This window comes from Thunnus maccoyii, chromosome 9 (genome assembly GCF_910596095.1).
Source record: "Thunnus maccoyii chromosome 9, fThuMac1.1, whole genome shotgun sequence".
Taxonomy (NCBI): Eukaryota; Metazoa; Chordata; class Actinopteri; order Scombriformes; family Scombridae; genus Thunnus; species Thunnus maccoyii.
Window position 1 is genome coordinate 8,714,240 of NC_056541.1, and position 72,089 is coordinate 8,786,328.

The 72,089-nt window shown below is 39.1% G+C and overlaps 1 protein-coding gene across 1 annotated transcript; it reads left to right on the forward strand.

Moving 5' to 3' along the window:
- The first annotated feature begins 6,121 nt into the window (after positions 1-6,121).
- rtn4r (reticulon 4 receptor) lies at positions 6,122-47,753 on the forward strand. The gene is made up of 2 exons (XM_042421978.1): positions 6,122-6,317; positions 45,714-47,753. Exons 1-2 carry the CDS (start codon positions 6,296-6,298, stop codon positions 47,093-47,095), a joined length of 1,404 nt encoding a protein of 467 aa, XP_042277912.1. The 5' UTR covers positions 6,122-6,295; the 3' UTR covers positions 47,096-47,753.
- The last annotated feature ends 24,336 nt before the right edge of the window (positions 47,754-72,089 follow it).

Below are 72,089 nucleotides of genomic sequence, written 5' to 3' on the forward strand. Positions count from 1 at the left end.
GGATAAAATCATGATCTTGCTTAAGGTAGTGAGTTGTCATCAAATATAAACCCATCTTTCCCTAAATTCATGAATTGATTCTAAAGTGAGTTGGGAATTTTGGTTTACATAATTTAAAAAAAAATCCAATTCATTTAATGAAGTTAATTAAAGATTGTGTGTGTGTATATTACTGTGGACTGAAAAAGGCAGCAGGAAGAAGTCATGGCTGACATCCGCTACCTGTGCCCTATCACCCAGTAGACAAGACCAAATCAAATCCACATGAGACTGATGCACAAAGCCTGTGTTCATCCAAGCATCACTCTGTCTCACTGTCTCTCTATCTTTCTTTCTCTTTTTTTCTCTCTCTGGCTCTGACTTGAAAAAAAAAGAGAGAAAATCAAGGTCAGGCCACTGAACATGCGAAGTTGCAGGAGAATAAATTTCCACATACTTGTCCTTTGCGACCCACTGACAGTCTCAAGGAACGTAGCCTTGTCAAGTTAGGTAATATATGACTAGTGAAGACGTATGGCATGTTTGCACTGTCTACCTTCCCCTCCTTCGCCTTTTTCTCCCCTCTCACACGACACTCAAATCCATATAGGAAGTGATGGGTGGGTAGGTGCTTAATTCATGAGTCAAAGGCACGTCCACATTGTCAGTGTTTGAGTAGAGGAGAATCTAATTAAAGTGCCAAATGGAAAGAGAAGAGAGAGAGGTAGGAACTGAGTGAATCAGCATAATTACAGCTTAATGCAAACAACTCCACATTGTCTTTATTCCAATGAGTTAATGAGGTTACAGACTGGAAAAAACAATTCCATCACTGCTATTGTCTTCTGCAGGCCACCAAGGAAAATGAGCTGTCACCCGATCTTAATGGCGACAGAGTTTTCACCCAGGCCAGAATTAATATCTGACTCCCAGGCCTAATGAGCAAGAGCTGGGAGAGCAGAGTGAACTCTTTGTCCTGCAAGTTTGGAGAAGAAAGAGAAGGAAAAGCAAAAAAATAAGACAAGTAAGAAATAGAGAAATGGAGAATAAGAAATGGATGGCGCAGAGAGTAATGGCACTTGTGAGGGAATACATTGCTGTGATTGGATTCCGCTCCCCAAGGGCAATTTGAATTCAAAGATGCCTTATCAGTGTGACGATCGGAAAAAATTAACAATATTCTCAAAGTGTTTCACTTTACACTGCAAAATTATATATACAAGGACTTAATTAGGTGGTAGTAGTTGTAAAGCTTACTGTTTATGTCCACCACCTGCACCTACTATCCTAAAGTCAGGTATTATGTACACATATACATACTGATCCTAAATTCTCAGTAGTTACAGTATATGCATACATATTCATACACAGGAACGCAGTACACAGGGTTGCAGGGCTATAGCCATCGCTGAGGACACTGAGGTTATGTATTTTTTTTCTTAGGAATTAGGGGATTTTAGCAACTTACAATACAAAATTTCCATATTGTAGACATTTTACATGCTGATTCCAATATTTTGAGACTAATTATATTCCAATTTTACTACTTTTAAGCCAACTAAAATAAGTAAAAAAATGTATCTATTTTTTTATTCCTGGCTCCAGGCTTTGAAACAACATTTTTTTTTTTAGACTTTCATGTTACGGAAAGCATAATTGTACAGTTTACTGAATAAATGATAAAATATCTCAGACCTCAGTATTTCTAAAATCCTGCCTGTGGCTCCAGTAAAATACTAGTTCAAGTTCAAGTATGGTTTATTTGCATGAATGGGTAGCCACTGTTGCAAAAAGTATATGCACACATACACTGTAAATTGGCTTCAAAGTGTAGATAGACATTTTTGCTCCGATGGCAACTGAAGTCTGCAGATAATGTATTTGTGTTTTTTCTGTATTCTCACTCACTCGGGACACAGACCTAACCTTTCACAGCTAATTCATACAACTGTGCTATTTTGCCGACACTTTTGGGAAAAAATGCTGCTCATCTTCTAAGTGTCCCAATTGAAATTGAAACATGTACTTTATATACCTACTGGCATGTGCTTATATCTCTGTTTATTTATCTTACTTTATCTTACATGTACCCATCAATATGTATGTATATATATATATGTGTGTGTGTGTGTGTGTGTGTGTGTGTGTGTGTGTGTATGTATATATGTATATATATGTATATATCTATATATATGTGTGTGTGTGTGTGTGTGTGTGTGTTTGCATAATGTGACCTACAGGAACAATCCACCAATTCCTTTATTATGTGCAGCTTTATGAGACCATTAAAATAAAAATAAAAAAATCTCATTCCGATGATTAGTGTAAAAAAATATAAAACAACTAATCCTGTGACTGGTTTTACCAATCATATTTGAAAAACACATACTGAGGAACTCAGCCAGCAAGGATTCCCTCCCTAAGGAGAGTTTGCATTTTCTCTTTTTTCCTTTACACAGGTTTTTAAATTTTTTTGGTTCCTTTTATTAAATTCAAGCATTTTTATCGTAGTCACCCCATGCTGCGGGTTTGGAGGGGAAGTTGTAAAAATAGTGGTATTGCCTAAAGTGACAAATGTACTATTCCGGCTCAGTTATGGACTAGCAACGGCCAAATGCAGCAGAGAATATGCTATGAAGGCAAAAGCCAGCATCCCTTATACCATTCTTGAATATTTGCATACGTTGGAGTACTTTTGAAGAGATGAGGAATGCTCAGTCAGGAGGAAAAATGAATATGCCACAGTAACGCTTGATTTGAGTGTATGATGGATTTATGGTTCCAAACATGTACTGTATGCCCCTCAGGAAACTCTATGACCTTTAATAGTAGCACTACAGTACACATAACATGTATGTGGTCACTTGAACACCTACACTATGTTTTACCTTTACACTAATCTAGAAAGTGAGTAAAAAGCAGCTTACATTCATATAATTAACACTCTACTGTACCGTAGCTCCTGTGGCAGTGGGACACAACTAACTTTCCCATTAACAAAGGAAGTCATTTATGCCCCTGTTCTCCTTTTGATCCGTCAGACTTGTGATGAAAAGAATAGTAGAGCCTCAGCCTGGGGACCCACGGCCTTTGAGACTCAACAGCTTGACTCATTTCATTACTGTCATGAATTAAAGATCCCCAATCTCCTTTTTTCATTCGCATGGCAATGATCCACCCTTAGTTAATTTACAGTTGCTCGTTGTGCAAGGCCTCTAGCCTCAAAGCTCCCATGACAATTTACCTGTGTCCTTTTCACTTGCTGGTGCATATCATTGTGATATGATATAATGGAATGAGCCGAGGACTCAGGAGTGAGTGGGCATGTTGTATAATGAACTGGGGGAGGTATAGTAATCAGTTACAGTATACCGTTCACTTCCTGGCACAAGGAGACATCTTAACCATGTGAGCCAAGTGTTCTTCTAGCTGGGGATATATTTAGGAAGAGTTATACTCTGGGAATGTCTTGTTGTGGCCAATTTTTGTGATCATGTCAACACTGTACTCTGTGACTTCATTAAGATCCTGTTTTATATGCGACTTGTGTTCTTGTCCGTTTAATGATGTTTCTGTTTTGAGCTTAAGAGTTACTTACCACATGCAAAAAAGTTATTTCACAGCAAGTATATAAACATGTCTCCAGAATTGGGTTAGAAATCATTTTCGATGGGCTACAGTCCTGAACATTTGAATGTATGCACTGTCTGTTGCTCTCCACCGTGTTAGTGGTGGTGGTAATTCTCATCATAATTATCTTTTCTCTTGTGAAAAGCCTAATAAATTGAGTTCAAGAAACTGTTACAGTACAGTACTCTTCAGGGCACACAAACACACGGCTCACAAATGCATGACACGATAATGCACATGCGTGTATTTGCCCACATTAATGCATTCCGATAAAGCAGGAGAGACAGAGATAACTGTGAAAGGTGACAGCATTTCCTTTTCTCACGGGGTGACCTCGTTCTCAGCAGGTCACTGCGGTGGCTTTGGACTGTGTCTCTACTGGCCATCTGGCCCTGCCGGTCTCCACTGTGAGCAAATACCAGGCAAGTGGCTCACTGACATATTTCTGATGGTGTGATTCAATATTGGTGGTAGTTGTAAGCTTGGGATTAGCCTGCTGCACATACCTCTATTTCACTCGACTACACAAACCCACCTGGCTGTGGTTTCCATTCACCTGCTCCCTATGGTAATCACTAGATTTTTTTTCCCCGTCTCAGTGTGCTCACTATACTGTAATTAACGCAAGCATTTGATCTGCCAGTGTGCCTCATAATACACACAAGCTTGTATTGTGTGTATGTGTCACCATTTAATAACTAAGCTGCTATTCCAAGTGAGAGATTAAGCATTGAATGTGCAGTTTGGAAACTTTACCATATTTAATCTTCCATGCACATACCAGCAGATGGAAATATACCAGGTTGCCTTATAGTAAATGTATTAAATATATAAAACATAGCCTCCACAGTGGATTCAATAATTTATCTGCTACAGCTTGCACACATATATGATTCCTTGCTGTCTCACAGTGAAAGCAGGGAATCATTTTTCATAGATGAGGCGTTTCTGTCTCTGTCCATGGTGCTGAAAATCCATTTTCATGTTTGCCGGTAGGGGGCGTGTGGTACCTAAAGATAATATCCTGCTGCTGTGAATCCAATCCCCCTGGGTTTCAGCAAACCCAGCATAGCTGCAGACTAGAACGACCGTGAATTGGTCTGTGGTCCAATCGGCATTGCCAGAATGTGTATGTGCTGTGCAATAATCTAGGCTTAATCACTTTGTAAAAGCAACCATTATCACATCAAATGCATGCAAATGCATGTATAATGTTGGATTCTGTTGCTATGCTTGCAGGCATTTGATTTTCCATATGTAGAAAATGCAGAGAAATAAAATGTCTGCCTAAGTTTAAAAATATGATCATAATAATATCAATAATGATATAAAATTATATTTTCTAGACGATTTCAAAATATAAGCAGTAAACTATAAGGGGGGACTGAAGTGCATTTTTTTTTTATCAATTGATGTAAAGCTTTACATTAAAATAAAGATCAAAAACTGTCTGGAGAACATTTAGCAGTAGCCTGTAGGTCTCATGTAAGTATAAAGATTTAAATGTTATCCTTTCTGTCCAGTAAACCAAGCAGAACTGAAATCTTTGTTTTTTTTTCCCTGCCGGTTTTTAACAACTCCGCCTACGACATCAGACCAGCCAAATTGTCCAGTCCCCGGGAGGAAGCGCGGGTCCCACCAGCAGGCCTGGCTCTTCGCCTGTCTTTTGGGGGTGTTTTCGTATGCATGTGCGTGCCTGGCTGTGTCCGATCCAAATAGATTCGCCTCACGTCACCTTCCTACCCACCCACCACCCCCTGCACATAAAACATTCATTAGAGCGCAGCCCTGCGCTGCAAGAAATGTCTGTCTGAATAAGTTATTAAGTCTCAGATTAACTCTTCAAATCTTCCATCAGTTATGTAAATTACTTGTTTTTTCCATTACTCGTCTGTTTGTGTGTGGGGTTTTCTATAAATAACTTCAGGTTTCGTGAAACCAGGCAGAAAATGCAGCAGAAAAAAATTAATAAATAAATAAAATCTCTTTGCCTTGGCTTGATTGATGTGGAAATTCCACTTTTAGATTTAAGAGGATTTTTTTGCAGCGTGATACAGACCCATAAAACATTCATCTCTGAATTCTTTCTCCCTCTTTCTCTCTCTTTCCGCCAAACGCACCTCACTGCCCCGCCCTCCCTTTCCACCTCCCCGTGGTAAACGCACACTGACGCGCATCAGTGCGACCGACATCCGTGCGCATCCACTCACTTTTCTCCGTGTACTTGGGAAATATACACCGGGGCAAGTGATCGGACTGGATATGTGCTGCGATTTCAAAACATGGATCCAATACTGATTTTTCGCCTGTGTCGTTGATTCTCCACTTGTGCGTTAACACTTTGAGCTCTTCTCCGGAGCTGTTTGCGCGCCCTATATTTTGGGGAGGTGTCGACTGGTGTGTCTACTGATCCCAATTTGGATGTTTATCGCTGACTATTTTTTAATCCCTCGTCCAAATGACTGAGCTCGGGTGCAGCCGGAGACGTGGCTCCCCACTCGGGAAGACCTACGGCTAAAGTTTGAAGGGTGCAGGGGTGCTTTAGGCTGTCCGTCTCCCACCGTGCACTGGATTTGCAATTACCCATAAATTGCAATAAACAGCGGATATCCTATCTGTCTCCACACGCGCTGGGATACATTCGACTTGGATTTATACAGCTTCTATTTTCACCCCCATCTAAATCATGAAGACCGTTATTATTGATGGTGAGTAGGCTACACATTAGACAATAGGGCGTCTGTAAAGTTTTCACACAAGGCAGACAGGGGGATACTGATGGGTTACTGCGCACTGATAAAATCCACATCGGGCAATGTCACTGATCTGAAGAGAACAGGCACAACCAGTGATAAATCAGATGTCCTAATTGGAGTTTACTCTGCTGGCTCCTTCGGGGTTTGGTTAAAACGGTACATGACTGACAATATGCGCATAAACACCTCGAATTTGTACAATCACCTAATTATCGGTTTATTTTTGGAGCAGACTAACGAGCAGCGTCTCTATCAGTTATGGATATTGCGACTGTAAACGACCTTGACTCAGTGGCTCTTAATTGAGCCATAATTCAGAGCCGATTTTGTGCGCGCCCCTTCTCTTTCTCTCTTTGTGTGCGTGTTTTATTAGTGCGCGAGCAAGAGAGAGCGCGCGTGAGAGAGTGAGAGGCCATGTAGTGTTTGTGGCGGTCAATATGCTCTGCGTGATATCGCAACTTAACCCGGGCATCCGCTTCATCCCGTCTGGACGCTGTGGGCTGAGCTTTTGATGAAGTCTGCAGATGGTCCGCTTGGCGGCCCAATAATACCGCTTTACTCTCCAGCTCCTTGGCTTATATTTGGTGTTTTAGTGGCATCGTCCCACTCGGGGTGCCGCCAAAGTGGCAGGAAATTAGGCCTTGTAGCTTTCACCGACTGGACTTGGAGCTATTCTAATGAGGGCAAGACATGCTCTCCCATTCCCGCTGGAAATAGCTAAGAATTTCATTTCTTGGCAGTAGCATGCTGTAGGCTTTGAGTGTGCGCGCGCGTGCACAGATAGGTGGAGGGGGGCAGGTGCCTGTTCTCTGTAAATATGTGTAATGCAGCGCAGTGAGGATAACACTGACATGGCGTGTGATGTTTGATATGCAGCACCACGATGAGATAAGTGCATGTATGTAACATTCAATTTGTTCCATCAAGAGCTTGTGGAAAACCCTTATCTCCACCCTGCCCCACCCCTGCACACACTGCCTTAGCACACACACATTCAAACACACACACACAAACACACACACACACAGAAACACACAGAGTGCTTATGCAACATGCTGTACACTCCCTCTCCCTCACGTTGTTCATTACTTGGCTAAAACTGCAGGATTATGGCAAGAAAGCTGCAGATTATTGTGGGCCTACAGAGTAACTTTGCATTTCACAACTAGCAAAATCAAAGAGGCACATCTACTTGTGCATTCTCTTTGATATGTCACAGGGTGATGCAAATTCAAGTGCACACCCCTTCATTGGCACAGAATGGCTCTGGGTCCCACAGACCCTACAGCCAGGTTTTCATCATCCAACTGCTGGTGTGATTTAGCACCAGGCTCCTGACACACACCTATGTCTGATTTTTTTTTTTTTTTTTTTTTTCCCTGCTGCAATTATAATTGGTATCCATCTCTCAGCTTCCTGATTTGGTGGAGAAAATATGGCCTGTCATGTCTTGTGTTTAAAGTGTCAGAGTGAGGAGGGACTTTAATTTACACTCTTTTTCACCCAGTCAGCATATGATCAAATGCCTCTGTGGGAAAGCTGTTGCTCGGGGGTGCTGTTGCTCCCTGTCTACTGCCAAGCAAAGCCAATAAAGCCCAAATGAATGGATAAAACCATTATGGTGGAACTGAAAGCTTTCTCTTCAGGAGTTTTAAACCACTACACAATGAGGGCATTTTTTTTCAATTAGTTAACTTTGTTATTGTTTTAGTAGTGCTTTGCCAAAAACTCTGCCCTATTTTCAAAAAATAGGCCACAAGATGCAGCATCTGAGGTGGCGAGATAATTGTTTGGAACACATCAAGCTGTAAAAAAAAAGATGGCACTCACACACACACAAAAAAAAAGAATAACAATACCTCATTTGCATAGCGGCATTAGGTGGGATCAAACATCATGCCATAAACTGACAATGAGACACGGCATCTTCCGCACCCTGAAAGGGAATGTGAAATTGATCCATCTTTGTGTTTGTATGGGTGTGTATATGAGCACAGAAGGAGGGCTGGGAGGGATAATGTGTGTGGGTGTAGTGTTTATGAGTATATGGGGAGGTCTGAGGAGAGTCTGTGAGTAAGTAAATGAAGAAAGAATGCGTGTGAAACCGAAGGTTATGTGACCTATCGTGCCTGCCGTTTTTTTCTGACTCACCTTCTATGCGTTCTTTCAGTTAAAGCGTCTTTCATCACGCGTCAGTATGTCAACTGCATGGATGCTGAGGCGAAGTGAGAGAGAAAATCATTTGTAGCTCTGCATTTTTCTTTAACAACGACTCCATCAATAAGGAGCAGTGTTTAGATTCTTGTGAGTTCTGGCTGAGACTTTGTTTTCCCTTTTAATTGGCCAAGGTCAGCAATGAGACCAAGAAAAGCATAACTCTTCCCCTGAGGTATTAAAGGGGAAATATGTAGGATTTTTGCAACCCATAAAAGAAAATGACTGTGATTTATCTGTATCTGGGAAGGTTGTTGATCAATACAACTGACTCATTGATTACTCTGCCAGGTGCTGAGATTTCTGGCTCTCATTTCTAGCTTTTCAGCCTGAATTTCAAGTCCCTCCCAGTCTCCCCGTTCTCATTTATTCACTTTTTCCAACTCTTTAACAATTGAGGATGGTGCTATGAGCAAGACCTTTTATCTATGAAGTCTAATACACATACAAATCCATTAACTGACATGCGCCTCCTTACCTACAGGAACTGATCATACCACAAACCTCCACCCGCACCCTCAGAACTGCCGGCAGCTTGCTCCTCCGGGCCCTTAGTACTAAGCTCCAGAGGATCTGGGGATTGAGCCTTCTGCTCTGCTGCACCACGCTTGTGGAACAGCCTTCCTAACCATTTGAAGCAGCAAGACCTTAGTCTCTTTTAAAAAAGGCCGAAAAACCTTTCTATTTGGGAAGGCTTTTTCATCTTATTACTATTTTCTTTTTGTTGGGTGTTCTATGTTATTAATACTGTAACACTTTGAGTTTCACTATGAATGAAAAGTGTTGGACAAATGAAATGTATTACTATTATTATTAATAAGCCTCATTACCTGTGCTTGAGACTTGTGCAGCTCCAAGAGGAGGAGATAATAAGTCCTGTTACTGTTGTTGCAATTCCTTCTGGTCACCAATAGAGGTCGATAAAGGTCACAGAGTGGTTATTGCCCCTTTGTCATGAAGTTTTAGGGGTCAATAGGAGTCAACACAGCTCTGCTGAGTGCAACATGTGGTTTGGCTGCAACCCAAGACCAAATTACATCAAAGGAGGGAAACAATAGGTTTACCTCGGCAATTCAGTTGTTTACTGCTACAAAACAAATCCGCATTGTCTTCGGGGTCCCCATTGGACAATGAGGGTAAATACAGAAAGTAATTCAAGGGTAATTGGCTCCAAACAATGCAGACATCCAGTCATGCCTCTACTTGTCTTATCTGCACAACACTGCATTTTTTGTTCCATCACAACAGAATTTCTTTGTCTCTCCTTGACATTGACATGATATTCCCATCCAATTACCCAATTACCTGGTCATCCAGATTCATAACTAAAGTTTCTTAGCAACAGGCAGTGTAATAACAGTTTATAAATGATAAAGTTTTAATCCCTCTAAATATGCCCAAAACATAATTGTTCTCTTCATGTAATGCACTACTGAATAACATAATAATGTCTTTGGAGAGATGTTGTTGAATTAGAATGAAAAGAGACACTATTTACACTTCATAATGAGAATTGTATGTAATACATGACAGCTTGTGCAGCAATATACTAATGACCCATTTAGTTGGCATTTTATTGCAATTAGTTAGCTTTTGACATTACAAGATTATAATTGTTTTATTAATGTTAATTTGTATGATTGTTTCAAATTTGATGTTTTAGTGATGATTTTATATCATATTAGGACTATTATTAATACTAATTTACCAGTATTATATAATTAATATTAAATTACTAATATTTGCATTTCAAGACACACCATACACACACAGTGCAGTATGATACAAGTATTTGTGCAGAATTGGTGAATCGTACATCAAAATGTCTTGGATTCCTTATACATTTCTGATGATGTCAGCTATTGTATTCATATTTCTTATTGATTACAGACAGTCTAAAGGATGGAGATGTCAACATTTTGTGCTACAGAGCCTTGGTGGTATTAATGCCTTAGTTACAGTGACAGACTGCAGCAGGCTATCTGAGAGTGGATCTGCTAGTATGTTCACTGCATCCTGATGAGCATGTTCCTTCAGGGGCTTCTTTTAATTGGCCGCGCCTTCAAGTAGCACTGCATTTGTTTATACAGTACATGCACACACACACACACACACACACACAGATTCCCACTGATACACACAAACACACACACATGCAGAGGCATGCTGGCCTCAGATATCCTTGGAACCATCCGCTCTAGGTTATCCCAGTCTCCCAGCCCTTCACTGCTAATCAGCAAGACAGAGAAACTAAGTGGATAAACGAGTAAAATTCTATTTGTTTATACAGAGGAAGCTAAGGGGCGAAAATATACAAAAAGCAGTAGAAATGGAATACACTATCCCCTCAGATTACCAGTCCTTAATCCTCTCTGTGCAGAAAATGCACTGTAAATGCTAACCCCCATCTCCCTACATTCCCCTTCTAAAATAAAAAGATTAAAAAAAAAAAAGTAAGTGTTGGCTCTTGTCTTGAGGAGGGTGTGGGAGAGGAGGGGAGGACCAGATGAACAAGCGTTATGCAACTTTAGGGTGGTGGGGCGGGTGGAGTCTTTATAGGGGATTTATTTATGTCTTTTTCCAAAAATCCACTCTGACACTGTATCATAATCCTTTAAAGGTGCCTACGCATGACAGAGCAGATCAAACCTCCCAACGTGCCTAAGCCCAACCCTTTAAAAAAAAAAAAAAGACAAGCGAAATTTTCACACAGTATGTAGTTGCATCAGAACTGTGTTCACACCAGAGTCGTGATATATATCCACCAGCTGAGCCAGCGAACAAAACAAAAGCCCCCATCCCTCAGGGGAGCAAATATGCATCTGTTGATTCCTTTGACACGTCAGTACCATATAGCTGCAGTTCCTAGCGTGCACAAACATGAGCTGGCTAATTTGTTGAACACGTTGCCCATCTCACTCCACTGCAGTGTCATCTTTCAATCTGGGATTTCATACTTGTTCTCGCTGTGTCCTTGGAACTCACTGTGCCCACTTTTCTGTCCGTGTATCCATGAAAGTTGCATGGTTGTTCTAATCCACTTGCAGATGTGAAAGTGCGCCGAGCTGCCTGAACGTCGGTGACGCTGATTATACCACAATAGGGAGGCTGACTGATGGCCTAGTAAATTGTTAATTAGACAGAGCAGAAGCCGCTCTTAAATTAGACGCATGAATGGAGCCGTTGTCAGCCTTATAAGTCAACCCTGCTCCATGCCTCTCCTTGCAGGCTGCAGTGCCACTCAGATAGATAAAGTGGCTTGCTGATCCAAGTACAATGTCATTGATCACACTGTTAGGAGGAGGTTTAGCAGAACTGATTAACACCAGATAGATAGATAGATAGATAGATAGATAGATAGATAGATAGATAGATAGATAGATAGATAGATAGATAGATAGATAGATAGATAGATTGATTGAATGATTGATTGATTGAATTTGTTGGATATAAACTATACAGTATGTGTATATAAAACATCTTCTCTCATAGATCTACAGCAGAGAGCTTGATGGTGGCAAAGAGGCAGGTCCATCAATACTTGGCTTCAGTAAACTCAGAGGATATTTTGATATAATTAGCCACATTTTGCTGACATATGACCTAATCTGAAGTCAGCACTCAGTTAGTATTGGCAGAACAGTCAAATATTCAATCAGGATATCCTGAGGAAGGACCTTTTTTTTTCCCCTCCATGAGCAGATAAATATTCTCGGGTATTTTTAGCTGTGTTGATCTCATTAGCGCTAGTGACGCAAAATGGACTCCCTACCAGTCCTTCTGATCATCCTGTGTGACTCTGCCTGTTTAGTGATTAGTGATTAGTTTGCAAACTCGACAGATGGGAGTTGGGTTTTTTGATGCTGTGTCTTACTCAATCCCTGGCACCACGTTGTTGAGGCGCATAAACCGAGGTGTCACCTTTCTGTATCTCATGCATTGTTGGAATCCTATTCTTCTCTTATATTTATCCTTATTCAAGGCAGAGTTCTACAGGGCCAGCTCAGGAAGACTCTGACTTGTGTAAAGAGTTATGTATATGGGGTTTTTTTTATGTGAAGGAGAAATTGCTGATTTCAGAGACTGCATGTTTTAGCAAGCTTTAGCAAAAGGTGCTTCTATAGCATGGGGGAGAGAGGCTTAGATAGATAGATAGATAGATAGATAAATAGATAGATAGATAGATAGATAGATAGATAGATAGATAGATAGATAGATAGATAGATAGATAGATAGATATAATGCTGAATTTTACATTGCACCATAGTTCCATTAAAGACTGAGTTAGAACAAAACCTTTCAGAAACTCAGCGACAGACTGTGCTTTCGTACAGCCACACTGCAACACATTCACGACTGTCATGTGTCTCCCCGTGAGCTTGGTAGGTAGTTCACAGCTGAAATATGTATGGGGAGCCCTTCAAAGGAAATAGGTCATCACTCCATGGCTCAGGAGAAATTGATCTGTTATAGAAGTGAAAGCCCATTCTGTAGGTGCTAAACATATATAATATATACCTGTTCTGGTGGCTTTATACAACAATTCCACAAATTTCCGATGGCAGATATAACTTTCTTTCATACACAAATCAATGTCCTCAATGGCAGGTGGGAGTGAAAGGATTTGTCGAGCAGGAAATGCATAATCCCGCAAGTGCTGCAGGAGCACAGTAAGACTTTCTAAACATACTCAGGCATAAAAGTGGAATCAATGAGGATCCCACTCATCTGCTACAATAAGTGTGCCCTATAACCTTTGCTTTCAGAGAACAACACTATTGTTTATCTACATGTAATTGGACAGGCTTGCCCTCGCAGAGCAAAGTACAGTATGAGGGAAAGGCGCCTCCCTCCAAGCTAAGGTGTAACATCTGTGTTCAGGGACGTCCGTGTGAATCCGGTTTTGCTCTTTGTCATCTCAGGGGCCCAAAGTAGGTTATTCTTATTAAAATGCAAATCTGACCAGTACGCTTCATCAGTACTCTCCTTTTGTCCCTGCGGATTGTGTGCCGAACACATATTCCTTCCGATTCTTTACAATCTTTCCCTCACTCTCACTTTCTCTTACTCCTCTTACATTGTGATGGTCATTCTTCTCTCTCTAATTCTATTACCGTCTCACTCACATACACACTGTCGCTCATCTTTCTGTCTTCACTCTCAGGTGTAAATGCTGATTATCTTGTGTAGATATCAGGCCACGGCAAATTAAATGTGACCGCAGCTAGCCTGCCAGGACGTCCATTATAATGATATCTGTAATCTGCTGGGCTCAGGGGAAGCAGTGGGGAGGGCAGGGAAGATAGAGGGATGATGATGGAGGGGGATTCAGTGTGGATCTGGTGGCTGGCAGGAGAGAAGCGGACATGGATTTTCCTCCACTGATGAGGTTTGCGTGGACATCAGGACCATATGTCATCCGTGGGTTTAAGTCCCACAAACCAGAGTCTCATCCAAAGCTTAAACAGCATCCAGTGCTGAGGTCATGACCTATGTTTATGTTGAGCTGGTGGAAAGCTGTTTCTTTCCCCTTTTATTTTAGCCTTTTTATCTTTTTTTGGCTACATCTGTGCTATGCATTCCTTGTAGCTGTGTCCATAAATGGTGGTTTGACAACGTAATCCTTGTATTTTCTCATTTAAGTGTGTGTTGGTTTTTGTCTGTTCAACCATATGGTGGCAATCAGCGATTACCCGACATTATGTATTAAGAACAGTAAATATAGATGTCTTTTTCTTCCCGATGTGTTTCAGTCAGAGTCTCAAAATGGAAATTTATCCATCTGAAAGTATTGAGGATGATTACATCAGGACACCGTGCAGGATTGAAACAACAGCGTTTAGATCCTGCAGAGCAGCATTTTGACACGTCTCTAAACGCATTAGAGAGGGAGGTAGACCTGTGTAAAAAAATTCCCATGGAATCCCTTTGACATTCGGTATGAGAGAGCACAAAAGAAGAATTGATCTGATGAGAGAAAAGATTGTACTGGGGATATGACGATTTTGCGGGCACGTCAGCTTGGCTCAGTTTCCACAACCTCTAATCAGAAATGGTGCTTGTTTTCTCATGCCTGTACGTGTTCCCAGCAAAGCCTATCATCACAGCAATTATTCCAATGAGGGAGATGAGCACTGCCAACACTCCATCTACGAGCTGTAAACAAATTATGCGGAGGGGTCTTGATGATGTCTGTGTGAGAAACGAAATAGTTTGAAACCATTTCTGATGGTCCCGCTGTGCCATTGTGGGTCCTCAGCCAGCAGATACCCATGAGGGTTCACAAGTGAAACTGTGCCACCACTGGAAGGAAGCTGGCTGTTACAGCGGTGCCTTCCAGATGTACAGTGTATGTGTAATGTATTGTTTTTTGTCTTCGCAAGCTGTATCTATGTATTCTGCATCTCTAAACAAAAGTGCAGACCCCACTCTGCTTGTTTGGATAATGAGTTTTGACAGATCAGCTTTTTTCTCTGTTTGCATAAATCAAAGCCCCAAATTTCCACCTGGCACTTTCAAGTAGCAATTGATCAAGATACAATTGCCATATGCTTCCTTAAATGTAATGTAATTCAACTTGATGCCATTAAGTCAGAGGAGGTTAATTTTATTGACGTGATTTTGTAATTAGTCAAACAACCGGTGGCTTATGTTTTGATATATCACATGTTTAAACTCTTTTGTCTTGTGGAAATTTCAGGTGGTTTTCAATAAATCTTTCAGTGGTTTTGCTGTGGGTAATTGACAGGTTATGTTTTCTCCCCCTCCATCGCTCCCTTGGAAGGCATTAGCATATTGAGTTTCGTGCTTGACTGTGAAGCGATTCCCACCATGCCTTTAAAAGGCATCGCATGAATAGGCGGTACATTATACCGCAGAGAAATATGAGACAGGAGAGAGGGCACACTCTTCCTCCACTTTACTCTCGGCTCATACACACTTCAGCGGGATGAGCTCGACATACGTGCATGCACACGCACACACTGGCTGCTAGAGCACCCCGCTGCTTGCTGACTCACACAAGGTTTCGGGGGTGGGCCGTATTTTCAGGAGGGGTGAGGAGTACATGTTACATTCCCATCTCCCACAGTTAACTCCGAAGAACCAGCCATGAAATAGGTACACCCCCCTCTTCAAGTCAAAGACACCTGAGACCCCACGTTTTTTCCTTGTTTATTTTTGCCTACTCTACCGTTTCACTGAAATTAGGGCTGGAAACTTACAGCATCTGATCGACAGTTCTGCTGGACTACTGATAACCTGGTGATCAGCGTGGATGATGCTGGGTTCTTTTCCATGAAGTCTCAGAGTACTTTCAAGACCGCAAATTAAAAGTACTGGAATGGTTTTCTGTCAAGTCAAATACCAGAGTTTAGATCTACTGTCAACAGCTCAATGTACCATCAAATACATTTCTAAGACAGCTAATAAATTATCTGTAATCTCAGACAGTGTTTATTTCATTAATAACGTTGATTTACAAGATTTTGACTCACATAAATTAACACCAAAATGAACAAGAGAGCTGTACTCTTACCTCCAAATGTCTTCCCTGAAAATATCTTCATCAACATAAAACCAAACTTCTTTTGAGTTATATAGGCTACTGTATAGAAAAAGACCTCCATCCTCTGACCTCCATTTCTAAATTATCATTATTCTAAGGATCAGCAAATAACAAGAAAGTATAAAACATATAGATGCACATACTTTTAAATATATGTCTACAAGAGAATACAGAGAAAACATCAATTCCATGTATAAAAGTTAAGTGGTTAAAAAGCAAAAAGTGTTATAAATTGCCTTTAATAAAGATATATTACTACATGACTGTAGATACAAAGATATTTGAATGCACGCATTTAAACAGAAGTGAATTTAAATGTCAAGTGAGACTGCACACTTCATGCAGTGTCAAGATTGAGATATCTGCTGCTGAGATTTTTTTTTTTTTTGGTGCTTAAAGAATCTAACAATTATCTCTCAAAAGCAAAACGTCCTTCCAGAAATAATGTCCTGGTTACTCAGGATGATCCAAAGACCTCACTGTTAACAGTTTTCATTCAGAAAACATTCAGTCAGTTGTTGGTGTTTTTGCCTTCTTCTGAAGGTAGAAAACACCAACGACTGAAACGTAGTTTACATTTTTTAATTGTTCTACATATTTGGATAATTTTGAATTGTACAACAGAATGATTTGTTTTTTTTCAATTTCATTTTTGTTTGTTTATTTCTATGTTTGTCTTTGTGGAAAACTTCTGATCTAAAGTTCGTAGGCCCTTTGCCTAAATTTTGATAGAATACCTATTAAATTACAGTTGACTTTGACTATCGGGAGCTGTTTTTTGGTGGAAAATGACTTTCATCTTTTAATAGAGTATTCTAGGGGCTTTATATAGAGGTCTGTGTATGTGTATAGATGATCAATAACACCAGTTACCAGCCATTAAGCTGTGCCTTGAAAGTTTGCCTACTTCATGAGCTCCTTCTGCAGGTAGCCAAATTTCATACAGAGGTACTCTTCCATTAAAAGCGGTTCGTTAAATAGCTCAAGACATACATTCAGAAATTCTAGGAGGTCACTTGTGGTATTACAGTATTTCCCGTCAATGGATTCTATCTGCGCATAACCCCGTAATAGAGACCTGTTATTTCAAAAGCTATAGCATCATGCATTAGAAACCATAAACAGCCATTAGCTTCATCCAGTGTGAGAGCACTGCACCTCACCACCGGCCGGGCAAAGCATTACTCAGCAAATGGAGACACTGGAGACTGGAAACTTCATCGCAGATGAGCGGATGAAAGCAAATATGGTTTACTGACATGGACTTTATGGGTCTCTCTTCCTCAAAGTAGCCCCATTTACTGAATCTGTAAGGTTTTATTGGGGAAGCATTTATTGGGCAAACATTGTCAACTACAGCTGAATTAAGGTTGATGTGTTTGGATTGGCGGTATCATTTTAGACACCTGTCAGTTCTGAAAGACGAAAAAAGGGCTTGTATTGTTATTTTTTCCCAGTTGTGATGTACCCATGTTCTTTGTCTTTCCACTCATCCCGAGGACATGTTTACTTTATCTGACAGAAAGATAACTCCCTTTTCCCTATGTTGTATAGGCCCTACTGATGTTTCATTTGCTCCAGTGGAAACTTTTTATATATTATGTAACTGACATTGAAACAGCCCCTCCATAAGGATTTCTCTGTCAATACAGCAGCAGCACTCTAATTATGTTCTTCTCATATCAGAACAGTGAGTGAGTGCTGTCTGATATGCTGTGGAGTATGTGATACCTTCTTTATTACTGAATGGGTTTATCCAGCCCGCCCTCAAACTATTCTCCTGTGCACCACCTTCCCAACTAGATAGAGTTGGACCTGTGCGTATTGGGACTGTATTACAGTATCGACTCCTCATCCACTTAACAGGAGAATCAGCTCCGTTTACGACTAATTAAAGCCATTAAAGAGGGCACACGCTAATGCATTTTTGCACAGATAACAGAAACATGGGCGGCAGTGGCAGCCGGGCTCATTTTACCGGCAGGTCAAGATGAGAGTAATTAACTGGGTATTAAAGTTGTAGCATGACGTGTTCGCCAGCTCTTAGACAAGACAAGATGGAGGTTCGGGTGCAGAGTGCTGATATGGGTGTCATCAAAACTCTGGCGGATTGCTTCTCATACTTCACACTTTTTAGTTCAAAAGCTCTGCTCGAGGATCCTCTGTTCCCTCAGCTGCTCTCAGAATCAACAGTGATGAAACAAGGAAGCACATAAAATGTTTTGCTACTGAGAGTATTAGATAAGTAGAACTCATGCACCTGCATTTATTCTATCTATCTATCTTTGAACGCCATTTACAGGATAGTGATTAAAAGAATATGTTAAGATAAAAATACAAAACTTGCAGCAGGTAAAGGTGGGGAGGTGGGTGGTTGAGGAAATGATGAAAAAGCTGTTTCCAAAGTTATTATAGCTACAGATGTAGCTTTTACTGATTTGTATTGCAGTATTTGCTGAAACTCTGTCTCACTGTGGAGCAATTCTCAAGAGTAACTCTTGGGAAAAATTATAGGTTACATCATCAGAATTTACATAAAATTGTCTGGCGATTAACTGAGTTTTGCACTGCAGTGTACCAAGTTATGTCTACTTTATAACATTTTCATTATCTACAATTCTAATAGAGAATTATTCAGGTTAAATGCATGAAGGACTTGCATAATGGCTGCGACCGCACACATGTACAGTCTGTGCAGCCATTATTCAGCACTATGACAGCAACCTGCAGCCTATAAGCAGAGATAGTTTTGCTTCCACCTCCTTGATGTACAGCTATATCACATCCATTGCACATTCCCGTCATACAAATCGCAATGATAGTCGATCTATACTTATGAAAATCCAGCCAGACAGGTGCAGTCAGTGTCTCTCTGCAGGGAAGGGTGTATGAATAAGCAGAAATTACATAGATAAATATTTAGTGTCCAGATGTAGATTAAAAAGACAAAACAAAGCCTGGTTTCTGCCACAAGGAGCAAGATGAAAGCAGAGGGCTTTAAGAGTTCCTCCACCCAAGGTAAGCTGTTGCTAAGCTGAGTCTACAGTATCTCTTATCCACTGTGCTGAATACAGGAAGAGGGGAAAGGGAAGGGAAAATAAGGGCTAAGCATTCTGTTGCCAGATTGACTCCATCTTCAAAGAGATATTAACATAGTGCCAGTTTCCCTTTTATCTTCCTTTAATTTCAAGGATGCCAGCCCAAATTAAAATGCAATGTGACTGAAATAAACCTAAAATATCAGACACAAAAGAAGGAGAGAGGGAAGGAAAATAAAAAAGCCAGGTTGGAAACATTGATGTGAAAGAAAGAGAACAACATTTTTCATTAACTGGGGCATCTCAGGGCATATTTTTCTATTAGTCCATTCCTGTATTGACTGCATTTTATTGCAACAGACCAAATCATGTGTGCTGATGTTCCCCTAATAAATATATTAGGGGAACATAAATAAATAAATATCAGATATTAATGGACTGTTGTAAATCCTTACTGATTACAGAGAAAAGTACAGATATTTTCAAACCATGCAAGCCAGTCGCAGGTGTAACATTTCACTTACAGAACTGTCAAACTCATTAACATTCAGCTAGAAAAAGATCAGCTTTGCATGAAATTTCAACAATGCCAAATGGGACACTTTGAGCCTAAAGAAATTATTATTTGGTGATGGCATCATAACACTCTAATAACACTGAATTTCAATATTTACCAGGGCAAGCTGGTTTGTGTTTTCACAGGATTCCCAGGTGACAGTGCGATTCCACTGGTACGCAAAATGGGCTCCACAAACACTCCAAGTAACTGCTTTAATGACTGCTTTCCGTGTCGGCAACAAAAACTCCAGACTTGCAGCTGTTCCCCACTCAGTTTGTTAAAAAAAATTAGCTTCTGAATGCTGCCTTCCAAATGTGGTGTGGAAATTAAAACGAATGAAGCCGAGTGCAACTTGCTCTGAATACCAAAACAGAGGTTTCAAATAAAGTCCACATGAGCTAGCAAAGGTTGTCTACTGTATAGGTTGTTCAGATCAGCAGGGAAATGGAAATAGCTTATTCTGTATCGACTGGCAACACAATACAAAACACACATCTAGCAGTGTGACTGCAAGACAAAACCCCCTCTCTCTGTCACCCCATCTCCATATATATTTCACTGGCCTTGCATTTCTTTGAAAGTTTCTTTGCCTTCTGTGTTTGTATCTCAAAACTTGTAGTAAATTTTAACCATGTCCCCTCGGCAGGAGTTTACATCCTTCTTACTTCTCTGCGGAGCCGGCAGCTGGCAGCATAATGTTAGAGATTGAGTGTCACAACAGTTTCTTTAGCTTCTCAAAAGAAGATTTCAGCTTCTCTTTCCCCATGCGACATCGCTGTCACAGACATAGCATGTTTAAGATAAAACAGGGAATAAAAGATCTTGGAAGATGATGTAGCAGGGCTGGTGATGGCACAGAAGATCAGCCTGCAGTAGAGAACCATGGGAAGTGAGAAAGACAGAGAAGGAGAGGGAATCCATGCATACTAATGCCACCCTCTGCATTCTTGTCTCTCTTTCATTACTTTACATAGGGGTCTTTATTTCAGCTTTAAAATTAACTATCTTCATATAATGATGCCTCCTATACAATATTCCTGTTTCCATATAACTTATTCACTGGAGCACTCGTGAATCACCAAGCTGGGGATGTTTCTATTCTATGCCATCAATCTGTCATCCTGATTTCCATCCAACTGCTTTTACCTACATGTCAACCTGATAGTGGTGTCTGCACTGCATAGAAGTAATTTGCCTATGGTATAATGTGGGTAATAACCGACACAGCATATTGACTTGGCTAATTGACTTAGAAATGGTGGTGATAAGAAGATAAATGGTGGGGTGTCCGTAGTATATTTGTGTCATTAGCCACACACTGTACCACAGTGAATACCTGAGGAGGTGCTCAGATGGGTTATCTGTCTGAGGAGAGGCGATGAAAACAGATTGAAGTGATTCATGCTGGTGTCCTCACAGCATGGAGGAGAGGCAGAAATATAAGGTGTAATTTTCAAAGACACATATGGTAATACATGACCTTGGTCATTTGTTGAGATACTCTTTAAAGGGACATTTCGGTTTCATGCCAACTAGATTTTATTTTTGTTTCCTCGGTCATCATTTCTGTCCTTAATTATAACATCGTGCTCTTCAAGTTAATTGCTGAGACCTTGGAACATGGCGGCATGGCTAGAAGATGTCCAATGGGGAAGAAACACAGTCAGACGATCATACAGGATTTAAATAAACCCCCAATAAAATTAGCAACCAAACTGTCTGTCATGAACATCCATCCCAGTTTACAGACAAGCCTCTTTGTTCAGCTTTGACCTACAGTACTAACTGTTACTGTATGCATGTGCACATTTTTCCTGTGCAACGTGGAATTATTATGGACATTTTCGGTGCACACACTTAGGTTTTACCTACAAATAAATTTATGGTTTGTTTACAACCTGTCTGATCTTGTGTTTCTTTCCCTGTCAAGCTTTATTGTATCAATTTGCTATGTTCCCTGATCTCAGCAATTGCTTTGATGTTATGTTTTTTTTTTTGTTGAGTACATTCTGTAAATTGTTTCTTTTACTTTGCTGAATTTGTTATCATAACCAATAGAATTGACAGACAAAACTAGGAACTAAGACTGAATTACAAACTGTAATTTTCCTTTAAAGGGTTGCACCAGTAATTTACTTTCATTCATATACTTTTACTTTCACTTGCACACAATTGGTGAAATCATAAGAGACAGATTTAAAAATAAATAAATAATCAAAGCATCAGGGGCTGAGATATCCTGTCTTTTAGTCCCTAGCATGAATCAAGCTCCAAAAACACTGGATCCTACACTTCCCATAATGCAACCTGATGACAACTTTCACTAGACCCTTCCTACCTGGGAAATACCCATTTTTCAAACTTCACACCAACAGCTTGCAACACAGCTTTTTGTTATGAATTTGTACTCTAAGACCAAACCAAGACAACCCAGATGACATCACTATGACATCATTAGGGTTATTTTTTTCAGACTATGGAGTGGACCCTTCAGAGCCACAAAAGACATTATACAACTGTTTTCACAGGCTTAATAGTACTCCTCATTACAAGTCAGTTCAAAGTAATTTGGAAAATTGGTGGAGTGCACCTTTAGATCTAGAAAGACTTTATTTTCTAAGACGGAATTTCTGTATCAACTTTTGGTTCACCTCAAAATCCTTTGGCTTTTTCAAGCTTGGAGGAATGCAGCATGCCACAGCGGGGTGGTATTTTTAAAGTAAATGTGCAATGTGAAAAGATTTGACTTGACTTGTGTGAAATACCAAATGGCAATGTTTAACTGCAGGGTTTGATGTTGGACAGAAAATGTCAAAATACGGTTCTGAAAGCAAAAGTAGGTCAGAAGTCGGCATGGGACTTCTGTGTAAATACATTCACACCACCAACACAATGCCTTCAAACGAGTAAAGGGTTCCCAGCAATATAAAAGCAGTGTGCTCCTAAGTAGCTCACAGACACATGTTCAAATTTCGGGTGACATCCGTAGTCAACAGGTGCCAGAACACAACAGCTGCTGCTGCTGTGACTCGCCTGCTCTGAAGTTGCCTTGGGGAGCCTGGTGCCAGAGCTGGTTTGGGTTCATCACGCATCTCTGTTTTGAATTTCTGCAAAGTTTGTTATGGCAGGAATGAGACGTGACAATGAAAAGGCTGAGGGGAAGTAGAAGTTCTAGTATGGAGGGGGGTGGACTTGTCTTTTAATATCTTCCATTTTATTAAGGAATAATGTGCATGGCATTAGATTTCCTGACTCTAAGGGCAGATCTTGTTCAAAGCAACCACTTCAGAAAAAGCAGGTGATAAAAAACGAAAAGAGAGAGAACTCTTTTTGGAATTCAGAAAGTGATTGGTTCTCAATCAAAACAGTATAATGACCCCTTGACCTATCTCCAAATAAGAGAGATGGAGAAGGTCTCCAGTTGGCTCCTTTGGTGCCTATTTAAAGAGCCGCCAGTCTGCGCTCCCTATTTTATCTGAGCCACAGAGCGGCTATTGGAGTCCACATGATTGATGTGGTCTCATCTCTCAGGCTGTCACGCTCTCCTGATGAGCAGATACTTTATCGACTCAGTTTTGGGAGTGTGTCTAGTCTCACCGCTCACAAGAAAGTATAAGCTCTTTTAGGGAATAGACTCCAAATGGTGACCTAAGCCCAGATCTTCAAAGTGTCGATTCAAGTGTAAGGTCCCATCAGATAAGTTCTCCTGGTAGGATAATAGTCTCGAGGAGAGGGAAGAAACCAACAGTCTGTTAGTGCTCTGCGCCAGACCCTATTGACAGAACACAAAATACTGGAGTTTGAATAATGGCATTAGCTAAGGTGACAACAGTCCATTGATGTCTGCTTTTGATCTTGAGTCTTCTTTTACAGTGAATATTGGCTCCTTTCTATAGTCAATAATGTCTAGCTGGTCAGCTTGAAGCGCACATCAATCCTGCCAGCTTTTTGAAGAATGGAAGTATGGAAATGCCAAACAAGACACTATTTTAAACACAAACCTATTAGTACATTTAAATGTACAAGCAGATTTCCCGCTGTTGTTTGCTTATCCCTGCTTTGTGTTGTGATGTTCAGTTCGGGGGGAAAAATATTAAAAGACTGTAATCCACAAAGTCTCTCTTTCCTACCAATAAGGTGATGGCTTTGCATTTTCACTCCTAAGCTCTGCCGGCTGTATCAGAGGGCAGCCTTCACAGAGGAGATTGTACAACCCCATGTAATAGGCTACTTCAGTTCTAAAAGGGCAGCTGCTTATCTTGTCCATATAGGATCCTTTGGTCAGACTGATCTGGTGTAGAGACATTAGGTCATAACCTTCATGTCCAGTTCTGTGTCAACTGACCATCTCTAGTGGCGGAACAAGCTCTCAAGTGAAAAACCAGAAGAAATACTTTGAGAAAAACCCATTCAATGAGAAGCTGTCTTTTGTGTGAAACTTGCTTTTCTTCCCATGCCCTTTCCCCCTTTTGTATCTTGCACTGTGTAAGGGAGTCGTGCTTAAGACAACCAATTTGTTCCACTAAGGGAAGCAGAAATGCTTAGATAATAGGTCTAAGTATCAGGGGGTTGTCAACGTTGTTTTTCTATGCCCTGTTAAATCATTATGAAAAGACAAGACAAGAGACGAGGCTTAAATTAAGAATAGTGAGGTGGAAATCAGTTAGCAACTTCTGATTAGGATTTACTAAGTCGTGACCTGCTGTTGCATAATGCTACTGCACCAAGACTGTGTGTTTCATAAGGTTACAATGGTCATCTACCACAACCTGTCTGGCTTTTACGCCACTGTTATGTGGACATTAAAAATGTCTTTCACTCAGGTATTTAGCCTACCAAAACTTTAAATAGTAGAATTTTTATTGTGAAATCATACAGCCAAAATAAACAACCTCTGTTTCAAATGGTGAATGGATTGCACTTACATAGCACTTTTCTAGTCTCCCGACCACTCAAAACACTTCACACAGCATGTCAACATTCACCTATTCATGCAAACATTCATACACTGATGGCAGAGGCTGCCATACAAGGTGCCAACCTGCTCATCAGGAGATCTAATGTAATATTCATTCACACACACTCATACACTCATGGCACAGCCTTCGGGAGCCATTTGGGGTTCAGTATCTTGCCCAAGGACACTTCAACATGCGGACTGGAGGACCCGGGTATTGAAGCACCGATCTTCCGATTAGTGGACGACCCGCTCTACCTCCTGAGCCACAGTCAGTCTCAACACCAGGCTCTTGTTGCATGTAGGCGTTTCCTGCCCTAACCAAGAATTGGCCTTCAACAAGCGAGAGTTTTGACTGAGAGCCAGCATCATAGACAGTCAGGATTTCCAGTGTTATGATTCCCAGACTACAAAGCCAGGGAAAAAGTGTAGTAACAGAGATAGAATCAGGCCTAAATGCACCTGGGTGTGTTTGTGTTTGCTGTCCATCATATGAGGTCTGAATTTGAATTTGCGGTGCACGTTGGTCTAGTACTGAAACAATTAGTTGATTAATTGATTAGAACTATTGAACTTTTTTGATTGTTAGTAGAATGTTTTTAATCATTTATTAAAGCAAAAATACAGATCATTCTCTGATTTCATCTCTGGTTTCATATAGTGTATGTGAATTGTATATTAAAGGGTTTTTTAGGGAGTTTTTCCTTATTTGAGGATGTTGTATTGCTGTTTAGACTGTAAAGCCCCCTAAGGCAAATTTGAAATTTGTGATATTGGGATATAGAAATAAAATTGACTTGACTTCGCCATATTGAATTTTATGGGTTTTGTACTGTACCAACAATATTTTGAAGAAATCACCTTGATCTATGGGAACTTGTGATTTTGGCATTCGGCATTTTTCACTATTTTCTGGCATTTTCTAGACTAAAACATGTATATTTGTTGATTTGCAACTATAACATTTGTTTATTATTATTACTTTATGGTTAGACTTTGGTTCAGACACCAGAAATATTTGCAATATTTCAGTGCATCCTTGACATACAGTTCACTACATTCATGCGAGATGTGAGACCTGACATTTGAAAAATGAATTTTAAAAAATCAAGTCATCGCTGAGCTTATGGCTTGGCTTGCTCTTTGTTTTGTGTTTGTTTACAAATGGAGTATTGATCAGATTGTGTCCTCTTGTCTGCTAAAATGATTACCTAACCGGAGGATAAATCCCCTCTTGACAAGATGTTGATTATAGGAATTTACCTTGATTAGGGCTATTGACACTTTTCTCTGACATTTTTAAAAACACCATTGATAACCATGTTAAGCTGATGGCAGCTAAGCTGCTACAGTCACTTCACTGGGATTTGCCTTTTATACCACTGGCTACTGGGATTTGAGCTGTCAAATTGCAAAGCTTAGCTCTAAAACAAAGAAATGGAAGAGAAAAAAAACAGTTTAGCACATCCCTTCAGAGTACAGCATGGACACAAGGGCAACATTTCTCATGAATCTCCATTCTCACATACAGTATACAGACAGACATTGCATGGGTCACTGGAAAAGGTTAACATAAATGGGAATTAACTGAATGAAGACAAAGAGCACTGCAGATGTTTCTCTCCACCACTGATGATCACAGTTTATTTTGATATGTTGTATGACACTAGTTTTTGTTTGATTGAGCTTTGGTACTTTCTAATTTATTGTTGGGCTATTGCTCATGAACTTTATATTTATGGTATTGAGTCATGTTAATCTTCCAGTGTCTCCTATTAATTTCATTTTCATTAAATACATTTATGTCATTTTCTTAGTCCAAGCATGTTGACTGTAAGTGGTTTTGTGTGTTTTCTTCATTTGACTTGCCTGGTGCTGGCATTTCAGTGTTGAATCATCGCACATTATTAAATCAAATCTGCTGCTGGCAATACAAAATGGAGAATTTCCAGAGCCGAGTGGAAGAAGGTCTAGTTAATGGATTGCATTCTTTTTTATCTTTCAAATAATGAATCTTTCTATTAATGTAGCACTGACTTTGATGTTGATCCACAGGCGTATACACCATTAGTCATGAAGCTGTCTACTTTTCACTGTATTTTGTCTTTTTTTTTTCTCCACTGTAGCACATATTTTTTCATGGCCTTTGATGCCAGACTTCTTTATTATTCATCAACATACTTGTAAACCCAGTTATGGATATTCATAAAACATATTCTTAATCTAGATTACCATTTCCACATCTATCTATCTGTCTATCTATCTATCTATCTATCTATCTATCTATCTATCTATCTATTTATCTATCTATCTATCTATATATATATATATCGTTCTATCTATTCCACCAAAAGAGTTAAAATATTAATAAAAATATTATTAGCACTGATGTCTGTAAAAAAAGATCCTTAACTATTAAAAGTAAGCCCAAACAAACGTTAACCCCCACTGAATAGTTCTGAGAAAAAATGAATCCTCATGACTGATTTTGAATCAAACTCTTCCTGAAGACAAGTTCTGGTCAGATGTTTCCACTTGCTCCCAATGCAGCTTTCCTTCTTTAAAGAAATTTCTTAAAATCAGCATAATTATCTTTAAAAAAGACTGGAAAAAGCAGCTTCAATAGAATCAAGGAAATGACACTATAAAGAAAGAATCTTGAAACATTGTGATTTTTTTTTAACATCATGTTTTTTTTGTGTGTGTGTCTGTGTTGAAAACAGGTCAAATATTAATACCACCTGACTTGCTTTTGCTTGATTTAAGACAGTAAGATTTTAGGACATAATAATAGACATAATGCTTTGTTAAGAGGTAGATTTCATCTGTTGTTTTGATGCCATCAGGGACTGGGATGAACACTAGGGGGCAAGCTTAAGCCTTTCTCACATATCCATAGCATATTTAGACAATTAGATACCTTCTCTCCTCTTCCATCCTTTAAGACTTTAGCTTGATGTGTGTATTTGCTTCACAGCGGTATACGCCTGTGACAGACTGAGAACTCATACGTTTGTTCGTATTTGTTTGGGTGTGGGCATGTGTGTGGTGAGCCACCCACATTAATCTTAATCCATAAATAACATTCATGGGGCTATTTAGCATTCTGATTGAGGCAAATAGTTTGGACTTCTGGCATCTCGGTTTTAAAAATGGATTGCATCCCCAAATCTTTCCCTCCCTTTCTTTCTTCCCCTCCCTCACTCGTTCTCTCTCTCTCTCTGCACACCTTACACAGACTGTCAAGTCTCTGTTGTTGGTGGCTGTCTCTTTCAATACACTAGCGTTTCCCTATTCTCTCCTGCTTTTATACTATGTGTTAATTCTCTCTCATTGTATGGTCGCCTCATTCTCTTTCTTTCTCTCTCCTCCGTCTCTTGCCCCATCCCGTTGTCTCTCTTTCTTCTGCTCCCTCGCTATCGAGAGTCTCTCTCATTGCGTGGCGGCTCCTTTGCAGTGTCTGCTTCAATTTGCATCATTCCTCAGTGTGCGGTGTCGGCTCAGGCCTCCTGATCAAATCCTTGCAGCTGATGACTGCTTTCATCCCACATTTAGCAGCCCTGCATCCATGTAGCTGCCTCCCTGTTTCCCACAATTCTTTGCTGGTGCAGGAGTGCTGCCCGCCTGTGTCTGCTGGTCTGTCTGCTGCGTTGGTCTGTCTGTTGTTTGTTGCTGGGGATCGGGGAACAGATGGTGCGCTACGTTTCCCCCTGCAGAGAGTCAGTGCTACAAAGTGCAGCATCATGCAAGATGGGTTTTACTGCAGAAACAACTACCTCAGTGGATCTCTTATACGTTATGTACTCTTTCAGTACAGATAAATACTAATATATCATGTGCTAAACATAGAGTTCCTATCTCATCTCCATACTTACCTGCACACAGCAGCATTCCCTCTTGTTCTTTAAGAGGTTTATCCTTGTATGACTTTTTTTTGCTAAATATTTAACCAAGGATTCTCATCATGCCTTGCTAAAAGTTTTCACACCAAATTAAAGCTGTAATATTGAAAGGATTGTCCTTGACTGTTTTCAATAGATAACTGGTGAATTATTAAGGGCTTCGTTAGGGGACCTCTTTGTATAATACTCTAGTACTCTGAGATCTAAAGTAGTTTGACAGTTCTAGAGTTTGGTGGAGATTATGGACTTCAGCAAAACTCCCTGGGCAATGCTGCTGTAGCTAGAAATATATTTGTAGGAAACTAGCATCGGTTCAAGCATGTAGGCAGGACAACCCCTCGGGAGGATGAGTGGGCTTAGTGTGGATGATAACTCTCAAGAGGCCCCTCTTGCTAAAATATTAACAAGGTGGATGAATTCATTTCACTTAAAAGGCTTAATTTAATTTCCTGCCAATGAGTGTTGCCACTGATCTTGCCAAAGCACATGAATGGCAGAGATTGGTAGAGACTGGGTGACATAAACATCCATTCAGCCACCATCTTGCAGTGCTGAACTGTGCCACAGCAGAGGTGCGTTTTTAACTGCTTGTGAATCGGTTGTGTTTGGTCCATTGCCAGGCACTCAGAAGAGAAGATTAAAACTCTACACTTCCTAATCATAACAAAAGCCATTGGATTAGTCATTGGAAATAGAGTCAAGGTCCTTGCCCACACAGCTAATTGAGCTCTTATCTTGGCCCAGCCGGTAATACCATTAATCATAAATGGCATGTCATGTTCATGAAGAAGTGTGGAAGCTCCATAAGCTCCTGATGATGTCTGAAAGTGCATAGCGCTTTGTTTTCAGAAGTCCACGCAGAGTCTTGTATGATCGTATGATGATCGGCCTATCAGGGTGTTTTGTTAGTTAACTTGAAGTCATACAGAAAGGTAATACAAACATGCTGTGATTTGTTGCTCTTCTTTATGACAAAATTTGAGGCAAAAGCCACAGTCTTGCTTTTTCCTGGCTGGTGAGACTAATGATAATCTATTGGAGGATTGTTGCTGAGAGCAGACACAGAGCCTCTATTTTCTTGTTTACTCTACTTTACCGGAGGCGGTTTAACATAGATATAGCCAACAAAAGTGGAAGAGCAAACATAATTTATTGTTAACCACTGCAGTTGCTGCACAGCTGCTATTTCTAGATGCCCTGTAGAAATGCATTGGTACCTGTGAAGCTACATGTAGCTCTCCTCGCTTTCTGTATTATCTGCCTCTGAGCTATTTTCCTCCTTGGGAAACGTGTGTGTAACCACACACTGTTGTCTTATGACCTTTGATTAAACAGATTTTCCCCAGGAGAAGGCAAAATTATTTTCTTTCATGCTCCTGTTTCAAATCATGCTTAACTTTAATTGCCAGCCCATGATAGGATCTATGACAAAGCTCTGAAACATGAGTGCTCACATCAGTGTGCACTACTAAATTAGCATGACAGTGGCGGGTGGCTGCATTGGTAGTAAGGGAGAGGCAGTGGTGGAGACGAGGTTATGAGCTCAGCAGAATGATTGAAATCCCTGCTGTCAGGTGATGGCTGCTCAGGTGATGTGGCAGAACGTTTGCGCCTCTCTAAGCAGAATGCAGACAGAGAGAGAAGACTTTAGAGGTTTTAATATGAGAGAGGATCAAGGGGGATTAGCTGTCTGTTTCTCTTTTTTTTTTTGTCAGGGCAGCGTGTCACATGCAGCCTACGAACATATGTATATAATGTGAAGAGGCATACAAACCACCAGTTAATACAAATGCATGGCACAGACAAAAAGAGTATATATCATGCCAAATACGTTAACAAAAACAATCAATCAAAGGATGTTAAATTGAAAAGAGGATTAGCTTGAAAGACTTTATGGCTTCTTACAATCAGCTCCTTGGATGTGTCCATGCCAAGTAAGCAATAGACCAGGATTTGTGGACTGAGACCAAAAAGCTTTAATATTGTTGAAATTGATCGTGAGACCAGAAGAAAGACTAGAAAGGTTTCTTTTCAAACATGTTCTGATTCTGTTTAGGATCAAAGTCATTTTGCATTTTTTTGTACTAATCATATGATCAATTTATGTGATGATAGGGTGCAGATTTAAAATCGAGAATGCAAAAGCTGTTCCAACACTTTGTTAGGGTAGCAATTTGTCAGGGATTAATGATATTTTTTATGCATGAAAAAGAAAATATTACAAGAAAATATTACAAATCAGAACACTAGCAGGTTCGAATTAATGAAATAAATCAGGTCAATTATTTTCCTTACAGCATTTATTGCAGCCACAATCTTGACATTTAGGTACATCTCAGGCCGTATTAAACACAGGAATCTAATAATAATGCAATGCATAATAATCCATTACACACTCAAACAAGAGGTTCTCTCAAAGAGGTTTATGTAATTTTCTGGGATTATATCACAGCACCAGTGGAAGACCTATGCATGGACATAAAACTTTTATAATGTGGTATTGCTACTTATAGTTAACTAAAGGATCTGAATACTTCTTCTACCAATGTCATTATGTCAAGTTCTGATTTCATTCAAAGAGCCAAGTGCCAAGAATTTTTTTTGGATTTTAAGGGTCACATTTACTGTTTAAAATGTTGACGGGCTGTGTGATTTAGTGACAGATTTGCTCACATTTATTCCCTGAAGTGATACTCACATGCTTGTCCTGTACTTGTTTAGCTCTTGAAATCCGCAGTAGTCACTTGTATGGATGAAAATCATGCTTTCTCACACATGAGTCAAACTAATATTATTCCCTTCTTTTTTTACAATTCCAAACACTTCAGTGCTGTTATCTAAAAACACATTAATAGTACCAGCTACTGGTTCATTTTTGAACTCACACATATATGGTATTTTGTTACATTGTGCAGAGCATTAAGTCTTAATCAGCGGGGCATGGATGGACCAGGAGTACCATTAAAAGCACTGTAATGCATTTGTATTATTCAGACATATCAGGCCTATTAGTACAACCACTAGAAATTGCATTCGTATTACAAGCCACCAAGAGCTTACAAGCTGGAGCTCCAGGGAAAAAGGAACAGCTGAAGGATGCAGTTTAAAAATACCAGATTGTTTTTCTCCAGGGCTGGAATGACTCATTACCCAGGCAGCAAAGCAGGAAGTCTTGTCAGTCGGGTCGTCCCACAGTACAGTGACACGCAAATTACGCCAGCGCATCACTTACAGTGCTAAAGTCGTTTTGGGACTGTGACAACAACAGCGATGCACACATACACATCTTTGCACAAACACACACACACCTGTGTTGGAGTCCAGGGAAGTGATTTTTGTTTTTTTGGGAGGTAGGGTAAAGTCTCAAGTTGCTGCCATATGCTGACGTGTTTATCCCCTCTTCTCATCTTGTGGTTCTCTTGTTCAGAAGGGAGGGGTGTTTGGAGATAGCCTTACCAACCCATTGCTCAGATAATGTGGTGGCACTGTGACGACTTGCCACTACAGGATCTTTACTCTGGTCTTATCTGATGCTTGCTCTGCTGTGAGGTGTTGTGAAACCAGTGCTCACACGTCACCAGCTCTCCTTCTATCTCTCTGGATGCAGCCCAAGGAGGTGTGAGGGGGATGTTGAAGGGGTTAGAGGGCATATTGGGGGCAGACTGGCATGACATTCAGCCTTGGATCATCCCTCACCTGGGAGATAAAGAGCAGGAATGATGACTCCCCAGCATGAACTGAGCTTGGGGCCAGTGCTCGACCTTTCCAGTAAAAAAGGTGACTGATCCGTGGAGGCCTCTGATGTAAAGAACTGCCCTTATCAGGCCAACAGGGAGGAAGAGGAGGAGATAGCAGACAGACTGGTGCATGGAAATTGAACTGATTCCGGGACTGGCTGGGTGGGGATGTTCCTGTCTCTCTTTCTTCATCCCCTCCTTTCTGTTTTCTATCTTTTCCTCCCTCTATCCTTCTTATCTGAGCTCCTCTGCAGAAAAATCCATTTTCCTGCAGTAGGCCGCATTGTCTGCACAGGGTGCGGCGGTACTGAGGCGGGTGGTAAATAATGCACAAGTCTTTCTCCTTTAATTCTTCCAAAGGAGGGAGCGCTCACTATTACACCCTCTCTGAAGTAGGCTTATTAAACCAACCAGAACGCAGCCATTTCTTTCCCTTTTTGGGGGATGAGGTGGGGAGAATGTCCCTAAAAAATATCCACTGCAAGGGCCCATTATCCCACTGCCTTAACCCTTAGGCATCAAAACTAAAAGAAGAATCCAAATGGGAGACGCATAGAGTTCCCAAAGTCACTAAGTGTGCCTTAGTTGTGGTGCACTGCAGAGATTCTGCAGTCAGGTTGTGCCTGATCCCTTGCTGAAAGATAAATTGGCTGACTTGCTTGCTCAGACAACTCAGACTTTGCCTTGTAAATTTTGGTTTATGACATTAAAAACAAGAAATATGAAAAAAGATGACCAGATGGCCATTGTCTTCTGGACAAAATTCAAAACTAAACATTGATAGGATTCAAGTTTGGAAAACTTGCTCACCTTGTCTTCCAAGCAGCTCTATAACCTTGACATGAAAGTGCTGAGACTTATTCAGGCATTTCACCTTTGTGTTATTTTTATTATTGGCTTATTTTATCTTTGATCTGCTGTTTTTGTTATTCACCTTCTATGTTCACCCTATTCTGTATTAACTCCAGTGGTGTTTCATTTTCAGTTAAGATACCGCAATGGTTGTCATTTCTCTTTAAAGCACAGCAGAGAATAGAGACCTTCTAGTGTTCTTCAAGGTCTCTATTCTCTGCTATGCTTTAATATATACAGTAAATACTGTTTGAGTCAACAGAGGCTGGCCAAATTCAGTTTCAAAGCTGCAGTTTTCACACGCTTTGGGTTTAAGTGGAAGGTCTAGAATAGAGAATGAATCAGATGTATGCGGAGGCAGGGAAGATATGAGATCCTATGCCTCACTAATGTCAAAAATCCACCTACATACACGCAGAGAGGAGTATTGCAGCCTCCACAAATATTTACCGGATTTTCAATAGTTTTCATTGCGCAACAAATCCCAATGTATCCCTTTGACAACACTATTTTGGAAAAGAGGCCTGTAAAAAAAACATTGTGATGGGAGCAAAACACTGTTGAGAACACTTTTCTTGTTACAGGGCAAAAACAGAAGAAGTAGGCCTCATGTTATCGGCCCTAATTTGCTTGCAGGAACTGACTCAAAAGATGAAAGGAAGGGAGAGGTTTGTCTTTTTCAGGTCAACATGCCTCCAGGGCTGCCTACACATCCAAAATAGATGGATCTACAGGAATGCTGGCCAGAATTAGTTAATGCTTGCACAGTGATCTACCTAATTTATTTATTTTCATTCTTTTCAGTTTCTGCTCATCGCAGGCTATCTTTCTTCCTCTGGCAATCTCTCACAGATGCTCGTGGGCACGTTGTGTCTCTGTATTCCTTCCACTGTATGTCTTAAGAATCATGTGCAGGGATCTAGAAGGAATTAAACATTGCTCAATCATTGTTAGAGATCATGGGTAACTAATGGCTACCTTGACATGGTGCTTGAGCGCATATGTGTTATATAAGATGCAGTAATTGGATATGCGGTAAATGTGAGTCGAGTGATTAAACATGCTGACATTCTGATGTGATAAAAACAGACCATGTAAATACCACCCACACAACAACAATCCGGTCAGTCACCATGAACTGCAAACTGGATGCCACTTGCCCACATCGTCCCACTTATCTGTCCCATTCATCTTCTTCCTCTTGAGATCTCATTGACTTTCCTTTCTTAGACAGCAATTCAGTCGCTTTCTGTCATTCACACGTCATTAAAATGTCCCGGTCTTTCAGAAGGCACAGGCCATATATCCCACGTGATTCCCTTTTCATCTCCTTCAAAGGAATACTCTCCCATATGTCGCAGTGTAGCTGCTTTTGTGACTAGCATCACAGATAACAGCTTGATGAGCACTGCGCCATATGACATTTCATCCCATAGTGAGATATGTCATTCTTTCTGTCTGTATTTTAAGTGTGAAAAGTAACTTTGCAACATTAACTGACTTACTGGAAGAGTCTGTACTTTATTCAACCAGTGCATTTCAGTATAGGGTGTTTAACAGAAATATATTAAAAAAAAATAAAATAAACTTGACACTTAGATGTTCAGCCTCTGAAGGAGGTTGCTCGTTAAACATAGACATCTCAAAATGAAAGTAAATATCAAAAATGTATTAAATAAGAACAGAAAGTAAGTAAGTAAAGTTTATTTAATATAGCACCTTTCACAGAGCAAGTGTTTCACAAAAAATAAAATTGTTGAAGACATAAGACCATAAAAATAGTAAAATGTAAGAAACAATAAAAGAAACAAACAATAAAACATAAGCAACAACATACCTTAAAAACACACAAAATACAAACACTAGACACTATGAGGCGAGACAAAGGTCAGTTTGAATAAATGAGTCTTCAGGTGTTTATTAAAGGCGTCAACAGATAGTATGTCTATAGAAAGTGTTCCACAGTGTTGGAGTCACCACTTCAAAGGCACGATCATCTTTTTTACAAACCTCTCTTCCAGGGTTCGGCACTTGACAGAAATTAATTTTAAAGGTATGTTAGATTTGCTCCTAAAATTTGAGAAACATATTAAAATGATGAACAAGGTTGCAAACGTAGATATTAAAACTCATTAGAGACTGTTTAGCATTTTACATTGCAAATAGTTTTCCATAATCTTTTCACATTTAAGTTATTGTGTAACTTCTTGGCCATAAACAGCTTCTATTAAAACTGGGTCTTTTAAGATGATATATAATCTTTCAATTAAAAGTTTGGGCAGGAAGTTGTTTAATTAAATTTCCTAATATTAAACTCATCCATTAATGTCTAAATAACAAGACTCCTAAGGTGCTCAGTGACATGGTGGTATCACTCAGGGTTTCTGGCTCAGTAACTCAGGGTGCATTTATAGGAAACTATAAGATGCACAGGAATTCATTACTTAGAGAAATCAAAGTGGATTATGAATGGTATCATTTTCAACTCAAATTGACAAAGACAGATGAGTCATGTAGACATTAATGATACGGTGTTTGTCATTGAGTTTTATGGTAATGTTATTGTATTAATGTTTGTGTTATGTGCTGTTTTGAATGTGTTTTCATGTTGAGTTTTGAGTATTTGAATAAAAGCCCATCTAGGCACGAACATTACAAAATAGCTTATTGGTATGGTATGCTATGGTATGTAGCATTAGTCCATACTATATTCATGTCCTGAAGGAAATAAACATGAAATTTAAAAAAATAAGAGGGGTTCTCTAGTATTAACAACGTGTGTTTTGTTATGTTTCTTCTTCTTTTTCTTACTCAAATGAATTTAGAAATTCAGAAATAACATGTATGGTTAATTGTACATGTTTATATCAGGGTAGTAGATGTTATTATATTCTCAAATCTTTTGAACCATATGGATCTATGTATGAGTGTGTTTGTGTGTGTGTGTGTGTGTGTGTGTGTGCGTGCTTTTGTTTCCCGTGCCATATGGACATAGTATGCATTGTATCCACTTCAGTGAAGATGAGTTCAGTGATGTTTTGTGGTTCTTTACTTGCCGGTTAAAGCATGTCTTTCCGGGCTTGCCCGTTCTCAATAAGTCTGAGGTGATTGCAGATGACATATTTGCAGCCAGTCTGCATAGTCAGCTGGCCAGTCCGGCAGAGTGCAATACAGCGAAACTGGAGAAGACTGAAGAAGGTTAGATGACACATTATGGCAGTAAAAAGGGTGTCAATAATGGTTTGTCTTGTGAAGGATTTCTCAGGCTCATTTTCTCCGCCTCTTGCCTCTGGGCAGTGGATCTACCTGTGTCATTCATTGCATTTTCATACGAATGAGAAATCTGCCTACTCAAAATACCACTCTGTGCTGTACAGTACATTCACGTATGCATAACCTTGGAATGACTAATGTGTGTGCTTGCAAATGTTTCTATCCTGGGCACAAGGGCTTTGCAAGGTTAAGTTGAGCCTCCATGTCAAGAACAAAGGAGCAAAGGTGCGGTTAATTTAGAAATACTTTTCGGTTTCCCCCACAGCTACTCTTTCATACACTTTCTCCAAACCAACTAAATAGATTACTCACAGAATGACTTTGGTTTAGGCGAGACTGTTCAAAGATTAAGTGCTTGTTTGATGTATTTTTCCCCAATTGTAACTCACACACAAACAGCATTTCATCCAGAGCTAGTTTCTCCTCAAAAAGCACAACAAGTGCCAGTCTAAGAGAGCTGCTGCCAAACACAGGAATTTAATGAACCTGTCAGAAAGATGTGGAGTAGATAATGCTTACACCAGCTCCACTTTCAAATCTGGAAAACAGAACAGACCATTCTTTGAGAGCTCAACCATGCCTACAGCAAAGACAGGCTACAATGACATCAAATTAGCATTAAACTGTGTAACCAGTCATTACAGCATGTTCTTTGCTCAGACCACCTCAATGTATTTTCTCATCTTTACATGCCCATATATGTGAAGCTGCCTGTGGGTGCTGTCACTGCCCTCCCTCTCCAGTTGACACTTCACATGAGGAGGTGTTAGCATTATCTGAAATTATCATCCAATATTTACTGGGGCTGTTATCCTTTTTAGATAATAGAGCAGTGATTCATTAGGCCTCATTTGCTTTTATGCCAGTACAATGCATTAACTGTGAGGGCTCACAATCCTCAACAATTTCAAAATGTTGACACAATAGCCCCAAAACAGCATGAGAGACCATGACTCAATTTTGGGAATGATGAGTAATGATTTTTTTTTAAACACTTGAAATGTGAGGGATGAAATTCTGGGGTTGTGGTTAACCATTACACCCCTTCCTCACAGATTCATAACATGAAGTCAAATGGGAAACATATAAACATGTAAAACTGTTGGGATCAAGAACACTTACTCTTTCCAGTGATGCCCATATCTGTTGGTGATAGATTGGATTGATTTTTATTTTTTTATAACACTTGTTACAGCACCAATAAGAAATTATATGTTGCAGACTTTCATAAAGCAAAATTGCCAAAATGTAAACAAAATATCTGACAGGACCCAGGTGTAGCACCACTCCTTGACTCCAAGGCAATGTTTACATCACACAAAGCATGTTGTGAACTGTAATGCCAAAACTCTGAACAATTTCAAATGGAAAACAGGTAATCAATAAAGTGACAAAATCCTTGAAAATGATTTTTTTTTTTTTTTAAAGTTTTTACAATATTTATGACAGTATTAGGTGTAAAATTCCCTCATATTGGAGCACTGTATCCATTCAAATACAGTTAATTGTGGTGTGTTGAAAACCTTTGGACATACAGACAAATTCCCTAAAATAATTTCAAATTGCACAAAATGTATCCTAAAACATGTATAATCTCAACTCAAATGACAAACGATGGCATTTCTGAGTAGCCCAACTCATCCTGGAAATACACATGGCACAACCACATTAGACATACCTGTATACTGATTGGGATACTTGATGTAATATGAGTTCAGGGCTCAACTGATTCTATGCTTTGTGTATTTCTGTGCAATAAAGATTTTCACACAAATCCTCTAAGGTACTTGAGGAGGATGACATGCTCTGTTTTAAATGAAAAAAAAAGATGCCTCCTAAAATGTTGTTAACACCTGTGCTAAAGTCTGCTTGAGAGCTAAGAAACACCAAGACACATGGGGCATGTATTGCAGCTACCCTAATTTATTTTCTCTCCAGCCATGTGTAGATAAGATAAAGCCTTATACACTCTGTTAAGCAAAAATGCTTGGCTGCACTACAAGCAGCCCGCACACTACAAAACCCAAAGTAGGGCATTCCGAATTTTTGCTCCTCTGTGGCTTGAGGAGTGCATCTGGACACCCCCACACACTCATGCGTGGCAAACTCCTGCATTATTTTCAGCTTACATTACTTGAATTATACATTTTACATGGTTTCACATGTGAAAATTGCCCATGTCTGTGACATGTGGAGGCGGGCACAAAACTGGATTTGAGCCATTCTGCAAAACCTCATGGGTAGACTTGACTCCCAACGCCTTCTGTGGAACATTTCATAGTGAGCTGTAGCAGCACTGAGGGCAACTTGGTTTGCTGCCAACTATACAATAGAGTTATGAGGAATGTGCCATTTTTGCCCTCTAATCCAGTGGCGCCATGCCACCACACTACAATTAATCCACTTTAGTGTCATTTAAGCATACCTAACTCTATTTTAGCTATCTTTAAATGCAACTTAGAGTGTAACAAATTGCCATTTTAGCAACTAAGTTGATTGATAGTTGCAGGAGTGCTGCCCATATATACAGTCAGTGGTGGAAGATGTGTCCATCCTTTACTTTAAGGGACATTTCACCAATTGTACATGTCAAAGTCAATTTACTAGTCATGGGGAGTACTACACACTACACAGCCTGTGGAAACAGTTGGCTGTTCTTTTCTGTTACTATAGAGGAGCTAGTCTATGAAAATTACTCAGGTAACTTTTATTGAATGTCTCAGGCTGGGCATACAGACTAAAACATTTTAATGCAAAGCCTGCATTTCAAACGGCATTGGAGTTTGAAAGACATGGGCAATTATCAAACAGTGAGGGTCCAGTGAGAGAAGCTATTGATTTGCATTGTTGTAATTTCTTTTCTTTTTTTTTTAGCTTGACCTACGGACTAAAAGTCAGAATATTTCATCCTCTGCTGCATTGATTTTAACCTTTCAGACCATAGATACACAGTAGTACCCCACACAATACCACAATATAAAAATATCAATTCACATTGTGCATTCAAACACTTACTTAAGCACTTAAAATATCAAAACTAAAAGTACTCACTATGCTGGCAGCATGGGGTGCATAATAAGTACTGAATGTTATGTTGGTATTACTAATAAATTAATGTGCAAGTTGCATTTTAGTATTGAGCTGAAACTAAATTGAACTATTTTACAAACTATTGCATAATTTAATCTATAACAACATATCAAATGAGCTGTTGATGCAGTTTTGCATGTTAAATATACTAATGAAGTGGGGTAAAAAGTATAAAATTTGCCTCTCAAATGTAAGGAAGTAGAAGTATGATGTAATGTAAGAACCTCAACATTTTACTTAAGCACAGTACTTTAGTAAATATATACACTAAGTGCTTACACTGTTTGTACATGTTGAGCACAGTCTTGATATTACTCTTAGTGAAGATCTGAGCAGTTGGGAGGTCAGTGCATCACTCAAGGGTCGATGGTAATTTGATGGCAGTTGCTGAAAGGGAGAACTCTTCACTTCCACTTTCACATCCAATTGTTTGCTAGTCGAGCGGGGATTCGATCCGACAGCCCTCTGATTGCAAGCTCATTCTCTCTCTGTCAGGATATTGCCAGCCCACTGCCTATTGTTACTGCTGTCACTTCTCAGTAGTATGACATGACAACCTATCTGCCTACCACAGCTAAGCTGAGCTACAAATATTTACTGTATGTGCTTTGCTATTGATTTCATCTTTCCTTTGCACGCAGAGACCTCCATGTATGTGCAAACATGTTCACACATATATAGGTATATGTATAATGTCTTTTTACACACACACACACACACACACACACACACACACTGTTGCCTGGCTCTGTTTTTCCTTCTGCCTGCCGACCTCCGGTTCTCTCAGTTATTCATGAGCCATCTGCTTGGGCAAGTGCTGTGTCAGATGTGTGTCAAACAGGACCTCATCTGTCCCCCCTGTTCGTCTTCTAATTGTGTCCTTATCTGCATGCTGAAGCCGCCACTGATGCCCCTGCAACACTCCATGGTTAGCCAAGGGACTCAAGCTCGACTCTCTGGTCCATCATGTCCTAAATAACCTGTTTGATCTGATGTGTGCATCTTTATAGCATCTGGTTCATCAATGTTGTAAGGGGATGCACAAATCTGTCTTTGTTTGCTTTTGTGTGTTCATTTAGAGTGTGTGTGTCCATTCTTCTAGGAAGTGGGTTGGAAATGAATTATGGCCCACTGAGATATAGAAATATACCCATTATTTTCAAAAAATAAACATTAAATCAGGTGACAATTCAAGTCAAAGGCAAATAGTACACTTTTTTATTAAAACCAGAATCCCATCATAGCAGCTACGAGACACTAATAGGAATTGAAATAAGACACTGTCAAGGTTGAAAGGAGCACTGGAATGGAAAAGTGAAATATTGCTTAACCTAGATGTAAGAATAATTGCACTGAAATCTGGGTAAACGAAGAAAAGTAGATTTTTTTTAACACTATTCTCTCAGTAACAGTGTAAATATGGTGACCATAAAAGGGCCAATGCGGCCTTCTGATCACAACCTTTTCCACATGAATATACCTTGCCAACTGACCCCACTGCAATTCAGTGATGCTTTTGAAAGTGAAGACCATCTCTTTTCTATAATAAAACTTTTTCACAGCCTTATGAGGGGAAAGAGGTTCAAAGCAAACTTAAATGGAATATTCTCCTGCTCTGCCATGGCAGTGTAACTGTAGGCTACTCTCTAATTCTCACCTTTACAAAAGTATCAAAAACTCTACATGAGTGAAATTAGAATTACTGATTTTTGGAATGTATTAAAAAAAAGTTGAAATACATACTTATAATTTGTTGCTTTCCACCTTGGACAGCCTCACTCAAGCGCCATCAGAGTTAAAAGTGAAGGCTAAATTAATCTTTGACATGGGATTAAAAACATGACCTTAGGCCCATTTTTAACTATGTGGCACTTAAAGGAGTTCTGGGCTGTCTGTGTGTCCATTTCTACAACAGATGTCAATTTCACTGCAGAGTCTCTGAAGAAATGTCTAATTTGTCATAAACCAATCATAATTGTCAAGGGTGGGACTAAACTTTGAGAAAAATGAGAGTGTGATTGAGGAACGTTTTCACATAGCTAACTATCTGCTTTATGCCCAATTTAAAAGGATTTCATGTACTGTAGCATGATAGTCAGGTCATATTTGTTTGTCATAGAAAATGGCAATGAGCACCAGAAGGAAGGGCAGAAGGAACCATCAATATGACATAATGTAACATAACAATGTATTTGAGAGAGAAAACAAATAAACAAATTGGCACATACAAAAAAACGTATATATTAAACAATAATTGATACAGTGATTGGTGATAGAGTCCCTGCCACCTGCCTTTCTAAGAAAGGTAAGCTATACATGCCAAACTTCCCAAAAACTGACCCCTAGAATTCTAACCCTTGAAAATAATGAAAAAAAATGAATAAGAAGTCAAACTGTAGTTTCTTTTTCTATGTAATCTTCACTATATTTGTGTTCCTGCTCACAACAAGTTTGTTTTTGCGAGTTTGTGAGTCTGTGCTGCATTGAGTTGTTGGCCTTAAATACTTACAAAGTAATTTATAGCTGCATTGGCTGTACTAAGATCGTGCTTCATACAACTGTCATATCCAATACAGTTTCTCTAAGTAATTCATTTCATCATGATATAAAAACATTTCATTTATGCATGGACGGATTCTCACAAGATACATGACCTTACAGAGAGGGATCATGACTATATTAAATGCAGGCCCGTCTCTGAACAACACAATAATGTATGATTTCAGAAAGAGGCCAGGAGGTCCCTCTGGAGAGCTACTGTGATTCATCTCTGACAGAGACATCACTTCCACTCTGGGCCAAAGGGATAAGACTGTCATGTTAGCCGTCCCTGCCCAATCCCCAGCCCTTCAAAGTAAAGCCACCGTGATGAATCGGAGGCCCTCTGAATGTGCTGTCCCGACATGCCCTCTGTGTTCATTGCGGGTTTCAAAGTATGAGGAAGGGTTTGGGTGCTTGTCATATTTTTGCAATAAGACAAAAGAGTGCTGAGTGTTTGTTTAGAGCTCCAAACATGCCAGTGACACATGCAAATGAGCGAGGAGTCTGGCTAAGTGATGCAGTCATACAATAAGTAAACAAAGCTGTCTGCGCCCACTCATACCACTCCTGTGGGCATCTCTCTGTTTTGCTACTGAATGTAGTGTCCTCTAGCTTCACTGATATCAGTATTTTTGGACTGAAGTTGCACTTAGCTGATATTCATTACTTATCTACAGAGCTGATATTTCCACATCCAGGGTTTGAGAGTATTTTTTTCTCTCAGGGTTTGATTTTCTTTTTTCAACCATGGGACACCAAAACACACCTGAAAGCCATACTAATGAATTTCTGTTAGGTGAGTTGGCAGCACTTTAAAGAAGAACAAAGTAGGTTTCATTGCAGGTCTTACAGATTGTCACGCCAGAAGATTGGTGACTAAAATCATATCGTCACCTTCATGACACCTGCAAGACACTAAGAGGCCAATATCCAATTTTTGGTAGAGGGACAAAATCAGCCCAATTTGATGGCCTGACCAGGGTTTTCTAGGCCACATCACATGATTATGGGGAATTTGTTTTGACAGATAGTGTAATTAAGTGAGTAAGTCAAGTATTACCAGAGAATACTGCTCGCCTGCAATTCTTTAACCTGCCATATATTGTCAGGGTCCTCTTGTAAATAGAAGTGCTTGTCTTAGAGGAGAGGAAGGGTGTGAAGTGATGTACTTTACTCAAAGCTGAAGGGGCTACAGTGTCAGTCAGGAGGAAACAAAGAGGCTTGTGTGCTCTTAAACAGAGTGATGATTGCTATTGTACAGTAATATAGCTCTCAGAAGAGAGGCCACTGGCAGGGTCTGAAACAGGAAGGGAGTGCTCGGAGCCATGTTTTGACACAGCAGATAGGGGAAGATTAAGTGTTGAAACCAAAGCTGGCAGAAGACGATAAGGGATGGCTTTTTTTTATTTCCACAACCTTGATGTCGTATTTTAAGACATTCAAGTTTGTGTCAACAACTCAACATTAGCTGTGAGGACAAATAGCCAAACAATGTTACTTTTTTGTGCAATGACTGCCACCAATTAGATTGAAAGCAAAGACAAAGAAGTGATGAAAATAAAAGGGCAAAGACTGGTTTTCTTGACTGATCGATATTGTGAACACAACTCTTACATCAGCTGTTTATAGATAGAGTGGGAGGTGAGAGGTCTAACTGTGAAGTCATGCAGAGGTTATTTGGAAATGTGATTATGAAGGAGTGAAATATTACAAAGATGTCAGGATGCAGTGACACCCAGATTTATGTTTGTAACATATGGTAATGCAATCAGTGTGGTGCAGATGCAAGGATGCTGTTAGTGAGCAAAAATAATTGGGATGGAGTTGATGACATTGTGGGGCTTATGCTGTCATTCAAACAGATGCTAACAAAGACAAGACATATTATGCCAAGAGCTGAGGAAACCGGGCTTTGACATGCAACGCGTGGTTGGAAATAGCCTGTTAATGAATAGACAGCAGAGAGAGGGAAAAATGAAGACGGCAGAGGAGATACATGAAGCGTGCTGTGCGATAAAATATTGCTATTGTTAGGCAGTGCTGAGGGAAAAGTGCTGCGATGCAGAAAGAGTGGAAAGTCTTGACAGCTTTCCGGTGGCAGTCTGACGGCTGAGCAGGGAGATTGGAAGGAAAGTGCAGCAGAGGGCTGCTGTCAGGCCACACCAGAGATCCATTTAACAAGGTCCAGAGATGACCTGCACCACAACACATTGCAGAGGAATGAGAAGAGGGGGAGTGGGGCTGGAGGAGGGGCTGAGTAAGGCTCATGTATTTTTCCAGAGCCTCACTACCTGTCATGCTTGCAAGCTGGGATTCCTCACATGTGCATGGGAGCAAAGATTGGAAATCCTCTGTAAGAACAGGATCTAAAGAGGATTCAGAGATTTGGAGGAGTACCTGCCATTATATGCTGATACTTGGACATGCCTGTGACACTTTGGCATCTTCATCTCTACATGAAGTAATATATGAGCCCCAATAGATACACTTCATTTTTACCTCAGTGGTTCTTACAACTGTGTAATGTCAGAAGTGGTTATTCATGTGGTAATCCAGCCTGTGTCGCCTATCATGGTGCCGTGTAGCACACTGATCTGAACCATGGTAGAGGACAAGTAGAAATAATTAATGTGAGCAAATGCAGAATATGTCTTATTTTAAACATGGATGCCTTCAGGGCAAACACATACAAGAATCTTTACAAGCCTTCCTCTGAGCACTACCACACCTCTTGTATATCTCATCTTCATGCTGCACTTAAAAAAAATGCTTCAATCATGGCTCTACAGTGGAAATTCTAGCAGGGTCTCTGTAGTCCTCTTTCCACCTTGGCCCCAGGCATCAATCTCTTAGCTGGCATGAAAGCTTATCTCCCAGAGTCAGGCTAAATGTCAACCTCAGGAATGCTGAAACACCATTAGTTATGTCCACCCTATTAGAGAAAGCTAATTCCACATAAAAGCCACCCACCCAATTTTAAATGAGCGTATCTTCACAGAGCTCAGCTTTTTATGTCTTCATGTCAGTAGGGGTAGCAGGGAGGTGATGTGTCCCTAGATCCAAATAACATCACTGTTGAAATGCATGTTGAGTCACTGTTATGAAGAGGATTCCCTATTCTGTAGTAATATGCGGAACGTTACACTCTATGGAAGAAAATGTTATGGATTTTGTCTGCTTTGTAATTTGGTGGTGTACAGCTAATTATTGCTCATACAGTCACATTCTTACTGCACTACAAAAATGTGTTTTTACCAACAATATAAATACCAAAACATCACAAGCTAAAGCAAAAAAAAAGATAAAATCTGATATAACTACACATACACACACACACACACACACACACACACACACACACACACACACACACCTACACCAAGAAAAAAAAAATTATATATATATATATATATATATATATATATATATTAGGCTGATTCTCCAGCAATGTTGTCTGGTTAGAATGTCAGTGTTCTTTAAAGGGTTTATGCATATTACATCCTGACCTGAATTCATCTCTTTCTGAAGATTTCTGCGACTATATTAGAACTGTGACTTTTAATATTTACATACATTATTTTACTAATCCACTGATTCTCTTTTTCTCTGTTTCTTTAGGGGGGCGACTCCTGTTTCTGGTGATGTGGCTGAACCTTGTGCCTCAAACTGACAGCTGCCCTGCCAAGTGTGTGTGCTACAGTGAGCCCAGGCCCACTGTGGCCTGCCAACAACAAGGACTGTTTTCCATCCCTACTGAGATTCCTGTGCGGAGCCAGCGGATATTCCTCCAGAGCAACAAGCTAACAGTGGTGAGATCTACCAGCTTCAGTTCTTGCCACAACCTCACTGTTCTCTGGCTATACTCTAACAACATCAGCTACATTGAGGCTGGAGCCTTCTACGGCTTGGAAAAACTGGAGGAACTGGACATTGGAGACAACAGCAACCTCCGCACCATCAGCCCCACAGCTTTCCGGGGCTTAACTAAGCTGCACACCCTCCACCTGCACAGGTGTGGCCTGTCAGAGCTACCCGTTGGGGTTTTCCGAGGAATGTTCTCCTTACAGTACCTTTACCTGCAGGACAATAACATTCTAACCCTGCATGATGACACTTTTCTGGACCTTGCCAACCTTACCTATCTCTACCTGCACAATAACAAGATCAAGATAGTAACGGACAACATGTTTCGAGGCTTAATCAATCTGGACCGGCTGCTGCTACACCAGAATAGGGTCATTTATGTCCAGCCAAGGGCTTTTAGTGATCTGGGTAAGCTGAAATCCCTGTTCTTGTTCTTCAACAATCTTACTGTCCTGACGGGGGAGACTATGGATGCGCTGGTGTCCCTCCAGTATTTGCGTTTAAACGGGAACCAGTGGATCTGTGACTGTCGGGCAAGGACCTTGTGGGACTGGTTCAAACGTTTCAAAGGTTCCAGCTCTGAGTTGGAGTGCAACATTCCCGAATTCCTGGCAGGAAAGGACCTGAAACGACTGAAAAGCGAAGACTTGGAGGGGTGTGTGGAAACACCTCAAATCCAGACCAATCTCTTCAGCTCCAAAGGACAATCTGGGAAATTCCCTTCCACTGAAAATCCTCTGGGAGACACCATTCCCAGGTGTTGCCTTGGAGATAACGACAAGTCTTCTATCCTGTCTGGCAAAAGCCGCCAAATCACTAACAACCCCCTTAAGGAAAAGGAGAACATGTCCAAGACTAAATATAAAGAGCCGGAAAGAACGAAAAATGAGACCCAGAACAAGCAGAATGATGGACCACTGGGAACCTTGACCAACACCCTGGACAAGTCTTTGGAAAATCTTAACCCCGACCTTATAGACAATCTGGAATCATCTACAGCATCAAACAAAAAGAAAAAGAAGTGTTCCAAAAAGCCCAAATCAGACGCCCACTGCATCAAAGGCCGGGCTTCTACTTTGCAAGTGCTGCGCTTTCTCTTCATTCCCATGATCTGGATATCTCTAGCCATGTCTTAGGACTCCTGATCTCTAAATACAGGACTCAAGATTGTTGATGCTCATGACAATGATAACAGAAGATGCAGTGACATCTACAACAGGCAGTGACTGAAAAGTGAGGAGTCACATTGACCCAGTGTGGGTGACGACAAACAAAAATGAAGACGATAGAGTACATTTAACAAAATGGATGCCTTTACAGAACACTACAGATCTAATGTATATAATGAATTGGTGCCCAAAATTGTTTGTTCTCTATGTACTTAACTGTACTGTGTCTAAGCTACACTTTGGAGACTCCTCCCTTTTTCCCTCTCAAAAGCTTTTATTGCTTAGACAAACCACCGGACAACAACAACGAAAAAAAGACAAAAACAAAAAATCGAATACAGGAAATCAGAGACAGAACGCACACAAAGAATGTTGGGTCCGTTTAATGAAGATAAACAATCTCCACCCCATTATTTATTCAAAGTGATGCATTTGTTGGGTAATGTTATGTTTTTTTATGTTTATAAAAACAAATGTTTTACCTCCCCCAATTTTAGTTCTATTTTCATGACAGAAAGGGTATATGGGTAGCATTTAACAAAAGAATGCTGTCAATTTGTTTATGGAGATTGCAATGGAACCATAGATATGCATTTTATTTTACTTGTGTACAAGTATGAATATATTATGAATAAAAGTTCTTATTTCGTAGATCTTTTTGATATTTGTGTGGTATTTTCCAGGATGTCAGAACATATAGTCCAGGCAATATAGCAGAAAGCCTGTGATATCATAGTACAACCTGAAAAAGTCTTCATCTTACAGAGACACTATATTTTATATATATTAATGAGGTAAATTGATCAGATATAATGCCATTGATTAGTCATTCTACAGAAATTTCATTGACAACAATTTTGATGATTAATGAATTCTTAAGTAATGATTCTTCTTGTTAAGTCATTTAACAAGCAAAAATGTCAAACTTTTGCTTTTTCCAGCTTCTCTAATGTGATGATTTGCTGCTTCTTCCTATATTTTTTGGTGTTTTGCACTATTGGTTGGACAAATTAAGCTATTTGAAGACATTACCACAGGCATTTAAACAGAATTATTGATCTGTTAACTGCCAAAAATAATAGTTTGATTAATTAATAATGAAAATAATAATTTTTTGCTGCCTCAAACCTCAAGAAAAATAGTGAAAAATTATTTGAAGCTCATGAAGATCTTTTCTACTCTGTATTCTGCTCTATTGCTGGTGTACTGATTTAATGAGATTAAGAAAAGTTATATTAGAGGGGACTTTATTTTAAGATTATATCAGCAAAACTGTTCTAAATGGGTACCAAAAGGCATTTGTATTTACAAAATGCATTTAAATTAGCAATAACAACAGCTCATATTATGTCTCAGTAACCATGTTGAGAGCCAAACAACATTCCTCCTTCCAAACAGATGGTGGGCCTACTGTGGCGTGCTCATTGTTATGAGGATTGTTGGGAGAGTGATGACCAACAACCTTGTCAAATCTGGCCTCAATCCAAACCTCAGGGGCCGTACTCAGAAATATTCTGAGAATACTCTCAGCTCCTAACTTAGCCTAAAAATGTCTAGTCCTAGTTTAGGAGTAATTTAGGAAAAGGCTCAGCTTTCATCAATTTCTGTTGGTCAGTCTATATAAGTAGCAGCGTTGGTTACCATGTATATCTTTTTTTTCCAGCTGCAAATATCTTAGTGTTGTGATCATTTCTGGTGTTATATCATTATTGCATTGTGTGGGAGATGTGAGCGCATCGCTAATGAGATCGACCACAAACATTATCTCTGCATGATCTAATCTGTAGCGTTTCATTAACTTACTGTCATTCAGTGTTTGGAGAATATTTCTCCCGCCTCTTTGTCTTTCTGCCATTTTCTCCTGTGCTTAAGAAACTCATAAGCCTCTTAAAACTCCCCCTCCCTGCTCCTAACAGTTTTTCACCTTAGGAGCTCTCTTAAGGGCAAAGATGCTTTGTGAATAACTTTAATCTTTACCAGGATCTAGTCTTAACAGTAAGGGGAAATTCTTAGAAAACATCATAATTCTAAGAATTTTCTTAGAATTTCGTCACTAGGAGCAACTCTTTGTACTTGGAAGCTTTATGAATACGGCCCCAGGAGTTGAGATTTTGTTTGTGTGTTTTCTTCTCAGCCTCTTCAGGATGCTGGCATCACAGTACTTAAAACATTCCAGAGAAGACCTGCAAGAGCTCAGTTACAGTGAAATAAAAAGCAAGATAGAGGGACAACATGGATAACACTTTCAACTTCGCACATTTTTAACTTTTCACCCCTGCTTTTCAAATTATGTAACCAAATCTTTAAACTTTTATCTTCTACTGGTCGAGGAACGACTGGTCTAAGAATAACTCACAGTGAATTTGTATTATCGGGCTTCTTTTTGATGTTTTTTAGTTACAACCTATGTTCCTCATACAATCTCCTAAGGCCTTCTCAAAGATCAAACAAATCAATAATTATGCTATAATATGCAATTTAAAACAAGGTCAACATCCAACGTAAACATCTATCCATGCAGCATATTTAGAAGTCTTAAGTGACTGCTTCACATACAGTGTAATGATGTTGAATGAAATGCCCCAGGCAGCTTAACAAATTCAGCATATGATTAGACCTAGTTATGTTTATTACAAACACTGCCACAGTCCTCATAATTTTGACTGAATCATTAAACAGTCTATGAAAATGCTGGGGGAATAATCAAAAACTGACTCTTCATATCATGACCTTGACTTTGAGAGCGGCTCAAGGCATCATATTAAATACTATTTTGCATTGCTGACCTGGAAAATACAGTATGAAACATTAGAATTTAAAATAATTTAATCTTTGAAATGTCACCTTGTCATACAGTTCTGTTCAGGCGAGTTGCCTGTGAGACTTATATTCTGCACCAAATTAAGTCGAGATCTTGTCAACAGGCCTCAATTTATCTCTCACAAAGTGAAAGGATTAGAAGGCAGGGTCTCCACAAATCCCTGGAGCTTTCCATTGTCGTCGATTAACCTAGGAAAGTAGGAGGACTGAAGGGGACCTGAGAAGATATTGATCTTGAGTGAGAATCAACAGGGAAAATCAACAAGACCCTTCCAACAGAGTCCCACTACCCTGCACTGATATACAGTACAAGCAGCTGCAGGCTGAGAGAGTGCCAGTAATTGTGTCTGACTAAGTCAAACCTCTCCTGTCTATCTGCTCAGGAAATTATCAAAACAGCACTCTATTTCAGTCCAATCAGTGTTAAAATGATTGTCATGTGTAAAAGGGCCTACTACTTCTCTGTTAGATAGCTCTTAATATATTTATGCCTAATCCACATAACAGCATCCTTTCTTAAAAATATTACCTTCCTAACATGACACTACGCAGAAAAATTCCAACCATTAATGCCACCACAGATTTTTGAACACTCCTCTAATCTGGGCCCATCACATGAAAACCTGCATACAAGATACAAGGGTATCTTTGTAATGTATTATGGGGCATATTAAGTGATATGTCTAGTACTGTACATTGTAAATATACCAAAGAAAAACAATTATTACCTATTTCCAAAACTTACTTCCACATATTTTACAATACTCAATTACTCAGCATTCTCCCTTTTTACTAGATTTTGGAATTCTGTATCCAGTAAATGACAAAGATGACAGTGAATGCTAAGCCCAGTCCTAGTTTGAAAATGTCCCTTCAGAAAGTAATGGGTTAAGTCACTGATGCTGTTTCCATGTTTTTTTCAACCGCCACTGTTTATGCTACCATAGCATGCATACTCAATTCTGTTTATTCCAAACAAATCAATGTTGCTGTTTTTCATTCAAGAGAAATCACTGTTGATGCTCTTGCAATCATAAAACCTAATTCAGTGCGCATGAAGAAATCATTACTGCATTCTGTGTTAGAAGTCCTTGTCCTGGATTATTACTTGAAAGGCACTTCTCCGATAAAAATATTATGAAACACCTTGACTTTAAGAGAGCACTTTTGAATTAGCATGATCATCAGAAGCATTTCCAAGCTAGCAAGCACAAGGGCTGTGAATCTGAGACTTTGACAAAGAGACCCATACTGAGAGGAAGCGAGAGTTCTTCTGAGCATAAATAACATTTGGAAGATTTAGAAAGATACCATGATTTACCCTCATGAGTACATCACAGCTCATTCAGACACTGCAATATCTTATATCTTTTCCTTCTACATTCACAGATAGTTAATTTAATTTCATGGTGTCTTTCAACCTCTCTATATCTCTTTATACTCTCAGCAGATTCTTGCTTGTCATGTTGCTCTCTCTTGATTTTTCTGAGCATTTCTCCTAATATATATTTTTCTAGTAATATTTTGAAAACAGAAATGCATTTTTATAGTTAGACTGTAGGTATGGATTTATAGAACTGAATGAATTGCGAGCACTAACTCTGGTAGACTGAATGTTATATCTTGTTATGTGGTGATAATCCATGGCATCAAAGGTTGACGGCATAACAGAACATGTTCATGGGGATTATAAATTATGGTACTTTTATAGGGTATCAATCATTGTTCCAAATGCACTCTCTTTTCGCACGTTTTCCCCACTTTGGAACAGCCAAATCCTCTTTACTGCATGAGGTCCTTGTCATCACTAACTCCTCAGTTGGGGGTGTAGAAAAATACCATGGTGCCATCAACCACTTCTTTTCACTTGATAGTGGAGAGTGTTACCAGTTTACAGCTATGTTCAGACCAAAATGAGCACTGTTTCAAAAGAACTGAGACCACTCACTTTGCAACAGCGAGGATTTTAACAATGAAATCTCTGGCAAAACAAAAAACAAGCAAAAAAAAAAAAAGGTTCATCCATTTTCAACGACTACCACAAAACAGTGCAACGTCATCCAGCAACACACTGTGTTGGCCAGTCAGTTATGTGCAAGAACATGTTCTTGGTAGATTACCTGGTGTGTGATGTGAACCATGTTATACTGTTTACCTCACAGTCCTCAAGATGGAGTATAAAATGACGGCTGCCATAATAACTTTGCAAATTTGTACAATTCAGTCCCACTCTATCATAAATTGTGTGGTGCTTTGACACCTTTACGCTCATGGATATTACTCAAACTGGACTTTCTGGATTGTATTTCATCTTCTGCCCAGTTATCTGTTACAAAATACCCAAACCAACCAACACTTTTTTTTGACACAGTGTTATTTTGGGTCTGAAAATGGTATTATGCACATGGAGGTTCACACTATTCTGCTACAAATTACATTTGCTTGACTGGTTGTTGTGTTCACTGAAATGTTCATTGGAATATACTGTTTGTTCCTATTTTTGGACCTTCAAAACTGTATCTTGCTGTCACATACACCTTCACAGTACATATAGTATTTGTGCACGTGCACTGATACACACCACAGGATCACTGCAATTTTCTTCCAGCTGGCCGCCCAAGGAGACTAAAAACCCATCAGCCCTGGCCTCTTTACAAGCCCCTAAATTGCCGGCGGAGGCTGTGAGGTCTGACAGCAATGCCATGCTGGGGCCACAGCTCCATTTAACAGTGCCTAAAAACAGGATGACCCGAGTCTACAGGCACCTGGTGGACATCAAGAACTTTCTCATCAGACGTTGCAACAACTGAAACGCACCCCTCAGTCATAGTGTATATCTTGGTCTCAGTAACAGTTTTACCCTCCTTTTGCACTGATGAAGGAAAATGAAGATAATTATGGGTACTCCATCTGCAGTGGTTCCGGATGCAACATGGATTAGCATCTTGGCAGGGAATGAAAATAACTACAGGCTATGGAAGAAACTCTGGTAAAGGAAAATAATCAGCATAACAAAATGTAGCATTTAGCTTGCATTCTGCATCCAACATCATGTGAATCATGCTTTCAACATACAAACATTATACGTCAATAATCTATCCATAAAATTGCAGTTGTAGCTATAATTCAACATTTATGGGTTTTGATGTGAATATTTTTGAACAGAGGAAACCGCTGTCTAGTCTTATCCAACTAACCATGATAATTCCAGAAAACCAAAGAAAATCTGTTTTTCTCCAATCATTTCAATTGTTACACTATAATTTCTTTTAGAAAAAGCTCTCAAAGCAATAAATATCTTCAATGTTTTAAGGAAGGTGAGGCAGGTCCTAACTGCTACTTCAGATTTAGAAAGACTGACTGATTGATTCTAAACTCAAAGGTCAAGGGGACGTGAACCAGCTAGAATAGTTGTAAGCTTCTCACTGTAATTTGCTCAGACAGCATGTGGTAATACTTCCAGTGTGCACAGCCCAGCTGCTGGAATCAAAATAGCAAATATTAAATACATTAATAAAACATGATGAAATAATCATATTAATACAGAAATATATTTAAAAATGAACCCATATGTTATGAAATCATTCAAACACTCATCTCAAATGTTATTTCTTCATTATCTTCACCAGTAACAAAAAGGGCAAAAGAAAGCGGTGTATCTTTCTTTTGGTTTCCTTAGTTAACACAGGCTAGCAGCTCAGACAGGCCGTGGGCAGGCAGTTTGCTGAAGGGCGAGGGGGCAGATTGGTGATGACAAACTCATACAAAGTCACATGAAGTAAATGTCCAACTGAGAAAATGCCACTAAGAAATAATGATGTACCATCTCAAACAATAGATACTTAGATTGGTGATGTTACGTAGGTGCTTCTGGGCCAGCTCCCTCCTGTGGGCCCAGAGGACAGCCCAAATCTATACACAATACATGAATGACACAGAATATAGGAAAAATGGTTGAAGGACAAGGGGTCACATTAATGGTGATGAAGGTAAACTGTACTTGATCAAGCAGGCCCAATCCAGTTTACCAACTTGAGAGCTTTCCAGTGGTGCCCCAAACCCCATTATGCTGCCTCGGCCCAGACCAGATGTGCTGCCAACACCCTATGGACCTGAATGACTCTGTTTTTTTATCTTATTTTATCATTGCTATTGCTATTAACGTCAACATTTTATTTCGTTTTTTTGTTGTTTTTCTCCAGCCCCTTGCCTGTATTCCTTCTTTTCTCATGTTGTCTTCACTCTTTTACACATCTACACAGACTGGCAGACTGAAACATATCCCATCCTCCCACACACACAAACACACTCCTATCCACAAACACCATATCAAGAGAGTATCTTTTTTTTTAAACCCCAAACCAATACAACCACACAACCCATAAGCCCTCTCAATATTGCAATTTCATTTTTTTTTAAGGAAATAAAATGAGTTTTTGAAAATAACAGTTTTTAACTAGAACTTTAATAAAATAAGAATTATTAAAAAAATCTCTTGTTATACTAATTAGGGGAGTTTTTAACAATCTATACACCACCATCATTTGTTGGTTAAATTATGTATTTCTCTATATTTCTCCATGTGATTATTTGTGTAACTCCTTTATTTTTATAGGCCACTTTTGGAAATACAAACTTTTCCTGACAACTTAACATATTCTAAATATGTCCACCATTAATTCAACAACATAACATAAATAAGAGAGGACAAGTATCTTTCATGAGATTTATATTCATGAGCAAGTTCAAATTGTGTTATGTATTCCCACAAGGCGAGAGAGACCTGCAAAGAACACCACTGAGTGCAGCAGTCAAAGATGTAACGAAAAGCTTTGTATCTAGGAATTTACTGGAAGGATTTAAAGAAATGAAGGTCAAGCTCATTTTCTTTCTTTGCATGTTAAAGGTTCACGTGACTTCACCTAGAGAAAGAGTTTTAATTATTCATCCCTAATATTCATATTTAGATTTCATGTAGATCTGTTTACCCATGTAAACTTTCTTCAGAGGGAGTGAGCTTAAAAGCAGGGAAAACAACGAATCCCTGACTGTTTCTGGACGTCTCTTTATTCACTGAAAATGACCGGCCTTCAACTCCTAATGCAAATTCTAGCAGACGCTCCATGTCTCCTCCAGAAAACACCAACCTTTGATCATAAGTAATAAGGCATTTTTTTCCTTAGCTTCAGTGAATGTGACTGAAATATTTGAGTTCATGGCTCGAGGCGAAGGCTTATAAGAGAAAGTTTAGACCGCTCTCTGCAGAGGAGTCCCAGACTTCAACAGAGGGGCTAAGAGTGTTTGCCTTTTGTTCTGCATACTAAACGCTCCAACGCTATCACGCTCTTTTTCTACCAAATCTCACTCCAATTCCCTTTCTGTCTCTGTCTATTTATTTCCGTCACTCTGTACCTCTCCACCTCTCGCTCACCTTTCTCCACCAGCACACACATGCTGTAATTTATGCTTGGGAAATCACTTTGAATAATATCTAAAGGATCAGCCGCTCAAATAAGTGTTTGATGTGTTTTGAGGCTGTAAAACATTGGCAGCATTTGTAAATACTGCATAAAAATGAACAGAGAGGTCGGAAAAGTTGAAAAAGTAAAATTATTATCTAGAGTAAAGTGTTTTAAGCAAACTGAGTAATCCATTTAAACTGTGCAAGTAAAATCATTCCAAAAAAATATCATGGAGTGTTATAAATTTCTTAAATTGCTCTTTCAATTTCTAATCCAAATAGTATTCAGTAGTGGCTACGTTATCTGCATTTAAGCCAGTTATTTAAGCAAAAGTGCAACATCTTTGGAAATATGGTATAATGTGTTAATTAGTGAGTTTTAGAGGTGCTGGTAGGTGGATTTTGTTACCATGAAACAAAGCCAGGGGCTGCTAGCTTTAGCTCCATGTTTAACTGACAGACATGATAGTGGTATCCTTCCTCTCATCTAACTGTAAGCCAGGCACCTAATAATATGAGCAAATAATAATAATAATAATAATAATAATAATAATAATAATAATAATAATAATAATAATAATAATAATAATAACAATAATAATAATAATAATAATAATAATAATAATTGAATAATTTCCTAATATGTCAAACTATTCATATTCCTATATACCATTAAAATAAATAATATAACCCAGGTAAACCAATACTTTGATTATAATCTGGACTGGTCTACCCATAATAAGTAATGGGTTATTATAGTGATTTCCATATAACTAATTGTATTGTAAAATTACAACTTTTTTTTTTGTTTGTTTAAAGCATGCATGCAAATGTTTTTATTTATGTTAAGTTATGTTCAGAAGTGGATTTTTGCCATTCATTATTCATGCACATTTGACCATTAGACTGATTGTGTACTATTTTGTGTTTATTAACCTAAAAGCCAATGTACCAGCTGCATAAATTCTAGCTGTATGGCTAGCTAGAAACGTACACAAAAATCATCTTGCTGACACAAAAATCATCTTGCTGACTGTTATTTCCCTGTCATGGCTTTTCTGTGACACATGAATATAATGGAGACATCATTGATGTTATCAGTAACACCTGCGCTTTTCCTTCTTAGGCAAGTCAAAATGTCTGCTGCTAAAAAGGCATATGTGAAGAGCAACTTGGGAGGTTTCGCACATTATTTCAAGACGATTAGAACCGCTACTAGCCATGTAGTTACACCAAATAAATTATCTAAATTATCTTTTGTTTTATTGTGGTGCATAGATTTTTGTAGTTTGTCAGCAAGTTTAACCAGATAAACTGTGTAAACTATATGTAAAATATATGCTGTCAGTAGTTATTTTGAAACCATTTTGGCATCACCTTGTGGACACTATTTCCTGCTTTGAGATATTGTAAGTCTTATTCACCTGTTTGACTGTTCACGTTCAGCATTTTTTTTAATAAACAGGGGACTTTGTGCATTGGGCCATAACAAAAACATAGCTGACATGGCACACCTCTATCAAACCATAGAGCCTGAACTTTGTGTAATAAATAAAGTGAGAATGTGCATTCATATCATCCAGGGATTTCACACATCATAGAGCCCTCCCAGTGGGATACAGGATTTCATATATCATGTGAACAGTTCACTCACATTCTGAGTAGGCCACTAAAATCTTGTAATTTCACAACCTTCACCAATTTCAGTGATCTCTTGAGTCAACTCCAGAATTGTCACTGTATTGGCTTTAGCCCCCAGAGCCCACTTTAAAGGTCATATCAGCAGGACCTTCCTCCTGATCCTCTTTTAAACGATGAGGATCATGGTTTTATTTTTGCCATTAGTGCTATCATAGCATGAAATGCTGCTAAGGGATAATCTTTAAGCATTTGAGATAGGAGTGGACAGAGAATGAGGCTTTCACCATCCAGGGAAGGTCAAAGTCTACGAGGCTTTCACAATATGTGTACCACACTGAAAATGATGGAGGATTTTTGGAGACAAGGTTAGAAAACTATCTCTAGATAGCACAAGAATCATTATGGAGCAGAAGAATTATTGTTAGATCTACATCAGTACTGAGGACCATCATCTGATGAGGACAATGACATGCCGTAGCTTTATCCAGGCTAGTTATGTTCATGATAAGTCTGTACATTATGAAACCATTTGACTTCCTGGCCAGGAAAGAGGTGAGCTGTATAATTCAGTAGGGGATAATCTCGTGAACCATTTATGTGGACTGAGCCGCTCATTATTTCTCAATCACGCCTGGATTTGGGAATGTAGAGTGGCAATTTGTTCTCAATCCTAATTCAGCCAAATTAATGCTGCACGTATGTTCATACCCATGCCTGCACAGAGGGACACAGAGTCCCCACCAAATCTGCAACTGGAAGCTGCAGAGCCTTTGCAGTAGATTAGGCCGATATCCAATAGGATTTGGTCCCATACACCTTATGAAAGCACTGTGTAAATGGGTCCGTCTAATGATCCAACTTAATATGATTAAAAAGAATAAAGCTATACATATACACATCCTCTCTCTCTCTCTCTCTCTCTCTCTCTCTCTCTCTCTCTCTCTCTCTCTCTCTCTCTCTCTCTATTTCAGTTGGTCTGTTTCACACACAAACACACACAAACACACACACACACACATACAGCGTTACCCAGGGCCCTTCACATTACCCAGTTCTATGCTAGTTCGTGCAGCAATCAGTGCTGATGTGTGGTTATCCTCACAAGGCCAACAGCACACGCAGAGTCCCATAATCTTCGCCAAACCAAATGTCCACAATCCGAGAGCAGGACTCACACCACGCCTACTGACAAACATCCACTAGCACTCTGAGCGGCTAATCCCCTGTGACGTAACACACAAACACAAACCAGGCAGGATAAATGTTAAGTGATAATCTGCAAATATTCATGTGCTTATTTATGAGTATATGATTTTGTCCATTTCTTTACGCAATATTTTTGGTGTTAAATGGTTATTGTTTTGCACTGCCAATGAAATGACTCATTACCTGTCCTGTGACGTCTTTTTCTATGAATTGTCTGTTGAGGCAGCTTCATTTCCTGGAAATGGTGCTCCTTTCCTTGTCTGCTCAGATATTAAAGGCAAAACTCAATACAGGGTGTACTTGTCATGGTGCATGTCTCTGCAGAAAGACACAATGGGGATAATTGTATCTTGCAGAAGAACCAAAGTTTACACCCTTGAAATCTTAACTTCCTGTTGACCATACTTGCAGTCTCGTCATTTATCCTGAATCCCGTTAATGCAATTTGCATATTCTAACTGCAGTGCTTCTCTCTTATGACAATGCTTGCACAGTGAAGCAAAATGAACCCCCTTTTAAATAATAATACCAATTATTATAAACAGCGATGCTAAACAAAAAAATACACATTTGTAAAAAAACACAGCCACAAGAATACAGTCTAACCACACATGCACAAGCTAGTGCATTTATGAACCAATACAGACAGTCTGAGTATATCAGCCTTGCTTATGCCTGCTACCCAGTTCTTCAGTTTATTTTTGCTGTTCTTGTTTCCAAAAAAAAAAAAGATCTGTTCTTTTCTTCCATTACTAGATGTTTAAGGAATCAAATTCTGCAGCATTCATTAACTGGATACTGGATTACTTTAGGTTCAATTGCAGAGTTATCTCAGTCGATAGCAAGTACAGCAAAAAGATAATTTTTTTATATGAAAATGTCATGGATTATCTCTTTAAATAGGACTACAGGATTGGGAAGTGTGAGTCTTTTCATCAAGACTAGCCACCATCCAAACCCATAAGCTACAGGATAAAATATAGCCGCAGGACTCAGCCAGCATGGAGTAACATGTTGCATTAATGTACTCTCTACTGCGAAGCCATCTTCACGGGCAGTACATGCTCTTAACTGGGAGAGCTTGGCAAGCCAACATTTCTTGATGTACCTCAGGGGCTTAGGGGGACTGATGTCCAATTCTTTACACTTCCATGGCTCCAATTTTCACTCTCTAATGGAGTGAAACATGTTTCAGTACTAAGGAGTTAAAAAAATGGAGCTTCCATTCCCTACAGCACTGCAGGGCTGTAGAGTCGCAAAACGGTAAAAAAACATAAATGGATCTATTTTCTTCTGTTGATTTACTTCGAGTAATTCTATGAATAAATGACAATATTCTTTTAAAGCCATTTGACCAGAGCTTTGCTTTATTTTTTCACAACTAAATCTTAAATCCTGTTAATGTCATCATTTAAGTATTTCCAGGTTATGTAAACAAACAAAGACCTCTCTCTGTTTTCTTGTTTTTTTTTTTTTTACTTACCACCAGAATTGGCTCTCAATTCTACCCCTCCACTGCCAATAACCTGCTGGTGCCTCGTCCCAGGGTGAATGTTTCCTGCTGTTCACTTCTGTAAATATGACTGATTCCTTTTAATCCGCACCATTGTGTACTCATTCGTTGCTCAGGTTCTCCTAAATCTCTTCATTCTTGGATTTAGACAGTGAAGAAAGCAGAAAGAAAAATAAAAAAAAACACTGGAGGGAGGGAGTGAGGCAGAGAGAGAGAGACTTGTGATGCTGTTTGCTGGAATAACTCCAGCCCAACCTATCTTATTAGTCTGTTTGTGATTAAAAACTACTCTCCAGCTGATATCATTAACCTGCCTACACAACCATACATTCTCAATTGGGCCTTAAAAACTAGCAAGTAAAACAGACCTTGCACCTTGCTAAATTCATTCACTTTATTTACAGCTGTACCAACATAATCATCAGGAGTGTTTTTGGATACACTAGAAAATAAAAAAATATACACTGTATATCAAACATTGGGTCAGTCTATTCACTGAGTAGTCTGTGATGGGGGTAAAAGAGGACTTTCGCCATCTATCAGCGATTATGGCAGAATGTATAGCCTTTTCCCCACTGTCACCATTTATAATCCCTCCCTATGTTCCCTCATCTGATTGCGACCCTAGTCACAAGCTTCTCGGTGTGAGATTACAAACATCTGGCGGGTCATCTACTCTCAAGCTGTTATGATAAACTCAGCAGCAGAGAGAGCTTCTGGACAGCGACAGGGAAATGTAGTGATGGAATATTCCATGCAACCGAAGTCCTAATATAATGCTTCGTCATTGCAATGAGATCCACCTCCTAATGTCTTGCTGGTGTGGATATATGATTAAAAAGCGTAATGTGAGAGGTTTATATATTCTGATATACAGTGTATCACTTCACAGCCAAGGTTTCTCATCTTTTTCTTCAGTGTTATCTAGGCTAAAGGGGTGTCAAATGTATCTAAATGGTATTAGTGAAAGAAAAAAAAAAGAAAATGGAAAATATGCAAAAATGTTGCTGAAAGTTAAAAAAAAAACACACTGAAATTCTAATGAGAGGAGAAATGATACGCTCCTGAATTTTCAAGTCTACACAGCCATTACCATCTTCAGATCAAAAAGGCTGTTGAATCCCATCCAAAACATCTGACACACAGGATCTGGCAAAAGATCAAACCAAGCACCAAATGGAGAATTGAACCTTGTCGTAAAGTTCATGCAGGGCTGGGCCTTTATTGAATGTTAGAGCATTAGTAGAGTTTACATCACAGCATGTGTGCTACAATATTTGCATCTTAATCTTAAGACGCTATGACTGGTAGTACACCTCTTTTTTTCCCTTCATGTGTAAAACCAATGAATATGGATAATTACAAACTTAAAGGATTTGGCTGGCAAATTTACATATGTTTCTTATTGTCAACAAATCTCATGAGCAGAGCCAAACCAACATTCATCCTACTTAGAAGTATTGTGAGTGTATCCAAATCCTGATACATCTTATTCCTCTGTGCCATAGACGTCCGTTATTACTATTCGAAACATGTCAGTGAGCCACACAGTTGCACTGGGTAACATGTTCCTTCATCCGCGAAGAGTATGAGCATGTTAGTTTGTTTAGAAACTGCTCCAAAGGCAAATAGCAGCGATCACATTTTTAGTCTCTGGAGAATATTTCCATGTAAGGCAGACACACCACATAATAAAATATAGTTAATAATAAATAAAAATCAGCAGCCATATCCTTTAAGAAAAAGAATGAACATCCTCAGTTTGGAGAATATTTCTTTGTATTCTGAATTACATGCAGATCACAATCAGGCTATGCCCAGCAAAATATTTTTGCATTTGCCCCAAAAATCCAAAGGGACGCAGATTTGCATTACTAATTGTTTATCATTTTAATTAGAGACAATAACAAGTTAGCAGATGTCCAAACAGCAACTGTGGCTTTGAGCAATTAATCATTTTCTAAATGCTAAATCGGACTCTTTTAATTCCATTTTCCATCTACTTTCATCAATGCTTAAAAAAGGACAGATGCACCATGAACCATTGATTTTACACTTTGGGCGAAGCTGTGATTCCAGCCAAATGAATGTACTTCAGTGTGCACCTGAGCCGCAAATTATGCATTCATGCTATCAACCCACACTGCTCCATCTCCTTACAACAACTTCACAGAAATCCGGGGAACAGAATTTCACTAACACCGAATATAACTATCGAGTTTGGCAAGAGACTCAACTTTCAAATGAATCCACCTGCTAAGGCACCATGCTACGTCTCTATCAAAATTTTACTGTTCCCTCACAGTTAGCAAGCACTGCAGTGCAGATGCAAAGATTTTTCAGGAAAGAAGAGATGAAGGGGAGGGAAGCAGAGACAGGGTGCAAAGAAATGAGACATTAATAAACAAATTGTGAATCCTCCACGTCTCTATCATCCTCCTCTTTCTTTCTGTTATTCTCACCCAAATCTAACAGCTGGTGGCACAAAAAGGGAGAGAGTTTGTTTTGATGTTTGTGCAGAGTTAAGGCAATTTATTGGACAGGGATTTAGCAAATCAGAATTCATTGCAGAAACTTTCTGATCCTGGAGGTTCAAGGGCTCTGGATAAACAAGACTGATTGTTTCAGAGGCATGCATATATTACCCCTATTTGAGCCCGAGCTATTACACACAGACAGCCATGGGAATATAAGCCAGACTCATATTGAAGGGATTTTGCAGAAACGCATTGGTAGATCAGTGGATTTCTTCATGCAAGTGAAGCAGACATTGAGAGACATTTCCTACAGAATGCTCAAGCCCTGATACATGACGGGCATGATGTTAAATGTCTTGAGTCCTGTTCAAACAATATGCATGACAGAATAGTTCGTCAGGGGCTAAATCAGAAAGAACAGCTGTCATGTTCCCTTTTCATCATAAACATTACTGACAATCGCTGACAGCAAGATACTGAAAATATTAAGAATAGCCTCAAAGTATCATCTTCATCCTTTAACATGACCGCAGAGTTCAGCAGGAAAAAACAGCTCTAATAGGTTAATACTGTGCAGAAGGTGTTGACAGGCCGAATGAGCAACATTTTTCCACGCACGTCTGAAGGCAAGAAACAGAATATTTATGCAGCTCACATAAGGAACACCCAGTTAGTTCACCAACTTTCCACTAAGACTTAGCTTGCATTTGAGATCTTAATTTTCCAAAGAACATAATCACAGTGAGTTATTTAATTTGCAAGCTTTGTCAACACTAAAACTCCCTTTCAGAGAAGTGGAAACTCCTTTTTAAGTGGCAATAAGTACAATTTTTACTGCCCATTTGCACTAAATGTTGATAACATTGAAGGGTACACCATTAATTGGGTTGTTGATCAATACCGATAACTTAATGATTGCGAGGTGCTGAGATTTTTGGACTTCCAAAAATAGGAATAAAAAGTCTGTTCCAGTGGAATTTCAAGGCACTTTCGCCCCACACACAGATACACAGTCACAGTAGCTTTAACTGCTCATTTCATCTACAAGGGTTTTGAAGCCTCATTCTTAAAGTCAATGTAAAGGAAAATGAGAGATTTCTTTTCAAACACATTATAAATATGTTTATATTATATATAAATAATTGCTGAAAATGTGAAAAAAACTGTGAACTATGTAGTACTGAATTGTGGATTTAGAGCATTGAACTGTTTTTCACTATTTCTGTGTTCAGGATTTTTTGGGTGGGCCCGAAATGGTGGCTCTATGACATAGAGGGGTGAATAGCATGACACCCCCACCCCAGCCCCCCACCCTTGTTAACTAGTCATTTAAGTGACATTTTTACTGAAACAAGTCTACATTTACCTACAAAATATGTGCCGAATTAAACAGTGGCTCCTAATGTTACTTTATTTTTAAAATGTCATCCATATTGCTTTCCTTATACCTACAAACAAGGCCTAATTTAAATTGTGTATTTTTATTCAGGAGTTTGGTATGAGCATTGTTAACTCAGAGGTTGTTCAATTGGGCCGTGCTTTCAGCACCCCCAGCCTTTCAGAGCAGAGAATACTGCTTATTCTTCCACGATTTTGAAACCTAACTTTATATACATGGCAATTTTTTGTACCATTCAAATTTGGCTGAGTGGTTAACTACACATTTTTTTGTGGTGTTAAAAACTCAGAATACATATTTATTGTTGCTTTACACAGACTTTGAGCCTTGTTTCTAATATACTGTTGTTCTGCATTTCCGCTTTCTTGCTGGCTCTTTCTGTTGTGAAAATGTACGCTTATTGTTTAAGTCAATTACAGAGTAACTCAAGTGGATGTGATGGGTCAGAGGACGCTAGGTCAGAGACTTGCGTAGGAGGAGATTAGCTGTATTGATATGATGAATCCTGCTGGTTGCCCGAGGTCAATGCAGAAGGTTGCAGACTACTTAGTGCCCATTTAAGTTGTGCTGTGTCTAAGAGTTTATTGCAGCTTTGACTCAAAAAATAATGATCTAGTGTTAGAATATAAATAGGGATCCTGTACTTGAAAGGCATGAAAAGTTCAACTTTCATCTATTTCCCTCTACTCAGTAATTAGGCAAGTTGTGTATCTATGTTACCAAATATTCTAACAATTACAAACTGATTGCAGTAAACTTTGTGCCTGAGGTGCTGTCTGAGGAGCATTTTCACTGCACCTCATGTGAACTGAAAGACAACCTGGAGCCCCACATGTGGTAACCATAGAAACAGCTGTAGCAACAGATGCTACGGGCATGGTGCGCTAACAATAGCTTGCAAGCTACTTTAGTTTATTTGTTTATTTTGTTTTTACTATGGCAAAGATGATGATGAAAGAAAATTGAAGCTTACCAAAAAGCATAGGCTATTCTGGTGACTCATTAGACTTTATATCTTTTGACTTCAGGTGGTAGAAATTATGTAAAGGCCTCATCATGTAAAGACCATCCAAAGACCTTAAGTCTGATGTGACTTAGTAGGGGTGTGCCCGAATACAAATACGTTATTTGGCAAAGCACAAATAGTGGGGTTTTTTTTACAAATATTTGTTAAATACAAATATATTAAAAAATTATTTGTTTTCAGGAAGAAAAAAAAACCAAAACATGTCAAATACCATTGTGCAGGTGGGTTACATCGCTATCTCAGTCTTTGTCCTCTGTTCCATTGTTACGTCATCAGCAGGTCTCAACGAGGGGAGTCACATCCACCTGCTACATGATGCGCATTTCCCAATTAGGACATCACTCCCAGAGTTGGGGGTGTTCCCCAGAGATAAAGCTGAGCTACAGACACTCACAAAGTGCTCACAAGGGACTCTCCGTAATCTGTTGTTCCCTTTCTCCTTTCCACAAAGTTAAAAAATAGGCAATAAATGAAAAGTGCAAAGCAAAAATCGCCTTTGAAGTTCTTCCTTACACGTTACACGGTGTGATGTCTCTGTGTTATGGGTATATAAATAGGTAGAGGTCTGTCTGTAATGAGGCGATGGGTAAAGCTTTAGCTCAGTAGTCAGCGTAGTTGTCTATGATCTGGGAGACTCCAGTTTGATACCCAATGTGGGGGCCTCCTTCATAAGGTAGTTTATTCATGAACACTTATAGTAACACTTTAGTTTTCTAAAATTAAAAATGTAATAAAAACAAAAACGGGATTTTTAAGCCTTTTTCCACTTTACTGGGCTCTCTGCACATCCCTATTAATTAGTAACAGTTGCTTCAAAAAGTGGGTCATACTGTTGAATGCCAGTTAGCTCTGACAATCAACAGGTTGATGTGAATATTTTTTTTGAGATGTTATCTTGAAAATACTGATAACATGTTATGACTGTATCAACAAAAAGGAAGAGTGTTTGCAAGCAGAAACTTGACATGGATGGTATAGACATTTACAGTAGTTATACTGCATACAAGGATTGATGAATGCTGTTAATAAGCATGAAACTTTTATGGCCTATACCTTTATTGGTACTGTTGGTTATGGTGATTTAACAGCTGCAAGACTGTATGTTACTGCTCTAACCATTGGTATAATTGAGTATTCTATCTACATAAAATTAATAATTGGCTTAAACAATTAATCATTTATCAAGAAAAAATGCCAAAAAATGATTCCAGCTTCTCAAATGTCATGATTTGCTGCTTTTCTCTATTTTACATTATTGTAAATTGAATATCTTTGGGTTTTAGACTATTGATTTGGGCAAAAACAGCAATCGGAAGAAGTCATTCACCTCTATTTTTCTATTTTGAACTATTTCCTGATAGTTAAACATTTAATAAAAAAAAATCAACAGATTAATTGATTATAAAATATTTTGTTGTTAGTTGCAGTCTAACTGTAGGTACAGTTAAATATAGGCTTATATTAAACTTTCTCAGCTACATTTTATCATTTCCCTACTTCAGCCATACTTTCTCTTATCCTGGTTATAACTTTCCAACAATAGTGCAGTGGGACTATACAGCCTCCACTTGTCTCCTCCTCATCTGTACTGCCAGTTCCATATTGGATCTATGAGTGCATTGTGCAACATAAGCAACTCCTCTCCTCCTCCCATGTTTCTGTAAAGTACATCTATTTTCTGTTACAGCTGCTGATTAATTGGCTTGGGAGCAGAATGTCATTATTAATAGCATGAGACAGATCTCAGCCCCTGGGATGAGGGGTACAGTGGGAGTTCCATTACACCCTGCCAAACTCCATCTACCATCTCAGTACACAGATAAAAACAAACCCCTGTAGATGCATATGCCACCACAACATCAAGCATGCCATGTCAGATTGGCTCAGTTTTCTCCATGAATGACTATTGTAGCATATATCACTGTGAAGGTGTCCAGAGTGTCAGGCTCTGGGAAATTCCATTTCATAGACATCTGAGTAAGCTTACATCCTTGATCCACTGTAAGAAGTCTATTATGTGTTTGCTACATCTCATATACTTTATGTAAAACTGGATGAAAGTTATTCCTTTGATGTGCCCCACTGCATATGATGCACAGTGCAAATGATTGTGACCCCTTAAATACCACTCTGAACAGAAACAAATCAACAATCCACTGCTTCAGAGAGAAATAGCATCATATTATTGGTCCAGATTCATATTAAACCTAAGACAGAGAGGTCATTTTTATAAAAACCAAATGGATGATAGCTTAACTTGCATCTGACAGAACATGACTTTTCAATATGACTGCTCCGAGCGCTATCGCAATTCCATGGGGTGTTTTTGTGGAGGAATTCATCAGCTGGGGAAGGTCATCCGAGAGGCATTCACCCCACAAGCCCTTCTTGGAATAGAACACATTAAAGAGGGATGAGCCTCCACTCAGGGAAGAGATTTTCTGTTTTCATACTGTAGGCTGAAATATCACTATATGTCAGCACAACTGTGATCGGTCACCGTTTTATCCAGAAGTGACAGAAGACAAGTAAAACATTACCTTCAAGCCACTCTCTGTCAGTCAGTCAGCACCTTTAATATTATCCATTTAATGACAAGTGCTAAGCTGTTGTATCACACCAATCATTAGGAAGGAAACCCTTTATGATGGTGTTATGGAGACACTGAATGGAATACATACAGTAAACATGTCTGTTATTGAGAAGTAAATTCTAAACAGAAGATAACACAACATAAAATAAAGAAAAAAACAGAAGGCGCTCGATCTCTTTGCATCCAGATTTGCATATTAAGCACTCCATATGTTATCAGAAATCATGAAACCTCAACATTAGTTTAAAGCTGCATTAATTAATTTTTTTTTGGCCACTTGGGTGCAGAGAAACATCTGACTTATCACCTTATGATAACTATTTACATATCACTATTTACATATCCAGCTGAAACAGAGCAACATTTATTTGCATTTGAATGGCATTTATTTGGAATCGTGTTTCTGGCCACCTGATGGCCAAGTCCAATATTCACTTTACTTTTAGTTCTGTTTTCATGTGGAAAAATATGTGGCTCTTTAGCCACTAGATGCTCCAATATGTCAACCAGCTTGTCACTAATCTTGTGTTGTCTGTTATTAAGTGTTGGGCAGGTAGCACACAGTCAGTTTTCAATGTGCTTTTTCACTGAAAACAGCTGCTTGCTGTTGCTGGAATCAAGGTTGATAAGATTGTAATTGTGGGCAATGTGCCAAAACAATGAGCTGAAATAAGCTAAAACTCATAAAATCCAATGTTAACATAAAATGAACATAAAAGTATTCATTTGTGTAGAAAGTCTTGCCAGTGTGAGCTAAACCTGACTGATTTTGCTCCACAGTATTTATTCTTGCAGCAGGACATTTTTCTTATTCTGTTTATCAAGATGTAATTGATATTCATAAATGCAAATTTTGGCCTGAAGCCCATGTAACATATTTCACAGTTTCATAAAAATATTTATGTGATTTAAATGAATGCATTTTCAATGTTGATGAATATTGTTTGCCTTGGCTTTGTCAATCTAGGTGAAACATCTTTTTAGAAATATTTCACTCAATTGGTATGAAGGCATTCATGAGGAGGCACACCACATCTACAAATTCAGGTACTGGGTACAATAATCTTCACAGAAAGGACAAAAAATCCTCTTTTTGTCAATTGAAATGAAAACACAACTACCAAGGCCAATATGTTTTTGTTATTTGTATTAAAGCTACTGAATGTCCTTCACTCAAAATATTTTTGATTATTGTCCATGAAGTTGGACATAAATTAATTATGGAACAGAAAAATATAAGATAAAACTGAAAGGCACCAAATGGATATAATTTAAAACCTTATGTTGTTATTACTTGTTATAGAAGTTATTGTTATTTCCAGATTTTGTAACCATAAAGGTAAGCATCAAAGATAGAAAAGAATCTTTTAAGCACCCACACACAGTTAGAACCTTGTTCCATTAAATTTCAGAGAGGTGAAAAAAACACTATTATGTGCTTCATCAAATGCATCATCACATTGTGGAAGAATAACAGATTCAGGCTGCATTTTCTATGGCACTGGCACTTTTTATCTGTTGCTTTTAGAATACTCTCTTACCTGACTTGTTGTTACCATTTCACACAATCTTCCACTTTTGCAGTCGTTCAGCATTTATAATGTATCCTGATTACTGCTTCATGTTTGAGAAGCTCCATTTAGAATCCTCCAAATTACTTCCTGGAGGATCCTAATGAAAGCTTCCTCCTTTAAACTCCTGTGATGACAGGCAGAATACTGATGTCAAACTGTGGCTCTGTGCTGGTAAGATTCATCTGTGGCTATTGTTTTGGAACGTTTACCAGTGACAAAACTTTAATATGCTTCCTTATGTTGTGTGCTCACAGGGAAGGTATGCAGTATATGTGTTAAAAATAAATTGTTAGTACAGAATGTGATGATTAACATTGTGTTTAACGTCAATTTGTTTTGGCTCATCCAGGAATGCAAGGTGTGTTGCCAGAAATGCCACCTGGAACAGGGAGCCTTGTGTGATTATGGAGAAAAGCTGTGAAAGCTGCCAGGTATTGCAGCTACCATCTCCCTCAGCATATTGTTATGAAACTTTATTTTATGCCGCTTTCAAAAGAAGTGTCTCCAACCTGTTCTGCAAGGCTGTCTCCTTTCTACAGTCTGGAACTAAATGTTTACCACATTTATTTGCATTTTCTGGATGATTTGATGAGGCAACTGAAATTTCTATGATGGTGTACAATATAGAGATAATTATGATTTGATTCATTTTTCCCACAATCTTGCATGAAGTTCAACAAAGATGTTTGTGAATATTTCAGGTCAAATGTATGTGGATGTCAGAATAATGTATAATGTTTTTACTGAAACCGCAACAAAGCAATATGCATGCTGCCAGAAATTCTATTTTAAGTTCTCATAAAATAAAACTGAAGCCTGTGATGTGTTTGTGTTTTTTTATGCTATTCACATATCTGTAACAAACTACCTTAAGATAATGTAAGATACTAAGATCTCAGATTAGAGACAATTCTGACTACTTTTAAATCTACATTGGAGACATGGCTTGTCATGGCTTTTAATTCAGTTTCAAAGCTGCACTTCATAATTTCTCTATCCATGTTGCCTTTTTAATGCTTTTTATCTAATTTTATGTATTTCACTGTTCTATTAATTTTACTTGCCTCTTTTAGTCTTGTATTTATTTTTATCTTTCTTATATTCTTTTGCATTCTGTAAAGCACTTTGAATGTCCTTGTGTATAAAATATTCTCTATCAACTTGCCTTGCCTTGCTATTCATGAGGCAGTGGTTTAAAGCAGCCATTCTCAACCAGTGGCCCGCAGCTCACTGGCGGGCCTCAGAGCGCCATCTAGTGGGCCACGGAGGCAGTGGTACTGCCAAAGGGTTAGATTTTTTTTTTGATAATTTATAAAGCTTGTTATTTTCATACCTAAATGTGCACAAGAATTCACATAAATAACAAACGTCGAATTAAAATGCACAATTTCAATGACGTGTTATGTTTGAATATCAACACGCCAGTCACGACACATCATCAGGTAGAGACGAACGTGTTGCCACTGTTAGCTAGCTAACATTCCCTTGGATGCAGTGACACAAAATGGATGGGTTTTTTGAAATGAAAAAATTATGTGGGAGACAACCATGCACCAGTAAAAGCTCCGAAGCGTGTGGTGAGGAAATATGACCCTGAATACATTAAATTTGGATTCATAATGGCAGGCAGTGATGCTGAGCTGAAAGCACAGAGTTTTGAATGTGGTGAAATCCTGTCAAATGGGGCGCTAAAACCATCGAAGCTCCAGAGACACTTCAACACAGAGCAGGATGTGTTGGGAAGCCAAAAGAATATTAAACTTTAAAGTACATTTCTACTACTCCTGGTATCAGTATTACAGCTATAACTACCATTATTGCTTAAAGTCCCACTTACTTTTGAAGTGAAGTCAGCATTCAATTCTCATTTTGTAACAAAATAGTTCTATAAAGCTGTATATATATATATATATATATATATATATATATATATACACATACAAACATTTCTATCACTACTAGTGAGTAGAGTAAACCCAGGATTCACACATCTTGTATATATCACTATTAGCTGAGAGTCTTTTGAAACACAGTCCGTTCCTCAACCCCTCCCTCCAAGTCTTTCTGGTAAGCCTGCCAAGAGACAGAGGCATCAATGTAACATGTTTCCCTGACTTGTGAGAATGGCCGAGGTATTTGATTTTAGCCACAGTAACTGAGGTAATCAGAGGGTGGTGAGGAGTGCACAGCAGCAATTTCCGGAAAGGTCACCTCTCTAATGAGGAGCATTAGCCCACTCACCAACCACAGAGGAGCTGAGAACCATTTTGTGGCACACAAGCAAGTGGAGTCTGGCAGTTCAGGTGCCTTCAGGAAGCAAGCATTTCAGGTGATTTCTTCCTGTGGGTTAACCATAGTCTGAGCTGACCTCACAAAAGCTAGCAACATGGATAATGAATGGTTTTAAAGCAGTTAATGTGCTCCAGCCTAATGTCTACTGTGTTTTAGGTAAATGTTTGACTATATTTGTGATGGAAATGGTTAACTTGGCCACTAATTGTATTTGATAATTCTGTCAAAGTCTTTTACACATTTTAACAGACCTACTTTTGAGAAGATTTCTGCTTTCATGGTACTATGTTAAGGTACAAGAGGGCTAAAATATGGCTCTGCATAATTAGGAGTATTTAAAGGGATACTTCAGATTTTTTTGAAGTGGGGTTGTATGAGGTACAGTAGATTTGGGTTGGCATGCTCCCAGTTTGGAGAAACAGATAGGAGGAGGAAATCTACTGAAGGTAATACACTGACTATGGATAACTACCTCATACAACTCCACTTCAAAAGATACGAACTATCCCTTTAATGATAAAGCCAAGCTTTTGGTCACTAGACTTTCATTAGTAGAGATGTAACTGACTTACTTTTTTTTTTAAACTTTGATATGCAGAAATCTTCTGACACAACATCACTAAATCGCACAATCATGTTTACCAACCCAGTTTTGGTGTTTCACTTGATCAAAAGATAAGAGATGAGAGAGGCAAGGACAGAATTCTTACTTGCAGCTGTTAGGGAATAGTTTTGGATACCACTCTGACGTTTTATTGTCATTTTCCGTGGGCAGGAAAATGTACATATTCAACAGAAGTATAAATAGTGCAAATCTACATGGTCTTACTCAGTGGGAATAGAATAGCTCTCTTTGTTGCAGACCTGCCTTGTGATTTCAGTGTATAAGACAGATGGATGTTTACATAAACCTTGCTCAGTGCAGCTTCAAATGTTCTCCTGATGAAATACACCATGA

Excerpts from the sequence above, each read along its gene's own strand:
- rtn4r (XM_042421978.1), top strand. The coding sequence starts at position 6,296 with ATGAAGACCGTTATTATTGATG. Across the intron at positions 6,318-45,713 it reads GAAGACCGTTATTATTGATG|GGGGGCGACTCCTGTTTCTG; the intron begins GTGAGTAGGCTA and ends CTGTTTCTTTAG.